Source organism: Tachypleus tridentatus, chromosome 9, assembly GCF_004210375.1.
Source record: "Tachypleus tridentatus isolate NWPU-2018 chromosome 9, ASM421037v1, whole genome shotgun sequence".
Taxonomy (NCBI): domain Eukaryota; kingdom Metazoa; phylum Arthropoda; class Merostomata; order Xiphosura; family Limulidae; genus Tachypleus; species Tachypleus tridentatus.
Window position 1 is genome coordinate 19290209 of NC_134833.1, and position 72089 is coordinate 19362297.

A 72089-nucleotide genomic window follows, 5' to 3' on the forward strand; every position below is an offset into this window, starting at 1 on the left:
AACATAACTACCTAGGACATTTAAATTGGATTTATTTTATAACTTCTTTTTAATTTCTCTAATATCTTATGAAATTATCACTTTTCAAAATTTCTAAGTGAATAGCTCAGCTGCGAAATAGTTTGACAAAAACACTACTATATATCTATATAGGGCTAGCAATAAGTTAACGTTAGAGAAAGTAGAGACCATGGGCATAGCTTGGTAGTTAGCACAAGGAGATGCACATTTATTGGTCAAAAGTTCGAGTCACGATATGCTACTGAACAAGCATTGTAGTTTCAGATGTTAGAGCGTTATAACCGTGACAGTTCTGTCAGTTTGTTGAGAACGGTAGCATAGCATGCTGGTAATGATACTAAGTGGTTGATCTGTGTTAGTTTATTTATATTAGATTAAAGCCACAGTGGGCTATCTGCTGTGCCCAGATTTTAGCGTTGTAAGTTCATGAACTTACTGCTGTCCTTTTGAGGGCTATGCTGTGGTTTGATTTGTTTTGACTTTCGCACAAAGCTACACGAGGGAAGGCAGCTAGTCATCACCACCCACCGCCAACTCTTGGTGGGCTACTCTTTTAACAACGAATAGTGGGACTGACCGTCACATTATAACGCCCCCACGGCTTAAAGATTGAGCATATTTGGTGTGACGGGGATTCGAACCCGCGACCCTCGGATTACGAGTCGAGTGCCTTAACCACCTGGCCATGCCGGGCGACTATGTTGTGATTGAGCCGTTATGGGTTTTTTGACCTGACTCTTTAGCCCAAGGGTTGCATAATATGTTGTTAAGTTCTGGTTTGTGTGTGTTTTCTTATAACAAAGCCACATCGGGCAATCTGCTGAGTCCACCGAGGGGAATCGAAACCCTGATTTTAGCGTTGTAAATCCGTAGACTTACCGCTGTATCAGCGGGAGACGTTCTGGTTTGAAAATACAAAACACCAAAATAAAAATAACAAAACAAAATACGATAATGTTTTGGACACTGAACCTATTCTATTGGTTAAACTATTATGAATTTAGAAGAAGTGAAATAATGAGCAAACATATCATTCTTTTTTTCATTTCAAGAAGAAATATTTAAACAAAACCTTAATTGATTAAAGCGATTACGACAACTTTAGTTCATAGCAAAGGTTTTAAACACAGAACTACCTTATTATTTTGATTAGTTTGTCTAGGTATATTTCAGAAAAAAAAAACCACACTAAGCAAACTTGGAACTATTTGTATGATAGAAAAACTTTGTGTACTCTCGAAAAAATATAAAACTTCCCAGAAATAAGCCTATTGCTCCCTAGTGGCACAGCAGTACGTCTACGAACTGACAATGCTAGAAACCGGGTTTCGATACTCAGGGTGGCCATAGCACATATAGCCCATCGTGTAGGTTTATGATTATTTACAAGCAAATAACAAAAAAAAACTTGTTTATTTTAAAATAAAATCACATTGAGCTACTTTCTGCGTTCGTCGCAGGGAATCGAACTCTCGGGTTTTAGCGTTGCTTTGAAAGTTTGTAGATTTACTGTTGTTCGGTATGTGAGCAGAGATATGGGTTGTAATGAGACATTTAGAAACGAGGACTGGAGTCAGTTAAGACACTTAGATTTGTTTCAAGGTTTTTTTAATATATGTTTCAGCATAGTTAAACATACCTTATAAAGGACTGGAATTTCGTTAGCACATTTCGCGAGGTTCCACTTACAACGTTTGTCTTCCTGAAATGTATTTCTGTATTGCTGAACATTTGTTCTTTGTTTTAAACAAAAATTTCTCTTTCTTAAATATATTTCTATAAATTCTTAATATACTTTTCTCTAATACTGCGTTAATAAGAAACATTAGACTATAGTATAACTGAAGAACGTATCAGTTTCTCTTTGCATTTTTCATGGTGGTTCGAAATTTTCAAAATATCGAAATTAAGTAACTACTTAGTTCCTCAACAGATGACGCTATAACCGAATCTTCAGAAAAAATATTGGAAAATTTCGAGAAAAATATTCTGTTTTAGTGAAAATTAAGAAGAAAATTTTCTTGAGAATGTGCAGATAATTTGTAAAATCATAAACAAACATGTGGTTACGAATCTACTTATTTTTTCTAGTGCATAGTGAGAAAAACTAGCTACGTTATTAGGATTTTCACACAATGACAGGTTGGAACACCTTTCTTCTGAACTGGGGGTGGTTTAGATGGCGTGAAACCTTACAAATTGTTTTGTTTAATTTGTATCTGATTAATTTAACGACCGTAGATGCAATATTTAAGGAAGGTAAAGAATATATCTTCATGCCCTGTCAGTAAATTTCGAATAACATAAATAAGAAGAATTATTGCTTTATGGTTTAGGAAAGCTTGTCCACTGATTTGGAAAGAAATATTCTAGACTGGACGAGAGCGGTAACAATGCCTGGGTACACACTAAATGCTATTTGCTTATTCAAAGGAATCAAAACAGCCAACCTATGTCTTAAGGACGTTACCATTACACCACATTCTTAATTTGTATTATCGAAACAAAGAAAGAAGGATAAAGGGCCTTGTATTCTTTCCTTCATATGTTTAGTTTACTGTTAGAGTCCCACAGTGACACAAGTGTATGTCTGCAAACTTACAACACAAGAAACCGGGTTTCGATATCTGTAGTGGGCAAAGCTTGAATATTTCATTGTGTAGCCTTGTGTTTTCTTTTAGCAAAGCCACATGGGGTTATCTATTGTGTCTACTGAGTGGAATCGAATCCCTGATTTTAGCGTTGTAAATCCGTAAACTTACCGCTGTACCAGAAGGGGACTTTATGCTTTTGCTCTCACCGTTTTATGTTTAGCTTTCAAGTGAGGTATCAATGAATTCATCCACGATTCAGTAGGGAAGATCGAAGCATCACGGTAGTCAGGAGTAGGATGAACAGACAGGAATACTTTGAAAACATCGATAAACACAATATTGTACTGGCTTGCTGTATAATATTTACCAAGGTGGTTCTAAATGGTTCCTGAATACCTCTATATGTCATTTGAAGACTTCTGTGCTTCTTATGTTTGGTCCTTAAAGTCGTGATATAGTGACGGATTTCTATCACTTTAAAACTTTAAATCATTGTTTGCAGCCCAAACGCTGATAGACTGTAGGAGATGTATTATTTTTAGTCAATAATCATGTCCAAAATGTTAGCTCAAAGTAAGAAAAATCGGACTGGCTAGTTTTGTTTTTTTAACAAAAATGTCTCCCACTAGCTAATGAGGGGCTTGTTAAATTTATTTCAGTTCGTATAATTTTAACAAAAAACGTCAGTGAAGAAAGTTCTGGATCTTTTTTTCTCGTTACTTAATGTTCTGAGTCATTCATCTAAGATATCACATCTGTCTTCCTGCAAGAAAGGCTCCTGCAACGTTGTACATACTATGTGAGTAAGCAGACAGTGACTTTTCGTACAGGCAGATCATGTGATATTTCGAGGATGTAAACTCTTTTACGTTTCAACACTTTATGTCTTGTGTTTTTTAAATTTTAAAACTAAGTCGAAATCTGAGTATTCCGAGTTGCTCTGACCGAACCACCTGTTATTCTGTGGAATTTATCTTGTCATTTTTGGAAGATCTGTTTGTTTATTTTGGGCTATTCGTGCTAGCAGTTAGCAGTGTAAGACTAGAGAGAAGGCAGCTAGTCATCACCACCCACCGCCAACTCTTGGGCTACTCTTTTACTAACGAATAGTGGGATTAGTCACACATTATAACTCTTCCACGGATGGAAAGGCTAGCATGTTTGGTGTGACGAGGATCCGAACTCGTGACCCTCAGATTACGGGTCGAGTGCTCTAACCACGTGGCTATGCCTGGCTGTCTTTTTGAGGAAATCAGTGTAGTAGACAGTACCATCATATAAATGTGTTTGTGCCGAATCTTATCGAAATGACCAGTCAATGTGCAAATCACAGTGTATTTAACAATGTGATATGATTAATTTACCAAGTAAACCGTCTTGTTTTCTTGTGAAATCAATCTAATTTAAACATAAATGTGCAGTGACGAAAGTATTTAAGTTGTCTTTCATGTTTACAAAATTATATAAATCACTGTTGAATTTATAACCTATATATACATAGGAAGGTCGAAACGTTGTTCTGTACGTTACTTTAATTAAAGTTTTAATACCCATACCAGCCGTCTTGAGAATACATTTTTACTTCAAGAAAGATTCTCGTCATCATGAATTACTTCATGAGTGTCTTCAACAACAACAACACTTAATTTAAAAAAAAAGGGTTTTTTAAAAGACAGTTAATGAACACATGTCTAGCCAGAACTTGACACTAATGTTAATAAGCAATGTATCATAAACGTCAGTGTTATTTCAAATAAAGAAATCTTGAAAAAGAACCAGAGTGGAAATCATAATCTCCCCCCCCTTAAGAACCAGAGTGGAAATCATAATCTCTCCCCCTCCTTAAGAACCAGAGTGAAAATCATAATCTCCTCCCCCCTCCTTAAGAACCAGAGTGGAGTGAAAATCCACTCTTAAGGAGGGGGGAGGAGACTATGATTTTCACTCCACTCTGGTTCTTAAGGAGGGGGGAGGAGACTATGATTTTCACTCCACTCTGGTTCTTAAGAACCAGAGTGGAAATCATAATCTCTCCCTCCTTTAAATCAAACAATTTTCCGAAAATACTTTCAACGTTAATAACAACATCCAGTGATAAACAACAATAATTTACCAACTATCTCGTGACTCTCTCTATTAGTGAAGCTTCCAGCAGGGTATTTATACACTGAGTTGGTCACGAGAGTACACCTCATGTGATCATAAATTTACATAATCTTCAGCGACATTAATAGTCATCGCGAGAGAAGCTGGTGTCAGTTCCATCATACATACAAATATATTTACTCAAAATACAAAAGATTAGCAAGGAAGTGAGTTAGCGTTTTAATGCAACTAAAAATTCACAGATAAATTAAACGATAGGAGGAAATAATAAATAAATACAACCATGGATATAAATAAATAGAATTTGTTATCTCAGAAGAGGAAGATATCGTCTCGAAAGGCAATATTTAGTACCAATAAAGATGAGGACTTAGACAATAATATGAAGTTGATGAATGTTCGTAAGCTAAAACCTCATAAGTTTCCAGCCACACCCCGAAGTCATCAGGCCGAAAATCTGGAATCATAACAACTCCATTCTGTCAAATACTTTACAATTCCTTCTGCTGCAGCTCCGGTGGACTATTGTACCATTGTTTTTTACTTTAAACGTGTCCTTGGAAATGTTTACAAGATGTTTGGTGTAATATTCACTTCGTGGTCCTTGGGAGAAGTTTGCTGCAACGGAAATTTCGATGGCAACTGGACAGTAGTGAAAGGTAAAGGCCATTAGAGTGGACACTATCGACAGTGGAAAGCACTGGTTCTTAACTAGCTCGCCAACCCATGTATTCAAGTAGTTCAATTGTAATATGATATATGACTAAAAAAGGAAGGACATGAAAGTCACAGAAGACTCTCAGCAACCTATCCAAAATGGCTTGACGATCCAGTTTGTGGTCGCTACCCAAGAGTTAAGAATCATTGGTTAAGGAAGCATGAGACTGGAATATAATAAAGTACAATCAACACTCAGTTTATTTGCTACGAAAAGTAAACGATTATATCTGACGAAGAAGATTAAGCCTAAGTTGGAAAATAATGTTAAATTATCAGAACCTGTGCACTGTGCACGTTTCGGTTGTCAATCTTATCACATTAATCTAAGGCAGATACTATCGTAACTCGATTTCCATATGGTATTAAAAGTATGTATTAATAGAGAATAGGTTTAATCATTTAACATTCACCCTTTGTGATTTTTATTCCAGTTTTTTGCTCTAACAGACGTATACAATCAAACCGTAAAATGCTGATGGACTAGGTACAAATGGTTATAAAACGGTTATAATTTTATAAAGTACGGACTTTAAGATTTTCATTGTAAGATGTTCGGTTTGTTTTGAATTTCACGCAAACCAACACGAGGGCTATCTGCACCAATCGTCATTCGGGCCCGGCATGGTCAAGCGTGTTAAGGCATTCGTCTCGTAATCCGAGGGTCGCGGGTTCGAATTCCGGTCGCACCAAACATGCTCGCCCCTTCAGCCGTGGGGGCGTTATAATGTGACGGTCAATCTCACTATTCGTTGATAAAATATTTCGCGGTGGGTGGTGATGACTAGCTGCCTTCCCTCTAGTCTTATACTGCTAAATTAGGGACGGCTCGCGCAGATAGCCCTCATGTAGCTTTGCGCGAAATTCAAAACAAACAAGCACTAGCCGTCCCTCCTTTAACAGTCTAAAACTAGAGGGAAGGTAGCTCGTCATCACCACGTGCCACCAACTCTATTACTAACAAATAGTGGGATTGAACAACATATTATAACTCCCCCATGGCTGAAAGGGGTAAAGAGGATTCGAACGCGCGATCCTCAGATGACTACACAATTACCTGGCTATTTTGGACTGTAACATATTGCACTAACTAGAATTATTAAAACTTTTAACCTAAATGAAAAATTTATTCTTGGCGACACATTTTTCTTAACTTCAGTTCCAATGCTGGTATGAACGTGAACGTGTTAATTAGCCAGATTAAAAAACGGCTTTACTGTGATTAGGGCTTAAGACGTTAATTATTTTACAATCTGAGTGCAATAACCAACACATTCATTCTCGCAGTTTTCCATCTTCCACACGTGTTTTGTCAGATAAACAGATTTATAACTACATATATAACTTATTCAATTATCGGAAGAAAGCTTGCGTTCATCCAACCAGCATGAGACGAATAGCCTTATCTGGTGACATAAGGTTATCGGCAGTTAACAGTCCTCGTGGTCAGCATTAGACGTAAAGGCGTGAAATTGTTGGTGCTTTGAGGAAAGAGAGAGAGAGAGAGAGGCAAAAAAACCAACAAACTTTCCTTTTCCAAACATTCATTCGATACTTTAGTAAAATGTCAATACATTTCCATGGAATATATGAAGAGGTGGGAGGGGCGGATGACTTTATTCGTTTTCAGATTATGCGCCAAAACCGATCGTTAAGTTTCTAGTGGCATTCAGACATTGTGGCAGACGGTTTCACATCTTTCACCCAACCAGACGAACTTATCTCATTGAAGAACAAGAGTCCTAAGCGACATCTACTGTGTTCTGTAATAATCAACCTGAAGTGATGAGAAAGGTGCGTAGGAACGTATTTATGTAACTTAAAATAAAATATTAATTAAATAATATTTGTAAATATTTAATAGCTAATTTAACCTGAATATTTTGATAGAATATCGGTTGTGTGGAAAAAGAATTGTTTTTTTTCTCTTTTCCACTAAATGTAAAAAGATAAACAATGAAAAACACGTATTTTAAGTTTTCTCAACGAAAAAATATTAACAGACAATCCGAGAGAACTATTTCTTGTATTTCGGGAAAAGCTATACGAGGGCTACCTCGAGTAGCTTTGCGCGAAATTCAAAAACCAACAAACGAGGGAAGACAGCTAGCTATAACCACCCACCGTCAACTCTTGGACTCCTCTTTTATCTGCGAATAGTTGGATTGACCGTCATATTATAACAGTCTCATGGCTGAAGGGAGAGCATGTTTGGGGCGACAGGGATTCGAGCCCGCGACTTTTAGATTACCTGTCGAGCACTTTAACCACCTGGCCATGCTGGGCCTCTTAAATGTAGAATAGAACAAAATGTTCATAATTTTACAAAGCTATTTACAGACAACCGAACGTAATGTCTAACTTATGTACAAGAGAGAAGGAAACGTATTGGCCTTATCCACTCATAATTCTTTATTACTATTAACTAACCGGACAGTGGGATTTGACTCTCGATTTTATAAGGTACTTCGGCTTCAAAGTGCAGAGCGCAATTTTCGGCAACGAGTTGGGAACCGCGAATCGTTAGTCATAATCTAGGTACAAAAACATATGGCTAAACCCAGGAAATGCAGTACTTGAGAAAGGTAATTTGTTTGCAATTAATCACTAAACTGCACAATTGGTTATCTGTGCTCTGCCAACCACTGTTATTTAAACCAGGTTTGTAGCGTTGCAAGTGTGCGAAACGTAGAAAGCCCTTGTGTAGTTTTGTGATTAACTTTAAATAAACACAGAAACCGTATTTAAGTATAGTTTTATTGTGTTTTAATTAGTTACGTTTCATTTGAATCTCTTCTTTTCGTTTCAAAGTCTGGATTAGCCTGATAGTTAGGGGGGCTAAACACACAATATATGGGTCGTAAGCTCGAATCCCGTTATCGAAAATTCTCGCTCTTTCAGCCGAAGGGGCGTTATAATGTTACGGTTATTACCAGCTCTCCAGCAGTGTGGTACGTAGTTCAACGATCTCACTTCAAACTTCACACTTCAGTGCCAACCTAGCTTGAATTTTTAACTACTTTGACGTGTAAAAGTGTTTTACGAAACCGCTGATGAAACGGAGTGTTTTTTAATTAATTAAGTGCCATATTTGTATTCCACGCATAAGTTAAAAACCGAGTAAAATTTAGTTGTTTATGTAGTTACGCCAAATGTCTTATCTTAACTCTAATCAGTGTTTACAAGCAGCTATGACGATTTGTTTGAAACTTAGCCTAAAGCCACACTATGACCTATCTGTGCTCTTCCCGCCACTGATATCGAAACTCGATTTCTAGTGCTGTAAATCCGTAGACATTTTGCTGTGCTACTGTGTGTGGGAGGGTGTTTATGACCGTGATTGTTTACATAACTATTCAACAGTTTTGGAACTTAACACTTGTTGTCTTTCTTTTTACAGTTGAACTTAACACTTGTTGTCTTTCTTTTTACAGTTGAACTTAACACTTGTTGTCTTTCTTTTTACAGTTGAACTTAACACTTGTTTTCTTTCTTTTTACAGTTGAACTTAACACTTGTTGTCTTTCTTTTTACAGTTGAACTTAACACTTGTTGTCTTTCTTTTTACAGTTGAACTTAACACTTGTTGTCTTTCTTTTTACAGTTGAACTTAACACTTGTCTTTCTTTTTACAGTTGAACTTAACACTTGTTTTCTTTCTTTTTACAGTTGAACTTCTTAGGTTCAGTATTTCTTATAATTCAGTTCACTATAACCCACGCCAACGATGCACGTCTCCAAGAAACTTTTGTGGATCGTAAGTTTAAATTATTTTTTCTGTACTTAATCTAAACTATGAAACTTCTTTTACACTGATCCGAAAAACAAACTTGGTTGTTAACACTTTTCAACACGAGTTAACCCAAAACTCGAAACATGTAATAAATAATACATAATATTTAGCATCATGAACTACATTACTAGAGATATCAGACGAAACTGTGGGTAAGTAAACACAGATTTCCTTAAAGTCTTGTGTAGGTAAACAAGAAACCTTCAATCTTCCATAATATGGAAATTTTCGCAATCTGAAAGTTGCGAGTTCGAATCTCCGTCACGCTAAACATGCTTGCCCTTTCAGTCGTGGGGGGCGCTATAAAGTGACGATTAATCGCACTGTTCATTTGTAAGAGAGTAGCCAAAGAGTTGGCGGTGGGTGGTTATGGCCAGTTGCTTTTCTTCTAGTCTTACACTGCTAAATTAGGGACAGCTAACACAGATATCCCTCGAGTAGCTTTGCGCGAAATTCGGAACAAACCAAGCCAAACTCTGCTAAATTAGGAACAGCTAGCGCAGATAGCCTAGCGTAGCTTTACACGAAATTAAAAAAAAATAAAAACATTGGAAGAAGCAGAGGTTGCAGCCATAACCTTTGGAGGTTGTGCAGCAGTTTTTTATTTTCTGAAAAACAAACAAATAATTAATGGTCAGGATTAATTTATCCCTTTTGTAGTAAATAAGATCCAATCAAGATAAATATAATTAAAAATCAACAACGCACCACTAACAAGTAAAATACGATGACGACAAACAAGTACCAACCATGAAAGAATTGTTTGTTTGTTTGTTTTTGAATTTCGCACAAAGCTACTCGAGGGCTATCTGTGCTAGCCGTCCCTAATTTAGCAGTGTGAGACTAGAGGGAAGGCAGCTAGTCATCACCACCCACCGCCAACTCTTGGGCTACTCTTTTACCAACGAATAATGGAATTGACCGTCACATTATAACGTCCCCACGGCTGAAAGGGCGAGCATGTTTGGTGCCACGGGAATGCGAACCCGTGACCCTCAGATTACGAGTCGCACCCATGAAAGAAACTACATGGTTTCAAGATCATTAAAATATAAGTTTTATTTTGAATTAGTTTACATCTACAGACACAACCACAAATAAATATGTTGAAATATGTGAAACGTACATCGGTACAAAAGATGAGGTTTAATGGAATGAAATATATTATTCTTCGAAACTTTTATAAAAGCACGTTTTTCTTAATACCAAGAAAAGATATTTATTAACGTGAGTTAGATTATTACATATTACGTTATTAAACTGGAGAATATCAGAATATGTAAGAATTCGTAAGAAGTAACTCGCCATGTTCTTTAACAGCTGTATTGTAAACTAATTAACTCATCCTGATTAAATGATCGTTTGTTATTAGATACAAAATTAACAATTGGCTATCATTTTGTTGCACAAACAGAGAGTATAGAAACCACTGGGGGGCGCTACTTGAAATGAAAATTATGATGTCAAGTGCTCTCATTAGCATTTTAGATTTATGACCAAACAATTCCGATAATAACTCACTTTCTAACACCTTCACAAGTGTGTTTGTAATACAGACCACACTCGTCATGTTTTATAACATTACTACAAGTGCAGAACATACCATGCTTTCTAACACTTCAACAAGTGTTTGCGATATAGAACATTTTAAACAGTGTGTTTATTGGCTTAAAAAATATCCGGTTTTGTGTTTATTCAGTTACTCCAGCAAAGTATTTATGAAAATGAATTTTAACCCTAGATTTACCGATGAGAGGCCATTATCTGTTGAATTATTTTAACCTTATTAATTCTAAACTACGGAAAGCTAGACAACTTATAATATTGAAATACGTGGTTCGATTTCTGCGATGGACACATCGTAGGTGGCCCATTGTGCATTTAACATAAAATTAGAAATAAAACAACTGGACAACCAAGAACAGTCTGAACTATTTATGTCTATGAAACATCGTTATGTATGAGACTTCTAATAACATATGACGCAGATAAAAGAATACAAACAGATATTTGCAGTGATATCTGCGCTTGGTCGTCCCTAAATCTGAACTGATATATCAAAATGAAGGCAGCTAGTCAACCCGCCGTTAATTCTTGGGCTACACTAATCAATAGTAAGATCTAACTGTTACATTTATAACGCACCCACATCAACAAATTGAAAAGAAAATTTAGAGCAACAGGACACGAGACATGTTCTTTGATTGACAGCTTGGAGAGCTAATCACAGCTTAGCAAACTGATTATTAGACTACTCCCAGTACATTAAAAAAACAAAACAACGAATGAACGTCAATATTAATTATTCTCACGATTTAAATCTGACGACCTGTGTCTTTAGCCCAAAAACAGTGATTTTTCTCTCATTGCCTTCAGCTTCTTTACTTACAACAACGTAAAATCGGTAAATATGATGCAGTAAGCGGACCCTACAAATTTGCTGCAACTCCTCAATCCTGGAGTAAATATCTATCTTCATTTAACCTTATTCACGATCACACTAACATACCTTTTTGTCTTTAACACCGAATCTATTACATTTTATGTATAATTTTAATTTGATTTCTAGTCTCGATTCAGGTTCTCGCATCTCATTAGTCGGGACCGAATGAAGCCTGGCTAGTGCCTGAAGGAGGCACTAGGTCTATAGATCCCAGCTAGGGCACCTTGATCCATCGATCCTTGCCCAACCCTGTCTGGACCCGTCTGTTTTGGTACTTTGCCACGTTTGCTGTCGGATTACTTTTCCTGACAACCGGCTTCTGCTACGTTTGCCCTCGCCTTCGTTTTGCCCACCAGTCTCGTGTTCATCTTCTTCATATAAACATCAGCCCTTTCGGCCCTGAAGAAACGTTAGCCATTAGACGTAAACAAGTAAACATTTTACTTCGTCCGGGTGAAGGAAGAATTTGAAATCTTCGAACACCCTTGGTGATTAATTTTTCTTGGGAAACAATTGATCTCGCACCAAAATAACTACCAGTGGTAGTGTTTAGTAACTGTCCCTATTACCAGTGGTAGTGTATAGTACCTATTACCAGTAATAATGGTACAACAGAATTCAAAATACAGATACATTAATTTGAGGTTTAAAGAATCATGAAATGCTATTTTAGTCGAGATACAAAAGCATATATAATTAAAAATGTGCGACCGCAAAAGACCAGCATAACCAGGCGGTTGAGGCACTCCACTCGTAATCTAAAAATCGCGGTTTCGAATATTCGTCACATCAAACATGCTCGCCCTTTCAGCCGTAGGGGCGTTATAATGTGACGTTCAATCCTACTATTCGTTGGTAAAAGGTAGCCCAAGAGTTGGCGGTGGGTGGTGATCACTAGCTGCTTTCTCTCTAGTCTTACGCTGACAAATTAGGGACGGCTAGCGCGGATGGCCTTCGTGTAGCATTGCGCGAAATTCAAAACAAATCAAAAAGAGGTCGAAAAGTGATTGGGCGTGCAGAGTAAAGGTCTTGTTTGCTTTTGTTTAACTTGGTGGGTGAAACCAAAAACGCGGTCTGACTAACTAATGAATGAATATTGGCTGTGAAATTATTGTCAATGTTATAGGTGTAACCATCAGTTTTACCTCAAATTTTAATTTCATTCCTTTACTCTGCACGCTCAATCTCCCCTTTTGTGAGGGGTCACACCTGTTATCATAGTTAAGGTGTTTTTTTAATAGGTATCATAACTTTTTTCAATACACACCAAACACAACAAATAAGAAAGTGACACTCGATAGTGACTAACATTACCTATACAGAGGCATACAGATTCTTCACAATATATGGTGGGTTTTCCTTCCTTAAACAGTGTTTTATATACAAACGCTTTGGAATTGGCATATAGTCATCACCACCCACCGCCAGGCAGATAGTCATCACCGCCCATCGCCAACTCTGGGGCTACTCTTTTACCAACGAATAGTGAGATTGAACGTCACATTATAACGCACCCACAGTTGAAAGGGCAAGCATATTCGGTGCGACGGGGATTTGATTTGTTTGTTTGTTTTCGAATTTCGCTCAAAGCTACTCGAGGGCTATCTGTGCTAGACGTCCCTAATTTTGTAGTGTAAGACTAGAGGAAAGGCAGCTAGTCATCACCACCCACCGCCAACTCTTGGGCTGCTCTTTTACCAACGAATAGTGTGATTGACCGTCACATTATAACGCTCCACACGGCTGAAAGGGCGAGCATGTTTGGCGCGACGGGGATGCGAACCCGCGACTCTCAGATTACGAGTCGCTCGCCTTAACACGTTTGGTCATGCCGGGCCCGGGGATTTGAACCCGCGGATTACGAGGAGAGTGCCTTAACCACGTGGCCATGCTGGGCCTACTAAATATGGTTTTCTATCATATAAAGTTTCTGAAAGAGTGCCTTAACCACGTGGCCATGCTGGGCCTACTAAATATGGTTTTCTATCATATAAAGTTTCTGAACTTTTAGAGCAAAGAAAAGAAAAAGAACAAAACTCAATCAAAATTGTTATTTCTGAAATATTTCGTAACGGTTTGCAGTGAAAATATGTGTTAACTTCGATTACCACAGTCTGAGTTACAGAACATGAAAAGACGTTGAACCATCACTCGTGTTAATAACACAGTGTGTCCTGCAGGTTGTCTTTATGACACACAGCCATATGTCTTGTTAATATACGTTCCTTAAGTTACATATAATATTCACCATTTTAAATTTAGGTATATGATATTCAATATGTTAAATTCAGACACATGAAATTCATTACTTTAAATTGAGATATATTAAATATTTTAGCTTTAGACATATGATGTTCAATATTTTAAATTCAAACATATGATATTCAATATTTTAGCTTTAGATATATGATATTCAATATGTTAAATTCAGACATATGATATGCAATATTTTAAATTCAGACATATGATATTCAATATTTTAGCTTTAGACATATGATACTCAATGTTTTAAATTCAGACGTATGATATTCAATATTTTAGCTTTAGACAAACGATATTCAATATTTTAATTTCAGACATATGATATTCAATATTTTAAATTCAGACATATGATATTCAATATGTTAAATTCAAACATATGATATTCAATATTTTAAATTCAAACATATGATATTCAATATTTTAAATTCAAACATATGATATTCAATATTTTAAATTCAGACATATGATGTTAAATATTTTAACTTTAGACATACGATGTTATTGTTTGACTTCAAGATGTACTTCTGGTTTCTTTGTTGCTTAAATTTTGCACAAAGGTACCCGAGGTTTATCTGCACCAATCGTCTCTAATTTTGAAGCGATAGACTAGAGAAAAGGTATTCAACAGTAACAACAATTAACAAGTGGGCGAAAAGTGGGATTGATCGTACATTATAACTCCTACAGACCTAAAAAGGCCAGTTTGCACGGTGTTGGGTTCGCATCTACGATCCGTTGATTGCGAGTCAAATGTCCTAAGTACGAGATATTATACTTTTGGTATACAATGTTTTCATTCACGGATTTCATGATACAAGAACTCTAGTTTCTCTCAGTGAACTCGGCATGGCTAGGTGGGTTAAGGGCTCCTGGCATGGCCAGGTGGGTAAGGCACTCACCTCGTAATCTGAGAATCGTACGTTCGAATCCCCGTCACACCAAATATGCTCGCCCTTTCAGCCGTGGGGGCGTTATAGTGTGACAGTCAATCCCATTATTGGTAAAAGAGGATTTTAAGAGTTGGCGGCGGGTGGTGATGACTAGCAGCTGCTTTCTCTCTAGTTTTACACTGCTAAATTAGTGACGGCTACGCAGGTAGCTCTTGGGTATCTTTGCGCGAAACGCAAAAACAAACAAACTCTCTCAATAAACGTTTTTTTTTTCATGTAGCATTTTTCCTGCTGTCATGTGTCTGCTCTTACTCATGATGCATTGTTTTACAATTTTTAAAATCCTGACTTCGTGTTGCTCAACACGTTTCTCATTTTTCGGCTTTGGGAAGAGAAGTGATTGTAGTTGAAAAACAGCAAAAGAAAAAATGTATTTTATAAAAAGCTTTAGTTAAAATATCATCTTTGAAACTGACGCAAAGCATATATTCTTACTATAAATTACTGATATACGGCTGTTATGGGCATTAAAACATTAATTAAAATAAAGTATAGAGCAATGTATAGGTCACCTTCAGGTTAGTAAAGAGAGTTTGGAGTAATACACATTTCAAGCAACCAATTAACAACTCTAACAGAATTCACCACCATCAAAACTAACGCGGCCCGGCATGGCCAGATGGGTTAAGGCGTTCGACTCGTAATCTGAGGATCGCGGATTCGAATCCCAGCGACACCAAGCATGCTCGCCCTTTCAGCCGTGGGGACATTATAATGTGACGGTCAATCCCACTATTCGTTGGTAAAAATAGTAGCCCAAAAGTTGGCGGCAGGTGGTGATGACTAGCTGCCTTCCCCCTGGTCTTACACTGCTAAATTAGGGACGGCTAGCGTAGATAGCCCTTGAGTAACTTTGCGCGACAACAAAGAAAACCAAAATTAACTTTATGTTGAATGACTAAATCACATACAACTAAATGGTTCAAGTATGGGCAACCATTTGTCAACAATTCTAGCCAATATTTTCATGACACAGATTGAATCTAATCTTTTCACGATGATGAGAAACTCCCTTTGTTAACTCGAAGATGACCTAAGAAGGTCAGAACGTTGTTCTGTATTTATTTTAATTAACGTTATAATAACCACACTAGCCGTCTTTAGTATAATTTTTACTTCAAATGGGTTTCTCGTAATCATGATACATATTTTATTAACGACATAAAATGTATTCGTCTTTAAAATAATCACGAAAACGGGCAATTTGTGTCTCAAGAATTGAAGGATAAATGCACGAAAAATTGTACAACTTAGTAGAATTTATTTATTTTTCCGGGGGGGGGGGTTACAGAAACAATAAAACAAATTTGAAATTCTCTCTACAGAAACTCGCCAGAAATTGGAACAGTTTGATGAAGAATACGGTCGCTTGTGGTGGGTACAACAGAGCTTGGACTGGAATTTTACTACAAATATTACCAGACAAAATACTGACGTCAAAGAACAATTCGCAGAAGATTTCGACTCGTGGATGATGAAATGGAAGACATGGGCACGATCCATTGACACGTTCGCTTTGCCCCCGATTATGTCTCGTGCAGTGACACTCATGTTACGAGGAGTCGTATTTCGTGACAAAAGCTTGTCGAGGTAGTTTTTAATCGTTCAATTTCACATTAAAAGACTTAGAACAGCTAATATTTGATACAATAGTGGTAAATTACTATAACTAATATGTTCGTCACGTTAGAAATATGTTCCCTAATACGTTTTTTTTTTGTTTCTTTAAACTGAATTTATAAGTATTTTAGTTTTTTTTCGAGACTAAGGGTCGCTGATTCGAATCCCCGTCGTACCAAACATGCTCGCCCTCTCAACCGTGGGGGCGTTATAATGTTTCGGTCAATCCCACTGTTCGTTGGTAGAAGAGTAACCTAAGAGTTGGCGGTGGGTGGTGATGACTAGCTGCCTCTCCTCTAGTCTTACACTGATAAATTACGGACGGACAGCGCAGGTAGTCCTTATGTAGCTTTGCGCAAAATTAAAAAAACAAACAAACACACTTTTTGGAGACGTTCTCCTTATTGGCAGTTTAAAATATTCTTCTGTTCATGTTTTCGTGTGGACTGTTTTAACAATTTTTATAGACAGATTAAAGTCGACTCGCTGGAGTGAATGTTCAACATGAGTAGGATGAATGTTTCAGATGATTATTGTTTGCGGACTTACAACGCTAGAAACAGGGTTTCGATACCCGTGGTGAGAAGAACACAGATAACCCTTCGTGTAGCTTTGTGCTTAGCTTCAAATAAACAAAACCAGGATTATCAGTTTTAGTTATTTTGTGGGCCCGGTAACAAATCATGGACAATTTGTTTGCCACGACGTTTCTAGAAAGGTTTTCATATAACTGAGTATCTTAGCACGAGACAGAACCCTCAGAGGTTGCTAGAATATTTCCAGGTAGTGAGTGGGCTTGAAACAAGCTGTCTTATTTTTAATATTCAACAAGCTGGTAAACAAACGTACCTTTATTTGTAAGACCCTTGAAGTTTTCCGTAGTTGTCATAGCTACCAGTAGATTATCTAAACAGAGAGACGTTCGAAATGTGAAACCTATGTCACGTAAATCTTTATGATATAACCAATGTTCTCTTCATACGTGTGAATCTAGGGCCAAAAATATCACTGTGACCGAGGGTATCCAACTAATGAAACAGGGCATTGCAATCATTACGAGTAACAATCTAAATACAACATTATGAATTCGCTATAGTTATTACCGGTTTTATGATATTTGTTTTAAATAGGTAGCCTGCACTGATCGTAAGTTAATATTAGCGAGTCATGTTATGGTCGTAAGTTAATATTAGCGAGTCATGTTATGGTCGTAAGTTAATATTAGCGAGTCATGTTATGGTCGTAAGTTAATATTAGCGAGTCATGTTATGGTCGTAAGTTAATATTAGATAGCGATGTAAGTGTTTTATAGCTTTATTATAAGTGACATGTGGAGAGTCAGATTCAGATTTCAGGATTAGATGCCCTCTTATTTAGTTTTAGTCGATTTTGAATTCAGTAAGTTATTTAGCTGCTGAACAGCTATCGAAAAGTGGATTAAATGGTGTTGCGACTTGAAAAGCTATATTTGCGCATACCATTTCACTGGAAGGTTCATTTAATTTGTTTTATTATCGTTGGTGGTAAGAGTCTGCTATTTTATTTTATGCAAAGCCACACAGGGGGATCTGCTATGTCCACTGCAAGGAATGGAACCCCGAATTTTAGCGTTGTAGGTCCATGGAATTATCGTTGTCACACTGGGAGACAGCGTGTGTGTGTTGGGCTATCTGCTGAGTCCACCGAGAAGAATCGAACCCATGATTTTAGCGTTGTAAATCCGTAGACATACCGCTGTGCCAGCTGGGGACTGGGAGACAGTAATAATATTCAAAGCTAACATTGAGGGACAGTAATAATATTCTAAATTATCAATGAGAGACAGTAATAATATTCAAAGTTAACAATAGAGACAGTTCTAAGGTTTAAAGCTAACAATGGAGACAGCAATAAGATTCAAAGTTAACAATAGAGACAGCTCTGAGGTGTAAAGCTAACAATGGAGACAGTAATAAGATTCAAAGTTAACAATAGAGACATTTCTAAGGTGTAAAGCTAACAATGGAGACATTAATAAGGTTCAAAGTTAACAATAGAGACAGTTCTAAGGTTTAAAGCTAACAATGGAGACAGCAATAGGATTCAAAGTTAACAATAGAGACAATTCTAAGGTGTAAAGCTAACAATGGAGATAGTAATAAGATCCAAAGTTAACAATAGAGACAGTTCTAAGGTTTAAAGCTAACAATGGAGACAGCAATAGGATTCAAAGTTAACAATAGAGACAGTTCTAAGGTGTAAAGCTAACAATGGAGACAGTAATAAGATTCAAAGTTAACAATAGAGACAGTTCTAAGGTGTAAAGCTAACAATGGAGACAGCAATAAGATTCAAAGTTAACAATAAAGACAGTTCTAAGGTGTAAAGCTAACAATGGAGACAGTAATAAGATCCAAAGTTAACAATAGAGACAGTTCTAAGGTGTAAAGCTAACAATAGAGACAGCAATAAGATTCAAAGTTAACAATAGAGACAGTTCTAAGGTGTAAAGCTAACAATGGAGACAGCAATAAGATTCAAAGTTAACAATAGAGACAGTTCTAAGGTGTAAAGCTAACAATGGAGACAGTAATAAGATCCAAAGTTAACAATAGAGACAGTTCTAAGGTGTAAAGCTAACAATGGAGACAGCAATAAGATTCAAAGTTAACAATAGAGACAGTTCTAAGGTGTAAAGCTAACAATGGAGACAGTAATAAGATTCAAAGTTAACAATAGAGACAGTTCTAAGATGTAAAGCTAACAATGGAGACAGTAATAAGATTCAAAGTTAACAATAGACACAGTTCTAAGGTTTAAAGCTAACTATGGAGACAGTAATAAGATCCAAATTTTACAATAGCGACAGTTCTAATGTGTAAAGCTAACAATGGAGACAGGAATAAGGTTTAAAGTTAACAATAGAGACAGTTCTAAGGTGTAAAGCTAACAATGGAGACAGTAATAAGATTCAAAGTTAACAATAGAGACAGTTTAAGGTGTAAAGCTAACAATGGAGACAGTAATAAGATTTAAAGTTAACAATAGAGACAGTTCTAAGGTTCAAAGTTAACAATAGACACAGTTCTAACGTTTAAAGCTAACTATGGAGACAGTAATAAGATCCAAATTTAACAATAGCGACAGTTCTAATGTGTAAAGCTAACAATGGAGACAGGAATAAGGTTTAAAATTAACAATAGAGACAGTTCTAAGGTTTAAAGCTAACAATGGAGACAGTAATAAGATCCAAAGTTAACAATAGAGACAGTTCTAAGGTTTAAAGTTAACAATAGAGGCAGTTCTAAGGTGTAAAGCTAACAATGGAGACAGTAATAAGATTCAAAGTTAACAATAGAGACAGTTTAATGTGTAAAGCTAACAATGGAGACAGTAATAAGATTTAAAGTTAACAATAGAGACAGTTCTAAGGTTCAAAGTTAACAATAGAGACAGTTCTAAGGTGTAAAGCTAACAATGGAGACAGTAATAAGATTCAAAGTTAACAATAGAGACAGTTCTAAGGTGTAAAGCTAACAATGGAGACAGCAATAAGATTCAAAGTTAACAATAGAGACAGTTCTAAGGTGTAAAGCTAACAATGGAGACAGTAATAAGATTCAAAGTTAACAATAGAGACAGTTTAAGGTGTAAAGCTAACAATGGAGACAGTAATAAGATTTAAAAGTTAACAATAGAGACAGTTCTAAGGTTCAAAGTTAACAATAGACACAGTTCTAAGGTTTAAAGCTAACTATGGAGACAGTAATAAGATCCAAATTTAACAATAGCGACAGTTCTAATGTGTAAAGCTAACAATGGAGACAGGAATAAGGTTTAAAGTTAACAATAGAGACAGTTCTAAGGTTTAAAGCTAACAATGGAGACAGTAATAAGATCCAAAGTTAACAATAGAGACAGTTCTAAGGTTCAAAGTTAACAATAGAGGCAGTTCTAAGGTGTAAAGCTAACAATGGAGACAGTAATAAGATTCAAAGTTAACAATAGAGACAGTTTAATGTGTAAAGCTAACAATGGAGACAGTAATAAGATTTAAAGTTAACAATAGAGACAGTTCTAAGGTTCAAAGTTAACAATAGAGACAGTTCTAAGGTGTAAAGCTAACAATGGAGACAGTAATAAGATTCAAAGTTAACAATAGAGACAGTTCTAAGGTGTAAAGCTAACAATGGAGACAGCAATAAGATTCAAAGTTAACAATAGAGACAGTTCTAAGGTGTAAAGCTAACAATGGAGACAGTAATAAGATTCAAAGTTAACAATAGAGACAGTTCTAAGGTGTAAAGCTAACAATAGAGACAGTAATAAGATTCAAAGTTAACAATAGAAACAGTTCTAATGTGTAAAGCTAACAATGGAGACAGGAATAAGATTCAAAGTTAACAATAGAGACAGTTCTAAGGTTTAAAGCTAACAATGGAGACAGTAATACGATTTAAAGTTGACAGTGGAGACAGTTTTAAGGTTCAAGGTTAACAATGGGAAACAATAATAACATTAAAAGTTAACAAGAAACGAAGAAAATAAGGTATTTAGAATTAGCTGAAGTGGGTTATATGTGTAGACGTGATTGTTACGAAGTTTCTCCCACACACATAAAAGAAAGATATGGGAATGCCTCACCCTCACCATTTTATAATATATCTTAAATGTAGGAACTGCCCATTTCACATTTGAAATAATCTGTTGAAATCTAGAATGTATTTTGCTAATTGATCGAGGGACAAATAACAAAATTACGAGTATTGTTGTCATCCGGATTTATTTCCTACGGATGTCTTAAGTAGATCGAATCGAGCTGATTGACGAACTTGTTAATTTGTATTCATTCGTCTAGTATTCACGGAACGTAATTTCAATTGAATATTTGGTACCCAGCAATACTGTCTAATAATCTTTGAAACATTAAAAACAGAAATCACTGATGGGTTATCATTTTTGCGACAAAAAACTCGGATGAATTGTGTGTTTCGACTGAATCTCACACACGGTGAAGCAAGTTTTTGTAACACCTTAGTGATTTTCAATTTTGTAATATTTTACTGGACGAACGAAACATTTTGTGTTAAACAAGAATGTGATAACACTATAAACTATTAAGTGTTGTCATTTCCTGCATCAACTCATTCTTTAATATAAGGTGAAGGTGGTTATGAAAATCAGATTGCTGGTGTAGTTTATTAACTAAATTGTATAAATAACAGAATAATATTTCATTTCTATTATCTAGGGATACTAATAATGTTACTTTTCAGTTAGTAAATACCATAGCAACGAAGTTATATGTAAAAGATGAACCAGATTAAAGGGACGTGTTAGTTAAGATTGAATTAATAGTCGAAACTCTTTAATGATCATTTCGAATGATTTAGGCTTAGAATATTTTGAATAGAACAAACTTTCTGGATATTTTCAATAGGTTAAAAAAGGAGAAAATATTTATCTAGTGGCTTATTATTTTTATGATTCAGTTCTGAATTTCAAAATAAATTGTTATTGGTAAGATACACTAAGACCCCTTGCGGAATTTTTAATAAGAAATTGAGGAAATTTAATAAGTTTTGATCAGCAAGTAATAATATTTTGTGGTTTTGCGATAAATGATAATGGTACGAATATGTAACTTACTGGAAAAGACATATGTAAAGCAGTTAACATCTTATTTAACTTTTCCACTTCGATATTAATTACGTAACATATAGTTGAACATTTTACTATATATATCTTCCAGTTTCAAGCCCCTATCCCCGGTGACACAACGGTATTTTTGCAGACACACACCACTAGCAATCAGGCTTTGATACTCGTGGTGGGCAAAGCACGGATAGCCCATTATGTAGCCTTGTACCTAACTCAAGATAATCCAATTTCAATGCTCTACGAAGAAACTCAGTATAGTGTTCTGAATTACAATTTTAATTTTTATTTCTCTTTTTATTTATTCGCCCCTTTAAGGTCTCATTTTATTAATAATTAAAGAAGGGGGTAGTTTTTATTGACGCATTTCTTTTGTGTTTAGTATCTAACAATTACCAGCTATAGAACATCTATATTAACAGTTGACATAATACATATTGATAATATCCACTTCAACTGAAATTTGATCAAGATATGTCAGCCGTTTGAAGACAAAGATTCGCATGATTTATGCTTCTGGAAGAGTAGATTTTCCGGATCTACAAATCTCATTGCGAGGAGAGAACGAAGTACAGCAGTTCATGTCGACTACAAGAAACCCAGAGTTGCTAGCAAACTGCTGGAAAAGATGGACTTCCAGCGTAGGACGAAGAATTCGTGGTCCATTCCTAGCACTAATTGACACACTAAACAAAGCAGCGGTTTCAAATGGTAAGTTTATAGTTTCGTACATGACCCCCTTTCCATGCCAATAGTCCAATGGGCTTATATCGTTAAAAATTGGGTTTAGCTACCCACAAACAAACGAAGGAAAGAAAAACATAGTTTCACACATCGAATGGTCTGGGTATGTGAAAGAGTTACCCTAATAATTCTGCAGTACCAACACATCTCTAACCTTTTTTAAATTTAAATAACATTGGTGCGATAAATGGAGTATTGAGATTGATACACACATGAGAAATGAATTGTTTGTTTCACCAAATCACCAAACTTCAAGAAGTTAGACACTTCACTAAATTATCTTGGTCTCACCTATGATATGAGACTTTCTTAGGCCAATCATCTAAATAGCATTACAAAGAAAATTAGGGGAAAAAATATTAATGTTAGAAGTCTGGCTGACAACAACGGGACCCGGCATGGCCGGGTGGTTAGGGCGCTCGACTTGTAATCTGAGAGTCACGAGGTCAAATTCCGGTCGCACCAAACATGCTCGCCCTTTCAGCAGTGGGGACGTTATAATGTTACGGTCAATTCCACTATTCGTTGGTAAAAGGTGCTCGACAGACTTCTACAATACTCACTAAACTATTAAAAAAAAAAAAAACCCGAACGAAAACGTTATGTTAATTGGTTTTAGATAGCTATACATACATGAGGGAAACCAGGCTTAGCACTAGTTCTCTCTAAAAATTTACCCAAATATCCTTCAAAGACGAGCTAGCGCTATGTAGTAAAAGCTGAAATGTTTATGTGCCTTATGAGCGAAATATTTGGAGTATACATACGGACTTCTTTTTTTTCTGAATTAACAAAAGCAAGAAATATTATAATCATGTATGTTCCAAGTGTAACTGTTCTGGACATGGTCGAAAAGGGCTAAGTGGTTTAAAAACATGGGTACACAATTCAGTGGCTTTCTATTTTGAATCTAACTGTATGATATTAACTATAACCACGAGCCTATACCATGTATAGTGATTACGGTTAATACATGCCACGAGCCTATACCATGTAGAGTGATTACGGTTAATACATGCCACGAGCCTATACCATGTGCAGTGATTACGGTTAATACATGCCACGAGCCTATACCATGTATAGTGATTACGGTTAATATATGCCACGAGCCTATACCATGTAGAGTGATTACGGTTAATACATGCCACGAGCCTATACCATGTAGAGTGATTACGGTTAATATATGCCACGAGCCTATACCATGTAGAGTGATTACGGTTAATACATGCCACGAGCCTATACCATGTAGAGTGATTACGGTTAATATATGCCACGAGCCTATACCATGTAGAGTGATTACGGTTAATACATGCCACGAGCCTATACCATGTAGAGTGATTACGGTTAATACATGCCACGAGCCTATACCATGTAGAGTGATTACGGTTAATATATGCCACGAGCCTATACCATGTGCAGTGATTACGGTTAATACATGCCACGAGCCTATACCATGTATAGTGATTACGGTTAATACATGCCACGAGCCTATACCATGTAGAGTGATTACGGTTAATATATGCCACGAGCCTATACCATGTGCAGTGATTACGGTTAATACATGCCACGAGCCTATACCATGTATAGTGATTACGGTTAATATATGCCACGAGCCTATACCATGTAGAGTGATTACGGTTAATACATGCCACGAGCCTATACCATGTAGAGTGATTACGGTTAATATATGCCACGAGCCTATACCATGTGCAGTGATTACGGTTAATACATGCCACGAGCCTATACCATGTATAGTGATTACGGTTAATATATGCCACGAGCCTATACCATGTACAGTGATTACGGTTAATATATGCCACGAGCCTATACCATGTAGAGTGATTACGGTTAATATATGCCACGAGCCTATACCATGTAGAGTGATTACGGTTAATATATGCCACGAGCCTATACCATGTAGAGTGATTACGGTTAATATATGCCACGAGCCTATACCATGTAGAGTGATTACGGTTAATATATGCATAAGGTTCTCCAGATATAGCGAACAACACTAATATTTCGAACTAAGTACACTTGTGGAATTCCATTTTTCAATCCTACAATAGAGTAGAGATATTCTGATGTTTCTTCTGCTGTGAATGTTTATGAATAAAATATTTTTACACTGTTACAGTGTAAAAGACATAAAGACACGCAAGAAAAATTAGCGTAGCTACTAATATAAACCATGAACACATATTAAAACATTAGTGTATTTAATTATCTATTGTTGACACCAGGTGTATTTTTAGTTTTGTTCCAAATAGGTGGCTGGCTCTCACCAGTTGCCGACTGACATTTAATAACACGAAATAATCCAACGAAGAAATTCGTTGGATATTTCAAAATCAGCAGAATTTTCAAGATGTTATTTGTCTTACTTATACTTTAGACATTTGTTCGTAATTTAATTGGAAAATTGTGTTTCATTTTAGGTAATAATACTCCGTTTGATCTTTTAAAGGATACACAGACGTTGGGGAATCATGGCGAACTCAGATGGAGATAGAGGACGTTACCACAACAGCAGAACGCCTTTGGGAGGAAACAAGCGACCTCTATCGGCAGCTCCACGCGTTTGTAAGGCACCGCCTACTACTCAGATATGGCCCTGGTACTGTTCAAGATGAAGGCTCTATCCCTGTTCACTTGTTTGGTAAGATTAGTGTAATAGTTTTTCTCCTTAAATTACTTTATTTTCTTCTATAACCTACAATTATTTAATCTCATAGGTAAGTCTGAAGGCTTACGACTTTAAAAATCGGTTTCGATACCCGTAGTGAGCAGAATACGGCTAGTTCACTCTGTAACTTTGTGTTTAATAGCAACCAAATCTACCATGCGAGGGCCCGGCATGGCCAGGTGGGTTAAGGCGTTCGACTCGTAATCTGAGGGTCGCGGGTTCGAATCCCGGTCGCACCAAACATGCTAGCCCTTTCAGCCGTGTGGGCGTTATAATGTGACGGTCAATCCCACTATTCGTTGGTAAAAGAGTAGCCCAAGAGTTGGCGGTGGGTGGTGATGACTAGCTGCCTTCCCTCTAGTCTTACACTGCTAAATTAGGGACGGTTAGCACAGATAGCCTTCGAGTGTGTGAAATTCAAAAACTAAAAAAAACAATCAACCATGCAATATTTCTCTAGCTAGTGAAAAAAGGTGAAACAGAATATTAATATTTAGTGGTCTTGTATTGATAGAATGGAATATTAAAGGCAGTACATGTGAAAAACGAAATATAACACACTCCATCTAGTGACGAAACTTTACAGAGGAAATGTAATTATTGTAGAGACAAAGTTTCATGACAGGAGTAATGGCTGGTCGTAAATTAATTTTTTACCAAAAATGTACTATGAAGTAATCATTATGTCCAAATCGGTGTAAAGCTATCATCAGATTATGTTTAGAATATAATATTTATCATTAATGGACCATAAAAGCAATATGCCAAACAATTATTATTTGAAGACTTATAACGCTGAAAACCGGGTTTCGATACACGTGGTGGGCACGGTACAGATAGCCCATTGTGTACTTTTGTTCTTAACGGTGAAAAAAGCAGTATGGACTATGTACTATTATCAGTTGTACACTTGAAGACAATTCTAATATAAAGCACATAAACTTTGCTCTCGAACATTGCTTGTTCTCTCGTGCTACTAAATAACGTTAGGTTTATATCTACGTAATGAGCGTGCGTAGGAAGCTTTTTAGATTTCGTTAAATAATATACGAACGAGTTTAGAAACGCGTACGTAAAGTGATAGATGGATGTGCTACACATTTGAAAGATAAGGATATTTGGGGAATGAATCTGGTATCTCTCACAGCCTCATCTCAGACAGCAGTGTTTATGTGTTAAGTTTTTGTGTGTGAATTTATTCAGTTGTCTATAGTACCTGTACTGTCATTTTGTTGAAGTTCAACATTTAATCCAGATACCCAGGCTTAGAAAGTGTTGCTAGATCTCGTGTCTCTTACTGGATAAATTGACTTGTTTGTCATTTTTACTGAGAACATTCGGCTCAATATATACATATTTATTACTAGCAGCGTTTAGTGGGATTCAACGCGTTGTGGAATAGGTTCAAGCCACTTAGAAACCTACATACGTAACTTCATATGTGAGTAATAGAGGCAGATCATAGGTAAGAGAAGTATTCCGAATTGGTTTTTACATTTTATAAACTCTGTGCATTTAAGAACAAAATACCACCACCACCACCACAACAACAACAACACAAAAACTTAAGCGAAGCACGAATTTTCTCTTTAGTAATTTATTAAGTAGATTAAGCACACAGACAGTAATGTATTAAACAGACCTATGCATAATCACACATGTGTTTTTGTTTTTTTTAAACCAGGGGACCTGTGGGGAGAAACGTGGACGGGTATATTGGATGTCATTCAGCCTTCAGAAGGAACTTCCCCCCAAACAAGCACACCAACAAACTACAGTATTGTTAATGAATATTACAAGACTGCTGAACGTTTCTTCACCTCTATGGGTTTGTTCAACATGACTCCAACTTTCTGGCGAAAGTCCTTGCTGACAGCTCCATCTGACGGGAGATTAGTTGACTGTCACGGATCAGCCTATGATATGGGAAAAGCCGATGACTATAGGAATGTTTTCTTTAGTATATCATAATTACAATAGTTTTTCAAGATATGCTAGAATATTTCTTTTACATCAAAACTATGGGCTAACAGAAGTAAGTGAATTAATCCGAGAGTTTATACATTTATTTACGTAAAAAGGTTTTTAACACATTAGAAGTGTTATAAAAGGCCTATTCTTGCAACGTTATATCACAAAAATACAGGTGACAGACTGAAAGCTGAACGTGTCAAACTATGGTCCACTGAGCTAGTTAGTTACCACTAGAAATCTAATAACGTAGTCTCAGGACATCATACGATACAGAGACGAGGATATTCATATCTAATGCATGATAAGAAAGTTAAATGTTCAACCTAAGAATCGTATATAGATTTGTGCTAATGGGTAATATAACTAGAAAGGGGTGAATCATACAAAAATCTTCTTTTATGAAACAAAATTAAGAGCAGAAACATTGTTTTTCACGTGTTACGGCAATAACATGGACCTGTGTGGAGTTTTATGGAATCATATATTCAGAATAACAATGGTTATACAGACAAAGTGTCCTATAGAACCATGTTGGTGGGTGAATTACATCCTTATTTATCAAAAGTATCACTCACAAACACTCTAGAAGATAACCGACTTTGTTATCTCGTTGTTAAAAATAGTTAATTATATTTAAATCCATTAAAATAATTGAGAAAGACTTCTAACTATTACGCTCTCCGCTAGTACCGCGGTATGTCTGCGGACTTAGAACGCTAAAATAAGGGGGTTCGATTCCCCTCGGTGGGCTCGGCAGATAGCCCAAGGTGGCTTTGCTATAAGAAAACACATTCTAAATATTACTTTGCTTATGTTTCAAATATTTTCAGTATTTCGTCGTGTTCTTCTCTTCATAATAACACTATCGGCGTTTCATTTTATGCTTAAGTACTCGCCCAATGTCGCAAGCTATCTTCGAGCTTACTGTAGACTATTAGGCTTAGTGTAAATGTTAATATACTGTTACCTTTTCGTTGTAAATATAAATATCTAATAAATCAGTTGCAACACCTTGCACAGATTATAGAGCCTCGATTGAATACCCTGAATTTGTTTTACAGGATTAGAATGTGTACCCAACTCAGTAGGGAAGGTCTACATCGTGTTTTTCACGAGATGGGTCACGTGCAGTATTACATGGCTTACCGATTTCAACCTGTCATCTTCCGGTCTGGAGCTACTTCCGCTCTTCATGAAGCACTCGGTGAAGCGATGGCGGAATTAGCCTTATCGCCTGAGTGTATGAGAAGACAAAATATATCCCTAATTCCAGAAACCGTATCAGGTATATTAATTATAAGAAGCAGATTTAAAAAAAGCAAAAACATAAAATAAACAAATGAATCACGTGGTTTGTTTTAACGTTACATAGTGATTGATTTGCTAGTTTATTTATTTAGTGAGTTTCGCGCAAGGTTACACGAGGGCTATCTGTGCTAGCCGTCCTTAATTTAGCAGTGTAAGACTAGATGGAAGGTAGCTAGTCATCACCACCCACCGACAACTCTTGGGCTACTCTTTTTACCAACGAATAGTGTGATTAATTGTAACATTATAACGCCCCAACGACTGAAAGGGCGAGCATGTTTGGTATGACGGAGATTCCAATCCGCGACTCTCACATTACGAGTTGAGTGCCTTAACCACCTGGCCATGCCAGGCCTCACAGTAATTGAAACATGGAAACGCAATAGATGAAGGTAAAAAAGAATAAACAAACTAGAAACCACATATTACCCTGCTTAGAGGAAGGTGTGTGCTGATGCAAAACGCTCGTGCTTCATGACGTCTATATATAACAATAAATTGTTATAGTCAGCTGATCATGACATGGCGGCGAAAATATTCATTCTTTTTCTGAATGGGTTTGGTCAGCATATTTTATATATTATTACTATAATACATAAAGTAATTTTGCACAGTCGGAAAACACGTACAAATTAGTCACCGTGTAAGAGCCAGGATGGAACTAGAACTACGGTCACGTGAGATAAAAACCAGTGATGTTGGGCAAGTTTGTAAAATGTCAATAAAAACGTTAAAGGGTGAGTACGAGGGGTATTTAATTGTTTTTCTGAGGGGTATTTAATTGTTTTTCTAAGGGGCATTTAATTGTTTTTCTAAGGGGTATTTAATTGTTTTTCTGAGGGGCATTATGCTTACACATGTTGGGCTGAAGAGTAAAACATTTCAAAAAACAAAAATCAATGTTCTCCATGGAAGCGACGAAGATCGAATACAGAGATTCCAGGATAATATCACGCTTGGAAAAGGCATCTCCAAGCTAATCAAGAACAACGCCTCCTTAGGCAAAGTTAAGACCATGAGTACGAAAGAGGACCTGTTTGTTCATAAAGCAGTACCTTCTGGTACTATTAACGTTGGCCCGGCATGACCAGTTGTTTAGGGTGCTCGACTAGGTCACGTGTTCGAATCTCCGTCACATCAAATATACTTGTTCTTTCAGCCGTGGGGGCGTTATAATGTAACGGTCAATCACACTATTCGTTGGTAAAATAGTAGCTCGAGAGTTAGCGATGGGTGGGGAGGACTAACTGTTTTCCTTCTAGTCTTGCACTGCTAAATTAGGGACGGTTAGCGCAGATAGCCCTCGTGAAATTCAAAAACAAACAAAGAAACTATTAAGGACACAATAAACGTTGATTTGAAGTGAGCGAAAGCTCACAAGCCAAGAGCTTTCAGTAATTTATCAAACACCTCGAAACCAAGAGTTGTTTCTCTAAGAAAGATGGCCGAAACAACCGAAATCAGAACAATCTTGATGCAGGAGGTTTTGTCCATCCTGAGGACAGTGGGTGTCTTATGGCAAACTACACAACATTAGTGGACAAGCTTGTTATCAAACAAGCACCACTCCATGGGCCAATGTTAAAAATAAAGGAAATATAAACAGGTCGACGTCGGGGACAATATGGCTTCCAACGCTAGTATGTCGACTTTAAGAATTGTTATGTTTTACATGAATAAATTATTCTATACTGTCATGTAACTCATGCTGGTTTCGAGACATCTTTTCAGACTTTGTGCCGAATAATTACTTTCATTTACAATTTTTTATATTCTTCACACCCAACATGTTCGTCCTTTCAGCCATTGGAGCGTTATAAAATGATGGTCAATCCCATTATTTGTTAGTAAAAGAGTAGCTCAAGAGTTAGTGGTGGGTGGTGATGACTAGCTGCTTTTCCTCTAGTCTTACACTGCTAAATTAGGAACAGCTAGCGCAGCCTCGTCGTACCAAACATGCTCGCCCTTTCAGCCATTGGAGCGTTATAATATGATGGTCAATCCCATTATTTGTTAGTAAAAGAGTAGCTCAAGAGTTAGTGGTGGGTGGTGATGACTAGCTGCTTTTCCTCTAGTCTTACACTGCTAAATTAGGAACAGCTAGCGCAGCCTCGTCGTACCAAACATGCTCGCCCTTTCAGCCATTGGAGCGTTATAATATGATGGTCAATCCAATTATTTGTTAGTAAAAGAGTAGCTCAAGAGTTAGTGGTGGGTGGTGATGACTAGCTGCTTTCCCTCTAGTCTTATTCTTCTAAATTAGTGACGGCTAGTGCAGAGAGCCCTCATGGTCGTATGCTGAAGTTATTTGGTGTATTCCTGTGTAAAATTATTGTAAAAACACATGTGATAATTATTTTGACATTACACATGGAAAAGTAATTTCTGCGAAGTACAAAGGCTGTAGTTCTGTTAGTCTGAAAAGTCGAAATAAATCTGTTAGCTTTTATATAGTTAGAAATTATTCGAAACGAAAATAAATATTAAAGTTTAATGAAATTCTGGTTTCCATTGTATAAGGAATATTTATGGGAAACTACGTATTTCAGCTTACTGAATGAAAATATTAACTATAATAAAAGGAAAAAACTGAGTAAGTTTGAATAACAGACAAATTAATAATTAATTAATCTGTTTGTTTTGGAATTTCGCACAAAGCTACTCGAGGGCTATCTGTGCTAGCCGTCCCTAATTTAGCAGTGTAAGACTAGAGGGAAGGCAGCTAGTCATCACCACCCACCGCCAACTCTTGGGCTACTCTTTTACCAACGCATAGTGGGATTGACCGTCACATTATAACGTCCCCACGGCTGAAAAGGCGAGCATGTTTGGCGCGACCGGGATGCGAACCCGCGACCCTCAAATTACGAGTCGCACGCCTTAACACGCTTGGCCATGCCGGGCCGTAATTAATTAATAATAAATAATAAACACGGTTGACGATTTCTGTACATTATTCGCCTCACATAAAAACTGTATAAGTTATTAAAATAATGTGTGGTTTCCTATATACTTGATAACACGCTTGTTTTATGATATTTACTTCGATCCACACACGTTCATTCAATAAAAAACAAAAACACTTTCTGATTAATCTTCCCCTCTCTTTCAGACGATGTCATAAGTTTGTTATTACGTCACGCCTTGAGGAAGATTGCCTTTCTACCTTGGGCTTTGGTTGTGGATAAATGGCGTTATGACGTGTTTAGTGGCGCCATCTCTCCAGGAAAGATGAATAAATGGTGGTGGAAACTTAGGTTGAGTTTTGCATGTTTTGTCTATTACTAATTAATGATGCTAACGAATCATGTTTGTAGTTTAAGTAGATTAGGGGACCTCGGTTTTATTTAGCGACCAAAATATTAAGATTAGAATTTTGAAATTATTCTTTAGGTACCGACAAAAATTTCTTACAGATGGTTTTCAGCAGTTTTCGTTAATAATGTTCAAGATAAGAGAATAGCCCTAAAGGTGTACTGAAATTAGTGGATTAATCCTTTAGAAAATCTAACGCCTATATAATTAAAGGAGTGACGTGTGTTGTGCGCGTGGGAAGTTTTGAAAGTTCATTAATCTATACAAAAGTGGAATTAGGAGTAAGAGTATGTGTTTTCTTATAGCAAAGCCACATCGGGCTATCTGCTGAGCCCCAACGAGGGGAATCGAACACCTAATTTTAGCGTTGTAAATCCGTAGACTTACGGCTGTACTAGCGGGGAGCTTAGGAGTAACAAAGTACAAGGCCCGGCATGGCCAAGCGTGTTAAGGCGTGCGACTCGTAATCTGAGGGTCGCGGGTTCGCATCCCCGTCGCACCAAACATGCTCGCCCTTTCAGCCGTGGGGGCGTTCTAATGTGACGGTCAGTCCCACTATTCGTTGGTAAAAGAGTAGCCAAGAGTTGGCGGTGGGTGGTGATGACTAGCTGCCTTCCCTCTAGTCTTACACTGCTAAATTAGGGACGGCTAGCACAGATAGCCCTCGAGTAGCTTTGTGCGAAATTCAAACACAAACAAACAAACAAACAAGAAAGTACAGGTGATGTTACGACATGTCTAATGGAAGAGAATGTTTGTGTAAAACTGTTATACAAAAACAAAGAAAGAGTATCTGAGAAACGTCACCTCTGAGAGATTCGTCTCAAATGGAAATGTCTATTTGTTAAAGTTTGATGTGTGAATTTCTTTATTAATTTATATACACTACAAGTGGCGGGACCTCCATCACATTGAGAGTTAGTACTTTCTTCTGTGGCCAGGTTTTGACGGCGTTGTTGGATTTGGTGTATGTTTCCAGTGACGTCGACCATTTTGTCGTTTTTGATGAGATCATGACTCAAAGTGTTTTGCGGGTATCACGTATCACGTGGTTTTTTTTTTAATAGGTTTAACCCACTTAGATTTGACCTCACAGTCATTGAAACGCTCTGCACGGCCATGAGATTCGCTCAGAACATCACGTAGGCAATCTCATGCGTGAGTATCCTAGGCAGATCACGTGACTGTTTTACTTCCTTTCAATACACAACATTGCCTTCACATTATACGAAGTTCGTGAGTTCCAATACAAAATACCACAGCTGAAAATGTTTTGTACTCGAGTCAAAGCTTTCCCTCTAGTATTACCCCCAGCGACACAGCAGACTTACAACGATAGAATCCAGGTTTAGATACCCGTGGTGAGCAGAGCAGAGATAGCCTATTATGTAGCTTTGTGCTTAATTACAAACAACAACAACTTCCCCTAGGGCCTGGAAAAGCACCACATTGAAGTTGTTGTTGCACTAATACCTCAGATATTTCAGATTGAGGAAAGATATGGTCATTTTGACTATTTTAGCAAATAACTCATAACTGGCACAATTAAATATTCTATGTTATCTTTGGTGTCATAAAACAATCAATATCAAATCTTAACGTTCTTAAAACGTACATTTTCTCTGTTTAGGGAAAAGTTTCAGGGCATAAAACCACCTGCTCCGGGTACAGAGAAGGATTTTGATCCTGGATCGAAGTACCACATTGCAAACAATATACCATATCTCAGGTGAGCCGGACATAAGTATCATATTGTAGGCAATATACCATAAGTCACGTAAGTAACTTCTAAATATCATATCGAAAACAATACATCACATATCTCAGGAGACCAAACGTTTCATTTATCTTTACAGATAAATACAAAGATTAATCTGTGATCATAGATGAGCTTTGCGTATCAATGTAAAAACTACACTGTTGTTAGGACTACATTTAGGCATCAACAACACAAACGAAGCTTTAAGAAAGTACAAAAATAAACAGTGTTCTTCTGTATTAAGTTGAACACAAGTTAACTTTCAAAGGAGAAAAGTTAAAACCAGTATGTGTTCACAGTACTTGGAGCCAATACGCTACAAAGTGTGTTCACTTGGAGCCAATACGTTACAAAGTGTGTTCACTTGGAGCAAATACGTTACAAAGTTTATCATTTCCATTACTAAAGAACACGAATTTTATTATTAATTTATTTTGAGGCTGTTATAACTATTGTTTTTATACAATTATATTTATATCGTGCTGAAATATTTAATTAATTTCAAGCAGTTATTTTGATTGAGTAAAACTACGAATAAATTACTGATTTTGTGAACTGATGTCCCTAAATCCAGAGAAGCGAGAGTTTTCATTCGGCGAAGCTATACACTTCAATATCTAATGATATTAACTACACAAGCTACACTAATATTCTAATGGTAAGATAACGTTATTGACAGTTTCTAATGGACTTAGGAAGTCAGATTTGTAGTTCGTTTTCTAACTGTTTCTATGTTTTCCACAACTACTGGTTCTTTCTTTACATTATAATATACTACAATGACAACACTGTGTTAAATAAATCAGCGTGTCTTTGCTCTTAGAACCCAATCCAATAGAATGACAACACTGTATTAAATAAATCACCTTGTCTCTGTACTTACATTACAATCCATTAGAACGAAAACATCATGTTAAAGAAATCACCGTGTTTCTGTAAAAACATTAAAATCTTCTACAATGACAACATTATGTTAAAAAACCACCATGTTTCTGTTCTTACAATACATCCAGTAGAATGACAACATTGTGTTAAAGAAATCACCGTGTTTCTGTACTTACATTACAATCCACTACAATAACAACATTATGTTAAAAAACCACCATGTTTCTGTACTTACATTACAATCCAGTAGAATGACAACACTGTGTTAAAGAAATCACCGTGTTTCTGTAAAAACATTACAATCCACTACAATAACAACATTATGTTAAAAAACCACCATGTTTCTGTACTTACATTACAATCCAGTAGAATGACAACACTGTGTTAAAGAAATCACCGTGTTTCTGTAAAAACATTACAATCCACTACAATAACAACATTATGTTAAAAAATCACCTTGTCTCTGTACTTACATTACAATCCATTAGAACTAAAACATCATGTTAAAGAAATCACCGTGTTTCTGTAAAAACATTACAATCCACTACAATAACAACATTATGTTAAAAAACCACCATGTTTCTGTACTTACATTACAATCCAGTAGAATGACAACATTGTGTTAAAGAAATCAACGTGTCTCTGTTCTTACAATACATCCAGTAGAATGACAACACTGTGTTAAAGAAATCAACGTGTCTCTGTTCTTACAATACATCCAGTAGAATGACAACATTGTGTTAAAGAAATCAACGTGTCTCTGTTCTTACAATACATCCAGTAGAATGACAACATTGTGTTAAAGAAATCAACGTGTCTCTGTTCTTACAATACATCCAGTAGAATGACAACATTGTGTTAAAGAAATCAACGTGTCTCTGTTCTTACAATACATCCAGTAGAATGACAACATTGTGTTAAAGAAATCACCGTGTTTCTGTACTTACATTACAATCCAGTAGAATGACAACATTGTGTTAAAGAAATCACCGTGTTTCTGTACTTACATTACAATCCAGTAGAATGACAACATTGTGTTAAAGAAATCACCGTGTTTCTGTACTTACATTACAATCCACTACAATGACAACACTGTGTTATATGTTATATTAAAGAAAAATATATTTTTTCTTCTTACCTATGCTTTTATTATTTCTTTTTGTAGAACACTAAAATAAACACGTCATGATGTCCATCTAATATTTTTATCGGATCATGTTTGCAATTATTGAAATAAGAATTCCAAATACAAAATTTAAATCCTAAATTTCAGTGTATCCAAAGTTCCAGTATTCATAATGTTTCAATGCATACAAAGCTCCAGTATTCATAATGTTTCCATGCATACAAAGCTTCAGTATTCATAATGTTTCAATACATACAAAGCTTCAGTATTCATAATGTTTCAATACATACAAAGCTTCAGTATTCATAATGTTTCAATACATACAAAGCTCCAGTATTCATAATGTTTCCATGCATACAAAGCTCCAGTATTCATAATGTTTCAATACATACAATTTGTAATACTGATAATAATTATTACATCAAACTTTTTAATATTTTTCATGTGGACACTCAACGTTTTTCTTTACGGTTTCTTCAGTAGTGTTCGACCAAAACAGAAACAGTGAAAGCTCTAAGCAAAACGTTGAGTGTTCACTTGAAGAAGAAAAATAAATTTCGGTGTTATAATGTCACTTATTACTGACTTTATTCATAAGTTATTTATGAATAAGTGAATGTATGATGAATGCTATTATTGTTTTAATGATATTATGGTCTTAGATGTAATTGTTATATTGTTTATGAATTCACTACTGTGTTAAGAAAGCCATATTATTGAATTATATGTTCTTACTTTATTGTTTATGGATCAGCTAATGTACGAAGAAGGTCATGCTGGTGATTTAATAAAAAATATTCCTGTGTTGTTTACGAATTAACTAACGTATTAGGAATGCCATACTGTTTCGATTATATTGTTGATTTAGGTATTATTGTTGTATTGTTTAATAATTTTCTATTGTATTAGAAATGACATATTGTTAAGTTTATTCCGGTATTATATATGAATCCACTAATGTATAAGGAATGTCATATCGTTTTGATTATGTCTAGGTATTACTTCAGCACATTTCTCCAATATCAACTGCTCCAGGATCGGTGCTCCGAAGTGCCTTCAGAAGCCGCTAAGCCACTTCATCGATGTTGTTTGTTTGGCTCAACGCAGGCAGGTCACAAACTCAAGTAAGCGTCAGTAACGTGTACAAAGTTGTAATTTTCATGAAAACGCAGGTGGACCGTAAACTCAAGTGTAGTGTCAGTAAGGCATACAAAACTGCAGTAGTTACAAGATTTATTGAATGCAGACATGACATATAATGATAAAATTTGGAGTATGGTCCCTGCAGTTGGTACAGCAAAGATGTCCTATTATTCAGCTTTTCACTTAGCAACGAACATTATTCAAACTGTTGTTATTATGCTACATTGCTCAAACTGTTGTTATTATGCTACATTGCTCAAACTGTTGTTATTATGCTACATTGCTCAAACTGTTGTTATTATGCTACATTACTCAAACTGTTGTTATTATGCTACATTACTCAAACTGTTGTTATTATGCTACATTACTCAAACTATTGTTATTATGCTACATTGCTCCAAACTGTTGTTATTATGCTGCATTACTCAAACTCTTGTTATTATGCTGCATTACTCAAACTCTTGTTATTATGCTACATTACTCAAACTCTTGTTATTATGCTGCATTACTCAAACTCTTGTTATTATGCTACATTACTCAAACTGTTGTGATTATGCTACATTACTCAAACTATTGTTATTATGCTACATTACTCAAACTATTGTTATTATGCTGCATTACTCAAACTATTGTGATTATGCTACATTACTCAAACTGTTGTGATTATGCTACATTACTCAAACTGTTGTTATTATGCTACATTACTCAAACTATTGTTATTATGCTACATTGCTCCAAACTGTTGTTATTATGCTACATTACTCAAACTGTTGTTATTATGCTACATTACTCAAACTGTTGTTATTATGCTACATTACTCAAACTGTTGTTATTATGCTACATTGCTCCAAACTGTTGTTATTATGCTACATTACTCAAACTGTTGTGATTATGCTACATTACTCAAACTGTTGTTATTATGCTGCATTACTCAAACTCTTGTTATTATGCTGCATTACTCAAACTCTTGTTATTATGCTACATTACTCAAACTGTTGTTATTATGCTACATTACTCAAACTGTTGTTATTATGCTACATTACTCAAACTGTTGTTATTATGCTACATTACTCAAACTATTGTTATTATGTTACATTACTCAAACTGTTGTTATTATGCTGCATTACTCAAACTCTTGTTATTATGCTACATTACTCAAACTGTTGTGATTATGCTACATTACTCAAACTATTGTTATTATGCTACATTACTCAAACTATTGTTATTATGCTACATTGCTCCAAACTGTTGTTATTATGCTACATTACTCAAACTGTTGTTATTATGCTACATTACTCAAACTGTTGTTATTATGCTACATTACTCAAACTGTTGTTATTATGCTACATTGCTCCAAACTGTTGTTATTATGCTGCATTACTCAAACTCTTGTTATTATGCTGCATTACTCAAACTCTTGTTATTATGCTACATTACTCAAACTGTTGTTATTATGCTACATTACTCAAACTGTTGTTATTATGCTACATTACTCAAACTGTTGTTATTATGCTACATTACTCAAACTCTTGTTATTATGCTACATTACTCAAACTCTTGTTATTATGCTGCATTACTCAAACTCTTGTTATTATGCTACATTACTCAAACTGTTGTGATTATGCTACATTACTCAAACTATTGTTATTATGCTACATTACTCAAACTATTGTTATTATGCTGCATTACTCAAACTATTGTGATTATGCTACATTACTCAAACTGTTGTGATTATGCTACATTACTCAAACTGTTGTTATTATGCTACATTACTCAAACTATTGTTATTATGCTACATTGCTCAAACTGTTGTTATTATGCTACATTACTCAACCTGTTGTTATTATGCTACATTACTCAAACTGTTGTTATTATGCTACATTACTCAAACTGTTGTTATTATGCTACATTGCTCAAGGCTGTTGTTGTTATGCTACATTACTCAAACTGTTGTGATTATGCTACATTACTCAAACTGTTGTTATTATGCTGCATTACTCAAACTCTTGTTATTATGCTGCATTACTCAAACTCTTGTTATTATGCTACATTACTCAAACTGTTGTTATTATGCTACATTACTCAAACTGTTGTTATTATGCTACATTACTCAAACTGTTGTTATTATGCTACATTACTCAAACTATTGTTATTATGTTACATTACTCAGGCTGTTGTTATTATGCTGCATTACTCAAACTCTTGTTATTATGCTACATTACTCAAACTGTTGTGATTATGCTACATTACTCAAACTATTGTTATTATGCTACATTACTCAAACTATTGTTATTATGCTACATTGCTCCAAACTGTTGTTATTATGCTACATTACTCAAACTGTTGTTATTATGCTACATTACTCAAACTGTTGTTATTATGCTACATTACTCAAACTGTTGTTATTATGCTACATTTCTCAAACTGTTGTTATTATGCTGCATTACTCAAACTCTTGTTATTATGCTGCATTACTCAAACTCTTGTTATTATGCTACATTACTCAAACTGTTGTTATTATGCTACATTACTCAAACTGTTGTTATTATGCTACATTACTCAAACTATTGTTATTATGCTACATTACTCAAACTCTTGTTATTATGCTGCATTACGCAAACTCTTGTTATTATGCTACATTACTCAAACTATTGTTATTATGCTACATTACTCAAACTATTGTTATTATGCTGCATTACTCAAACTATTGTGATTATGCTACATTACTCAAACTGTTGTGATTATGCTACATTACTCAAACTGTTGTTATTATGCTACATTACTCAGTTATTTATATTTACTAACTATAAGGAGTATCTCTGTTTTAAAACATATACTTCTCCGGTTTGACAGCTGAGTGCTACAGCGAAGGGTTCAGTTACCTCTCTTGAACACAATAGATATTCCAAAGTAGCTCTGCTCTAAAACAATAAGCCAACCAAAAGTATACATTATATCATTAAGATGATTTTGTTGAAAATATATTTAATTGTCATTCAGGCACGCGCATCAAAACACACGAACGAAATTCCCTATCACGTGCATTTTATTAAAATATTCTTCTTAATAACCAAGCGACAAAATAATTTATGCAATTTGTCTTAATAATTATGTGATGCGACACACCTTTTAACTCTTATCTGTTTTCTAAATTTTCGTAGCTGCAAAATTCGCTAACGTAAAAACACTACTCTTTTACCAACGAATCGTTAGATTGATCGTAACTTATAACATTCCCACGGGTGAAAGGGCGAGCATGTTTGGCGCGACGGGGATGCGAACCCGCGACCCTCAGAATAGTAGTCGCACGCCTTAACACGCTTGGCCATGCCGAGACCCGAAAAGGTCGTAGCAGAGCGTAATTTTGATCCAAGCACCTCTGGTTTATGGTCCCAGCACGCTCCCACTACGCCACTCTTCTTCGAGGTTCAAAGTGATACGGTATATATTGTTCACGTAAGTAGACTTATTGTTTTATGCTAGTTCTTGCTTTCCTACAGATTTTTCCAAATACAAAATTTAAAACCTAAATTTCAAAGTTTCTTCAAAAATTGGTCCTCTTTGTATTTTTCTATCCTCGTTTTATTGGATAATTTTGTAATTTATATATTATTCACTTTACTAAACGAGTAATAACTACTATTATATTTTCTGGACAATTTATAAAAATTTGTTTCGGGTTTCTCTTTTGCAATGACTCGTAAATATTAATACGAACTGCTATTATCAGTAGAGTGATAACAATCAAGTTGCTATAGATATTTACTTGTCTACGAACCTCTGATATGTTTCACAACAAAGAAATGTTTGTGGTTGGCCTCTTCTTGTTTCCTTCGTTTTACCTTGGGCCCGGCATGGTCAGGCGGTCAAGGCACTCGACTCGCAGCCTGAGGGTCGCGGTTTTAAATCCCTATCACACCAAACATGCTCGCCCTTTCAGCCGTGGAGGCGTTATAAAGTGACATTCAATCCCACTGTTCGTTGGTAAAAGAGTAGCCTTAGAGTTGGCGGTGAGTGGTGATGACTAGCTGCCTTCCCTTTGGCCTTACGCTGCTAAATTAGGGACGGCTAGCTTGATGATAGTCCTCGTGTAGCTTTGCGCGAAATTAAAAAACAAACAAAACAAACAATCATTTTATTTTTTAAGTAGCTGAATTGAAGTGAAGCAAGCACCAGGGGTTAAACTTTCAAACAGTAAAAACAGGGGTAGATTGGATTCTAAAATACTACCGGTAAAGATAGATACATGAATTTCTCATGAATATAACAAAAATACATATTTAAGAAGTATATGTAATTTAATGTTAAAACCCTAGTTATGAGTAGTTCACACGACCAGAAATTTTGAAAACACAGAGAAAGCACTCACAAGATAATACGCATCATCTTCGATAGAAATATTGTCTGGTATATGTTTGTTTGTTTTATATCGCGCAAAGCTACACGAGGGCTATCTGCGCTAGTCGCCCCTAATTTAGCAGTGTAAGACTAGAGAGTAGGCAGTTAGTCATCACCACCCACCGCCAACTCTTGAGCTACTCTTTTACTAACGAATAGTGGAATTGACTGTCATATTATAACGCCCCCAAGCTGAAAGAGCAAGCATGTTTGGTGTGGCAGGTATTCGTACCCGCGACCCTCAGATTACGAGTCGAGCGCCCTGACCACGTGACCATGCCGCGCACATATTGGTTTGTAAATCCTTTTGAATGTACGTCGTCATTAATAGAGCTAAGACGTCTATTTATTCTACAAGTATCGATGGGTATCTTAAAGGGTTTACTTGATAGTATTTCTGTGTTGTTTTGACAGAACATTGATGTCTTTATACGCGCTTTTCTTTGTGTGCCTGTGGGCGAATCCACACCAGACCAGCAACTCTTGTGAACTTATGTATGTCAGTTCTATCATCTTTTACCATAGAAGAGGTTGTTTGTATATAATTGTTCCCAGTCTCTAATTAATACATTAACGAGAGGGCAGCTGGTAAATACCACCTATCGCCACTTAATGGTTATTTTTGTTTATTCGAATATTGGGATTTGATCCCAAATTACTGATCTTTTTTTTTTTTTTTTAAACAGATTACAATCCCTGGATTATAATCCGGGCGCACCCACCATTATAATACATACGCCTGAACTGAAAGCCACACATTTTGGTTGAATAAATCTAAAGACAAATAAACTTATGTATCTACTTTGTTTGTAAACAGATTACAATCCCTGGATTATAATCCGGGCGCACTCACCATTATAATACATACGCCTGAACTGAAAGCCACACATTTTGGTTGAATAAATCTAAAGACAAATAAACTTATGTATCTACTTTGTTTGTAAACATATTACAATCCCTGGATTATAATCCGGGCGCACTCACCATTATAATACATACGCCTGAACTGAAAGCCACACATTTTGGTTGAATAAATCTAAAGACAAATAAACTTATGTATCTACTTTGTTTGTAAACAGATTACAATCCCTGGATTATAATCCGGGCGCACTCACCATTATAATACATACGCCTGAACTGAAAGCCACACATTTTGGTTGAATAAATCTAAAGACAAATAAACTTATGTATCTACTTTGTTTGATATTACAAACATTAACCACATTTCATCATTATCCACACACAATATTGTTATACTGTTAACCATTTAAGATCCTTACAACTTGCCCTCTCCTCACCTCGGTTACTTAGCCATGAGTTTGAGGGCTGATAATGATAAAACTCAATTTCGTTTCCTGCGGTAGGCAGAGCAAAAATAGCCCATCGTGTTGCCTTACGTTTAAAAACAAATATTAATTGTTGGTTGGTCTATTTTAGAACAAAGGCACATTTGGATATCTATTGTGTCCATCACGCTAAATCGAAAACCCTAATTTTAGAGTTGTAAGCCCGTTAACTTAGCGCCATACCACCACTGGGGGACAACAGATTAACTTTCAGCAACCAATTTTAAAACACTTATTACACTTGTATTACTTGATACGATAATTTTATGATACTTTTTGTACTTGTATTACCTTATACGATAGTTTTATGACACTTATTTTACCTGTATTACTTTGTAATATAGTTTTATGACACTTATTTTACTTGTATTACCTTAAATATTAGTTTTATGACACTTAATGATTTACAAAAGTGTGCGTGTGTGTTTCTATTATAGCAAAGCCACGCCTGGCTATCTGCGTAGTCTACCGAGGCTACAAAAGGTTTCACTTATTTAAAAGAAAAAATCGTAACAACAGTATTACTTGGTGCAACTACATTCTGTAATAAATGATGTAATATTTATTAATACATAAAATATTACTGTAATTTGTGTTGAGCCAAAATCTGTCATATAAATAATTTATCTACCTTTAACATTAAATAAAATCTTTTATCATAAGCATATTTTAGGAGAGACATTCTATAATTGTTTTTAACAATAGAAAATGTAGAAATTATTACTGTACACCCAAACAGCACAAGGGAATGTCCACGGGCTTAAACGCGAGAACCCGGATTGTGATATTCGTATTGAACAGTGTTCAGATAACATGGCGTAACTTTATGTTTATTGAAAACATTACCTATTGTTTTATCAGTAACGCCAAAATATTTATAAGTTAATTTTTAAATATTGTTTTCATTCAGTTGATTTGATTTATATTTATTTGGAACTGGAAATATTCAAGGACACTGATGTCTTTGGGGTCATCTCTACCTTGGCCTCGTGTTGCATCTCAGTTCTTCAAACATGGGAAACTGACAGCAGCGCCACTGTTGGCTTATTTCAGACCTTTAAAGGAATGGCTAATACAAGAAAACAGAAAATCAGGAGCTGCGGTTGGCTGGTTTCTTCAATTAGATTAGCACGTGCTTCTACGTATGCTTCGAGGAGAAGTATATTATATAAACAAGCAAAGGTTAAATCTACTTTGAGACAAAGTCGTAACTTGTTTGGAAAAATTAGGCTTAATATATAAATTCAGCTTTTAAAGTGTATGTCATTTTAGTTTTGGACACTATTATTTTTAAAGATTATTAGATTAACATTTATTTAGCTAATTCTATAAGCATTGATGGTTAAAATGTACTTTTGTTTAATTCAGAAAGGTTATGAATTTTAACTGTCTGTGTGATAGAAAAATGTAAAACGAAAACATTTCAAATTTTATGATGACTGCATTGGTTTTTTTTTGTTTCGTAAGTTATTTGATTTTGTATTAACATTGTGAAAATAAATAAGTTGCGTTAGAGAGTGAATAAAAATATCTCAGCATGAAAAAGTTGTAACAATTTGTTATGTGTGAAAACAAAAATACAAACAGAGTGTATTTAGTAAATACTTTGAATATATTATTATTATACCAGTTTTGTTTTACCCAAAATCATGCCTCACGTTGCACAAACAAATCCCCCCAAAAAAACAGCGCCTTAGCTAACTAAAGAATGAATATGCGTTATAAAATTATTATTAATGTTATAGGTGCAGCTGTCAATTTGGCCACCAATTTTGATTTCATACCTTTAACTTGCACGTGGCCCGACATGGCCAGGTGGTTAAGGCCCTCGACTCGTAATCTGAAGGTCACGAGTTCGAATCCTTATCACACCAAACGTGCTCGCCCTTATAGTGAATAGTGAAAGTCGATAGTGAAGAAGACGACCGAAAGTCATGTTGGATGATTGCTAATAGTCGTTGTTAAGTGACCATCGTAGGTAAGAACCTCTCGAAGAAAAACGAACAAGCTGTACAGCATTGAAAGTTTGTTTGTTTGTTTCGAAATTTCGCGCAAAGCTACACGAAAGCTATCTGCGCTAGCCGTCCCTAATTTAGCAGTGTAAGACTAAAGAGAAGGCAGCTAGTCACCATCCCACCCACCGCTAACTCTTGGGCTACTCTTTCACCAACGAATAGTGGGATTGACCGACACATTATAACGCCCCCACGGCTGAAAGGACGAGCATGTTTGGTGTGATTGGGATGTTGAAAGTAACAAATTATGTATTCAAAGAAAGGTTATGATCAAAACTCCAACCATTTCTCTTCCTTTAACGTTAGTTTTCTTAGTTTTAGTTCTAAAGTCACATAAAGGGCACTTTGAGAAAAGAGAATGAATTGAACTATTGTTAAAAGTTCTCATCGTGAATCGGAGCTAGTTTTATGTACGGAATGAGACTTGAGAAGTTACAGTTTTATTTAATATTCAACGAAGAAAACACAAATGTGGTAGTATTAATATGTACATGTTTTTCTCTATTGTTTATTTATTACATTGTCGTTGAAACTTTCTAAAATGAAGAGGAACCGCCTGTTGTGGAGATGAAAATGTGGAGGACAACGTTTCGTCTTGAAAGGTTGCTCATGAATACTCTGCCTAAACAATGTATCAAATAATACGATCAGGTTATTTTTAACAGGAGAAAACGTGACAGAAGTAATATATATAGGTGCATATTATATGCTTAAAAATCTACGGGCAAGCACAACATTTTTATTAACAGCAGTTTAAAAGTAAAAATTGTTTCTCGTCTTCAGTATTTGTAAATTAGTATTATTTCTACTAGGGTGAGCTCGAGCATCGTGTAACAAACGTTTTTTTTTTTTTAAATTGTACTATTTTGTACTTGAGTGCATAAACTTTATAAAATGCGTATCTGAAGTAGTGAAAACAGTTAAGTGACCTGTCTAAACGACTCATGAGGTTAGGTGCAAAGTGTTCTGAATAAATCTAATGGCCGTGTGGGGCGTCGCAATAACTGTGAGGTTAGATCTATATTGGTTAAATCTATCTTACAACTAGTGATACCCACTAAACACCGCTGGTACAAACGACTTTTTGAGTCGAAAGGTCGTATCAAAAATGACAAATTGATCGTCTTACGCAGTGAGAGACACGAGATCTAGAAACTCTTTCAAAGCCTGGTTGTCTGGGGTAAGTGCTAAAATTCAACAGGATGATGTCATCAGTACTATAAACAAATGAATAAATTCCCACTAAACACCTTAATACATAAACACTGCTCTTTGAAATGAGGCTCTGAAGGATCGCTGACCTATTCCCCAAACATATTTAACCTTTCGCAATGTGTGGTGCAATTCACCTCTTAACCTTGGCCTGCTATGGTCAAGCGCGTTAAGGCGTGCGACTCGTGATCTGAGGGTCGCGGGTTCGCATCCCCGTCGCGCCAAACATGCTCGCCCTTTCAGCCGTGGGGGCAATATAATGTGACGGTCAGTCCAACTATTCTTTGGTAAAAGAGTAGCCCAAGAGTTGGCGGTGGGTGGTGATGACTAGCTGCCTTCCCTCTAGTCTTACACTGCTAAATTAGGGACGGCTAGCACTGATAGTCCTCGAGTAGTTTTGTGCAAAATTCAAAAACAAATAAACAAAGCTTTGACCGAAATTCCAATAACAAACAAACACATTTAAAATACAGCGTGCCTATGACTGAACTATAGAGATTTAAGCGTCCCATGTGATTGGAAATGAGTTATAGAGAGTATTTGTATTATATTTACTAAATACCGCGCTATTCATTTTCAAACTAAACACAGAAATTTAATAAAAGACTCACCTCTTTCATAAAACTAATAGATACTTGAAAGGGCAAATGACAAAATTAATAATGATTTAGAAGCTATTTCCTACAATTATTCATCTTAAGATACACAGAGTGAGTTAATATATAGTTCATTCTTTAAAAGCATAATTCTATTTTACAAAAAGAGGTCTCATTACATTAATTAAACTTAATTACTCAAGGGAAAAGAATCTAGATAATTTAAAGTGAATCTTTAAACTAACGGATAAATAAAAGCTTATGTTTGTGTTGAAAATTTTGTTTGTCTGTTTGTTTTTGAACTTCGCGCAAAACTACACGAGGACTATCTGCTCTACCCATCCCTAACTTAGTAGTGTAAGACTAGAGAGAAGGCAGCTTGTCATCATCACCCATCGCCAACTCTTGGGCTACTATTTTACTAGCGAATAGTGCGATTGATCGTCGCGTGATAATGCTCCCAAAGCTAAAAGAGCTAGCATGTTTAGAGAAACGGGGACTCGAACCTGTGATTCTCAAACTGCGAATCAAGTGCTCCTTAATTATAACCACCTGACCATGCCAGGCGTTAGAGAAAGCAGTTCAACCATATAAAATTCACTACCCTCCCAGTGACACAGTGGTATGTCTACAGACTCACATCGCTAGAAATCGGGTTTCAATACCTGTGATGGACAAAGCAGAGATAGTCAGTGATGTCGAGAAAACCCACTTGTAGAGAAATATATATGCAAAAACGGCTCGTTTGGGTTGAGAAAATATTTTACACAGAAGACCGAACAACGTTTCGACCTTCTTCGGTCATCGTCAGGTTCACAAAGAAGAGGTAACTGATCAGAAGCTTACCACATGTTTGAAAGGGGTTGTGTAACTGAGTGTTGGAATGTAGAGGGCGGTGTTAGATGTTTGAATATATAATTTTATTTATTTTATTATATTAATATAGGTATAAAGGCGTTCCCTTATATTGGTTTATTTTGGGTTTAAGCTGTTGTATAAGTAAGGCTTCTTTAATTTTGCGTTTGTTTATGTTTGTTTCTTTATTTAGTATTTGAGTGTTTTCTATGGTTATGTTGTGTTTATTTGACTTGCAGTGTTCGAAAACGTGTGAAGGTGACTTTTTATGTTCTTTGAATCTGGTTTCCATTTTTCTACTTGTTTCTCCAATATAGAAGTCGTGGCAGTTATCACATTGTATTTTATAAATAATGTTGGTGTGGTGTTTGTCAGTGTCGTTTTTACATAATAAAGACCTCAGTTTTGTGTCTGGTTTTTGAATAAATTTGGTATTAACTGGAATGTCATATTTTGTTACTAGTTTTTGCCAAATGTTGGTTATTTGTCTGCTGATGTCAGGAATATATGGTATACAGCAGTATATGGTTTCGTGATTTTTGATTCGTGAGATATATTTACTTTAGTTGGTTGATTTTGCTTTCTGTCTAGGTGTGTGCGTATAATGTTTTCTACGGTTTGTGGAGGAAACTTATTGATGTTGATGAAGTATTGTTTTATTTTGTCTAATTCATCGTTAATTTTATCTGGTGAGCATAGTTTTATGGCTGTGTTTATTTGGTTTCTTAGTATGTTGAGTTTTTGTTTTGTTTCATGTGCTGAGTTCCAAGGAATGGGTCATACTGGACCCATACAGTCCAGTATGGGTGATTTTTCGGTGGATTTCTGTTTTGAATTGTGTGTCGGTTCTTGTAATTTTGAGGTTAAGAAATGATATTTGATTGCTTTCTTCCTGTTCACATGTGAAGTTAATGTTGGGATGTATAGAGTTAATGTGATTGAAAAAATTAAATATGTGTTCTGTAGATATGAATCCCGCAACCGTGTCATCTACATATCTGTACCAGTATAGTGGTGGATTTAATGCTGTGTTAATTTCTTGTGTTTCAACTTGTGTCATAAAAATATTGGCTAGAACTGGTGATACTGGGTTGCCCATGCTTAGGCCATTTGTTTGTATATAGTTTTGGTTGTTGAACATGAAGTTTGTCTTTATCGTGGTGAATTCTATGAGGGTTGCTAATTGGTTACTGGGAATGTGTGTAGTTGGATTAGGGTCTCGGATATAGAGTTCTAAGGCTATCTTGCAGGCTTCAGTGGTTGGAACTTCTGTAAAGAGGGATATAACATCGAAACTGGCTATTAAGGCTTTATGATTAAGTTGATTTAGATTAGGCTTGAAATTAAAAGAGTCTTTGATGAATGAGCTGGTTGATGTTACATATTTGGAGAATGCCCATTCTATGTATTTTCCAAGATTGTAATTAAACCATTCATATGTGGACATTATTGGTCGTAATGGACAATCTGGTTTATGAGGTTTGGGGACGGCGTATATTTGTGGTGTGCGAGAGTCGGTTTTACGTAGGTAGGAATAAAGTGTTTGTGAAATTGTGTTGGCTTTTTTCATGTGTTGTAGTAATTTGTTCAGTTGTGTCTCGTGTGTCTTTGTTGGATTTGTGTGTATTGGTTTAAATTTGTTCGTGTCTGATAGGATGTTCTTCATTTTAAAAAAAAATCGTTTAAGATGTTGTTTTTAGGTGTTTCTGGAAAATATTAATTTTTAATTTTACCTGGGAAGTTTGGCTGTTGGACGACAATAAAATTATCTAAGTTGTCTTCTTTCTGTTGGTTGTTTTTGGTTGTTTCCTTGTTGTTGTTCTCTGTAGAAAGTATCACAAGTCTCCTGGCTAGGTCTTCTAAACATGTTTTGATTTCTATGGTTGGAATGTACCTAGGTGCTATTGCGAAGTTGAGTCCTTTGTTAAGTAGATGTATCTCGTCTGTGTTTAATTGTCGGTCGGATTTGTTAATTATGATGATATCTTCCAGAAACACCTAAAGACATCTTAAACGATTTTTTTCAAAAAATTTTCTCACAAAACCATCAAGATAATTTCACAAAACAGAAAGATAAAAAACAACCTTACAAAAAGAGACATTAATTCCATTAAAAACCTAAAACAAGACAAAAACATAAAAATTCTAAAAGCAGATAAAGGTAACGCTATAGTCATAATGAACACGAATGAATACATCCAAAAAATGAATAACATCCTATCAGACACGAACAAATTTAAACCAATACACACAAATCCAACAAAAACACACGAGACATGCATATAAAGCAGAGATAGCTTTTGTTTAAGTTTGTGCTTGATTCTAAACGAACCAAATTTTTTTCCATTTTTCAGGAAAACTCGGAAATTAACTGTCGAAGTAAAACATTTAACTTTTATGATATCTTATAAGTCTATTCATCTGCTTAATATTTGTTATTAACTATTAAAGAGAATACAACGTGGTATTCAACTGCTGATTTCATTATTAACATCTTTATGGAATCAGAATGTTGAGCGACTGTGCCAAAAAGTAAAACGCTGTTGTGACGCATCACCAGGTAAATCTTTAATACTATGAGATTTCGTTATCGTCGTGAAATGTTTAACAGGTATTGTCCTGATTGGGCTGATGAGAGCTTTAGTGGTCAAGTCTGAAGTGTTGAACAAGTGTTGTACTAAATGGACTGTTGAGAGCTTTAGTGGTCAAGTCTGAAGTGTTGAACAAGTGTTGTACTAAATGGACTGTTGAGAGCTTTATTGGTCGAGTCTGAAGTGTTGAACAAGTGTTGTACTAAATGGACTGTTGAGAGCTTTAGTGGTCGAGTCTGAAGTGTTGAACAAGTGTTGTGTTAAATGGACTGTTGAGAGCTTTAGTGGTCAAGTCTGAAGTGTTGAACAAGTGTTGTACTAAATGGACTGTTGAGAGCTTTAGTGGTCAAGTCTGAAGTGTTGAACAAGTATTGTTCTAAATGGACTGTTGAGAGCTTTAGTGGTTAAGTCTGAAGTGTTGAACAAGTGTTGTACTAAATGGACTGTTGAGACCTTTATTGGTCGAGTCTGAAGAGTTGAACAAGTGTTGTACTGAATGGACTGTTGAGAGCTTTAGTGGTCGAGTCTGAAGTGTTGAACAAGTATTGTTCTAAATGGACTGTTGAGAGCTTTAGTGGTCAAGTCTGAAGTGTTGAACAAGTATTGTTCTAAATGGACTGACGAGAGCTTTATTTCTCGAGATTGAAGTGTTCAACAAGTATCATCCTATGTAGACTGATAAAAAACAGATATAGTAGGAAATTTTAACTGTTTTACATATACTACATGCTGATGTTATTTCAATATTTGGAGTCTACCGTTATGTGCCTCTCTTTACAATATTTTGCATATATTAGCATGTTATCTATCTTCACATGTTATAAGAACTTGGTTTGGTTTATTTGTTTGAGTTAAACCCTGCACGACAGGCTATCAGCACTCTATGCACAACAGGAAATTGAACCCTGGATTTTGGTATTGCAAACCTGTAAATTCACTGCTGATTCAGGGAGACAACTAAAAATTGTAAAAGTTATTTGTTCGTTTTTCACCCGTAAACAATTTGGGTTGTTTCAATAAAACAAAACACAAACGTTTCAGGTTCAAACAGGAATGACGTGTCTTACAGTTATTTCAATAGCTCCTCGTTACATCGATGTTAGTATAACAAAGTATTGATCATATATTTTATCTACGTTATTCATAGGAAAGTTGTCAATTTCAACTGAGGGTCGCCACAGACTTACCTGTTCAGTTCAAACACTTGAACAAACAAGTTTTAAAAGTAGCCTGGAACATGCCAACGAAACAAATCACGAAATAAAATAACGAAGTTTCTTACTTGATATGTCGGATTATTTACATCTGGATTCTCGTTTACGTTACCAATGAGATTTAGAATAATAGTATATATATATATATGAACGTTTCTTGGGTGATGTTCTGGTCTCATAAAAATAGTGTTGGTGTTTTATCGGTACAAAGTTCGTAAAATTTAACAACAGATTGGTGTGGTGCTGAAACGTTCCACCTCGGTCATAACAATATGTATTTCTCACCGATAGATGGCGCAGCCTCTCTTTATAATCATTTCAATTCCGCCTCTGAATGGTTAAGAACATATGAATTATACTTCTATAAGCGATAATTATTGACACATAAATCTGTTTATCCGGCAAAAAGCAAATAAACAAAACAAAAATCTTAATGTACCAGATAATGAGAGAGTAGAACAATCATTATCAAATATATTTTTTTTATGATCAGTTATACACTCGACGGAGAAATGCAAATGTTGGTTGAATCGCGTTTTCTGCTTACTTAGATTTTCAGGTAAGTTCCATCCCTAGTTTTAGAGAATCGTTCAATATTTCAGTTTATGAACTATCAATATTCTTGATATTTAGTTTAATATTGTAGCAGAAAACGACTAGTAAATTAATACAGAAAGATAACAACAACAACATGATATATCGCGTATACGAAACCTCATCGAAAAATACTTTGCAATATATAGAATCTTTAGATGAGAGACATCGTCACAATATCTCACTAAAATGTTCATCCAAATATTACTTTTAACGAAGCGTCGTATTTTAATTTCTTGATTCATTCACACGTATGTACATCTAAACGTTTTGTTTTGATGAACTGAGTTGTTTCATGTCTTAAAAAAAGGTTTAGGCAAAGAAAAGTGTGTTGTTCGTGGATTCCGTCTGTCTGGGAAGCTTATGAACGACATTTTGAGATTCTTCAATGACCGATGCATTCAACTAACAACGCCTGCCAAATAAATCGCTAAATGTTAACAAACAAGGAAAAGAAACAGACTAGAGTTATCTACAGGGCATTTAAGTAACTAATATCACATTAGACTTGAGAATACATGACATTAGGGAAAAATATAATGGTTAAAAACAACAAGAAAAAGTTTAACACAAAAATACAAAACCCTATAACCCGAGCGTGCTCCCAGTTTGCACCTCATGAAGAAAGGTTCACCTTCTGTAATCGTCCGGATTACAGGTTTTTGCATTTTTATGCATTTAAGTACACGTGTAGTTAATAATGTACTCATATGATTGTGATATCAGCATCTATATAAGCTGCACGTGATACAATCAGTGGATTTCGTGGTCAAATATTGTGTGCATTTTATAACTTTAAGTCAATTTATGTATAGTTTACTACGATTCTCATATCAGTCTTGAATCAGAACTTAAGGCATTTTTGTCTTTTCTTGTAAAGGAACTCACTAGTGTTTCTGTATATATAATTTTAATTAAAAACAAAGAGGTTGTGGTATATTTTAAGAATGCAGAACATACTGTCTAGTAGTAGTTTTAAAACTGGTTAATAGAGAATGCATTGTATGACAAGAATGTGAACATTGGAATAAATCAGAAGTACATATATTTTATAAATATAAATCAGAAGTACATATATTTTATAAATATAAATCAGAAGTATATATATTTTATAAATATAAATCAGAAGTATATATATTTTATAAATATAAATCAGAAGTACATATATTTTATAAATATAAATCAGAAGTATATACATTTTATAAATATAAATAAGAAGTATATACATTTTATAAATATAAATCAGAAGTATATATATTTTATAAATATAAATCAGAAGTACATATATTTTATAAATATAAATCAGAAGTATATATATTTTATAAATATAAATCAGAAGTACATATATTTTATAAATATAAATCAGAAGTATATTCATTTTATAAATATAAATCAGAAGTATATACATTTTATAAATATAAATCAGAAGTATATATATTTTATAAATATAAATCAGAAGTACATATATTTTATAAATATAAATCAGAAGTATATACATTTTATAAATATAAATCAGAAGTATATATATTTTATAAATATAAATCAGAAGTACATTTGTTTTATAAATATAAATCAGAAGTACATATATTTTATAAATATAAATGAGAAGTATATACATTTTATAAATATAAATCAGAAGTATATACATTTTATAAATATAAATCAGAAGTATATATATTTTATAAATATAAATCAGAAGTACATATATTTTATAAATATAAATTAGAAGTATATACATTTTATAAATATAAATCAGAAGTACATATATTTTATAAATATAAATTAGAAGTATATACATTTTATAAATATAAATCAGAAGTATATACATTTTATAAATATAAATTAGAAGTATATATATTTTATAAATATAAATCAGAAGTACATATATTTTATAAATATAAATCAGAAGTATATATATTTTATAAATATAAATCAGAAGTACATATATTTTATAAATATAAATCAGAAGTATATACATTTTATAAATATAAATCAGAAGTATATACATTTTATAAATATAAATCAGAAGTACATATATTTTATAAATATAAATCAGAAGTATATACATTTTATAAATATAAATCAGAAGTATATATATTTTATAAATATAAATCAGAAGTACATATGTTTTATAAATATAAATCAGAAGTACATTTGTTTTATAAATATAAATCAGAAGTACATATATTTTATAAATATAAATCAGAAGTATATACATTTTATAAATATAAATCAGAAGTATATATATTTTATAAATATAAATAAGAAGTACATATATTTTGTAAATATAAATCAGAAGTATATACATTTTATAAATATAAATCAGAAGTACATATGTTTTATAAATATAAATCAGAAGTACATTTGTTTTATAAATATAAATCAGAAGTACATTTGTTTTATAAATATAAATCAGAAGTACATATATTTTATAAATATAAATCAGAAGTATATACATTTTATAAATATAAATCAGAAGTATATATATTTTATAAATATAAATCAGAAGTATATATATTTTATAAATATAAATCAGAAGTATATACATTTTATAAATATAAATCAGAAGTATATATGTTTTATAAATATAAATAAGAAGTATATATGTTTTATAAATATAAATCAGAAGTACATATATTTTATAAATATAAATCAGAAGTATATATATTTTATAAATATAAATCAGAAGTATATATATTTTATAAATATAAATCAGAAGTATATATATATATATTTTGGTGAATGATTCTTTACAATCTTTATGATTTACTAATTTTTTCTCTTGTTGTATTATTTTTAAGCAGTTATATTAATTTTGATAATATTGTATTTTGTTTAGAATGTTAAGTATCTAATCTAACCTCTGCTTTTATTTTAATATCTATTTTGTACATTTTTAACAGTGTACGTTTTTTTTTGTTTTTCTCTACAAAAAGTGTTTGTTTAAATAAAATTAATTATTTGTCACTGAGATGGATCGTTTTCACTAGTAACCTGGCCAAAGGAAACTTTGGTTTGTTTTTTTGAATTTCGCGCAAAGCTACAAGAAGTCTGTCTAGGCTAGCCGTCCCTAATTTATCAGTGTAAGACTAGAGGCAGCAGTCATCACCACTCACCGCCAACTCTTGGGCTACTCTTTTACCAAAGAATAGTGGGATTGACCGTCACGTTATCATGCCCCCTCTTCTGAAAGGGCGAGCATGTTTGGTGTGATGGGGATTAGATCTCGCAACTCTCCGATTACGAGTCGAGTTTCCTGACTACCTGTTCATGCTGGGGACTCTTGAAACAAGAGACTAACCTTTTTGTTGTGGTGATTTATAAGATCTGATTGGTGTTTAACTTGTTTGGTTAAACCTATAAATATAGGTTTATTATTTAAACAGAGTACGTGCATGGAGTAAAAGCTTCAGAAAAATAGTTTAACGAACTATTTCCTATAGATATAAATCATTTGCGTAAAGTTTTTTTGTTTTTTTTTCGATTCGAAATAGGCCTGGTATGGCCAAGCGCGTAAGGCGTGCGACTCGTAATCCGAGGGTCGCGGGTTCGCGCCCGCGTCGCGCTAAACATGCTCGCCCTCCCAGCCGTGGGGGTGTATAATGTGACGGTCAATCCCACTATTCGTTGGTAAAAGAGTAGCCCAAGAGTTGGCGGTGGGTGATGATGACTAGCTGCCTTCCCTCTAGTCTTACACTGCTAAATTAGGGACGGCTAGCACAGATAGCTCTCGAGTAGCTTTGTGCAAAATTCCAAAACAAACAAACGATTCGAAATGCAAGAGAACGTTATTTTACATTCACTGTTTCTGCAGGCTAAAGGCTCACCCAACTCATCTAATCAAAGTTACATGAATGTGATAAGATGTATTGATTCTTTTACACATGGGACATTTACTCTTTAGTACTCCCCCAGTGAGACAGAGGGCAGTATTTGGATTTAAAATTCCAAAAACAGGGGGATGCGGTTTCCCTCGGTGAACGTAGCAGATAACCCAAAGTGGATTTGCTATGACACAAAGCACATACGTATTTCTTATTAGTAGATGGCCCAGCGATGTTCAGATGAAAGTGTATTTAAATATTATGAATTGATTTGATTAAATCAACCATGTTAATCGTGATTTCTTTTGCAAAAAACAAAATATTTCTTTACCTAACTAAATATTTTAATTAAAATCAATAAAGAAAACAAGGTGCAAAAAAAAAAAGAATAAAACTTGTTAAAGTTTTTAATCGGAGCAAAACCAGGTTTATCGATTCAGTTTCTTGCATGTGCTTTCAACGACACATCAGTTTTCCAAAGCAATGTATTTTGATGTCCTGATTTCTGTTTTGTGGTCAAGTGTTGTTAGCACAGCATTTAATGAAGAACTGATTTATTCTATTCTCGTCTGAACACAACGTAAATAAAACATTCAGCGATATCAAAAGTTTTTGTAAAGTCATCGCATAGCTGATTCTTGTGAGTACACGCAAACAAAGCAAAATATATGGGCGAAGCAAAATTACTTGGTTGAGGAACTGTGCGCTATGTTCGAGAGAAATCACTAGTCTTTTGTAGTTAAGGAAGTTAGAAAGTAGGCATGTATGTGTAGAATAAAGAGAAATGGAGGGAAATGGTACAAATGAAGGCTTCGTGAATTGATTTAAATCCTCTAACACATAACTAATCATGGATAGAATGACTAGAGGAAGTCCTTACACAGAGCAAGAGAAAGAAAGAAATTAGTAGCTCTCTTGAGTATCTGAGGGTTAGGGGTTTGAATTCCCGTCCCACCAAGTATCCTTGCCCTTTCAGCCGTGGGGGCTTTGTAATGCAATGATCAATCCCACTATTCGTTGTTAAAAGAGTAGCAGAAGAGTCAGCAGTGGATGGTGATGACTAGCTGCCTTCCCTCTAGTCTTACACTGCTAAATTATGGAATGGCTAGCGCAGATAGCTCTCGTGTAGCTTTGCGCGAAATTAGAAACAAACAAACAAACAATTATATCTTTAAAGATATGGCTGTGCATAAGAAACCGATCGGCAGAAAGAGAGAAACCTGACTTCGCTAGGGTTAGTAGGTTGGTAATGTTTGTATTTTATCATAAATGTAAAGCCTACATACTTTTGTTGCTAAGCAACATAGCATGAAAGGTATTGTTTGAATGCATTGTCATCAAAACGTATCGGCTTTGCTGTATGTTAGAAGTTGTTAAGTAAGGAACCACTTCTTTTCCACGTGGTTCTCGCGCACCCACATGGATAAATAATAACACCAAATTGTACACACACCCTCAGGGTCCACTAAGTATGGCTTATGTGTTTAGGTTCTTTCGGAGCTATGGTGTTTACACATATACAGACATGCATGCGCGCACGAACAAACGTGCGTGTCTGTCTATGATTTCTCTTTGTAAGATAAGAAATAACTTCGTTTCTATGTGGTTTTTGCTAGCTTGCCTCATATACATTGCGCACACATATGGGCACAAGCTCGTGAATAGGATAAATAATAACACACAGGTGCACACCCTCAGGGTCCGATTAGTATGGGTGCAAAATTTGTTTCTAGTCTAGGTTCTTTCATATTGGAACTATGGCGGTCACATTTTTTTCTGTGTTTTTTTTTTTGCATAAAAAGATGCGCACATGCATGAACGCGGATAAGCAATAATACCCAGGTTCAAGCTCTCAGGGTCCACTTAGTAAGTGTGCAGAATTTCAAGTTTCTAGTTTCTTTCCTTTTGGAGGTATGGCGGCCATACACACACACGTAGACGCGTCCTTTTATTATTATATATATTTCACTCTTTGAAATATGCGTCGGATTTACGATTCAAAGGTGTTAGAAATGGCTTGATGTTAAAAAAAAAACTGATAAGAAGACGCATTGTGAAATTCACATGATAATTGGAAGGTTAACACCCAAGAGTGTTAAAGTATGTATCAATAAATAAGAAATATATATAATAAAACAAAACAAATTTAAGCAAACAGATGTTCGTGTTTTCGCTTAAATAGCAGTTCAAAAATATTTAACAAACTGCATCAAAATGCTAAATGATAAACAGAGCAAGAAAAGTATTCTGAATATGTTTGTGACTGGGGATAAGAGAGTTTGACGGGTTTAATTAAAAATACATATGTGTAAAGAACTATTTGAAACGAGTTCTTTTTTGGGCCTCATGCAACATATTGCGTTTCAACTATTACATGTCACAGATGTCAAACCCAGGATTAACTTATAACTCCTAGCACTGCAGATGCTAAATTGAGACTTATATAACAATGACAAAAGTTGTAGATGTTTATTTCAAGCTTAAATTATAACTGCTAATGCCAATCGATTCTCTTAATAGGGTCACATAATTATTTTGCCAAGAAAGGCTTACAGTCTATGAGTGTATCCGTAAATGACATTACTTTTAAACATTGTCATGTGTATAAAGATATAATTCTCATTTCTCTCCATAGATGGCTGTACGATAGAGCAGTTCAGCTGGCTTTTTTTCTTTTATTAGCAAAGCCATATTGGACCATCTGGTGTGTTCGACTCTGGGAATCGAACCCCGGATTACAGTATTATAAGTCCGCAGACTTATCATAGGGAACAATTCATCAGTTATAAATATTTTTATAATATAGTTAATTTGAAGATCATGGGACATTCTTCTTTGTATTACCCCCCAAGTGGTAAGTCTGTGGACTCATACCCCTAGGAACCGGGTTTCGATACCCCTAGGAAGCAGAGCACAAATAGCCTTTGTGTAGCTTTGTACTTAATTCCAAACAATCTAGTTATTATTATTATCAGCCAATAATATTGTTAGCTTATACACATTCAAACGTGTGAACAACCTCATTCTAACAGATACATTTGGAGCGAAGTGAAATGAATAAAATATTGATGTTTGAAAAAAAACAACTATTAACGATCGAAAACCAAGTGATTTGGTGTGATAAGTTAAACTTTATTCACACTTGAAAATTTTCTTGCTAATAACAGCTCATTAAATTATCACACAAAGTTCAGTGGACTTCTGTTATCATAAGATAAAATTAACAAAATTAAACCCTCAAAATTGTGCTCGGTATAGCCATGTGGCTACGGCGCTCGACTCGTACTATGAGGATCGAAGGTTCGAATCTCTATCTCACTATTCGTTGGTAAAATATTAGCACAAGAGTTGGCGGCGGGTGGTGATGACTAGCTACCTTTCCTCTAGTCTTACACTACTAAATTAGGGATGGTTAGTGCAGATAGCCTTCGTGTAGCTTTGTGCGAACATTTAAAAAAAACGAAAACAAAGAAACAACCATCAAAACTCTCCTTGTCTGGACAAAAATTATAAGTAAACACTGATTGGTAAAGGTAATTCAACGCCATATTTAACTGTATATCAGTAAAGAATGGCTAATTACAGTTGTTAGCATAAGCCCTAGTGGCGAAATGAAAATTATTTAATAAACCATCAGCATTGAAGAAATACACATGCTCTGTCACAAGTGAAAATCTTTATCCAGTTTTTGTAAATAGTTATCTTGACAAATCCAAATCACTAACACCTGATACATGCGTTACAGCACTAACACTTGATACATGCGTTACAGATAGTGTTAGTTTGATGTACATAATTCATTTGTATTTCGTGACGCTAACGGAATTACTTCTAATCCTGTGAAACTATTTATAAACAGCAACAAAAATAGCAAGTGAGTGAGGAACATCACAGGACATTCTAGTGATATGTGCAACGATGCGATAAATTAATTCTAACTATAACTTCCCTTAGTGGCACAGTGGTATGTCCGCGGATCCACAACTATAGAAGCCTAGTTATACGTGGCTGCAGAGCTCAGGCAACCCTTGCATAGCTTTGTGCTGGACTACAAACAACAACCAATGTAAATAGAAAAAAAATATATATTGAGGAAACTAAACTTTGTTAAGGCCACTATTAGTTTTCACACTTCAAGCTTCTGGTTTTCAGTCGATTGGTGACATTAGGTGCATACTAGAAGGGGTCTTGTTGCGTTCTTGCAGCTTTAGAAGGAGATAGGATTGATAATTTCTGGTTGCCAATCGAGAACTTAAGCTGTTTTTTGGGTTATCTGATATGCCAAGTTAATGTTTCATACAATTTTAGTGTTATATTTATGAACTTAAAGTTCTTACGTTTTCTGTTTATGAAAGGTTAATACTTTAGAAGAACATTTTAGGTGGAATTATTGAGTACTATGACATTGTAATCAGAGACCAAACCCTCTGTGAGCTTCCAACCATTCATTCTCTGTATTACACCTTCACGGATGAACATATGGCTGAAGAACATGAAACACTTTATGTGAAAGAATGCATGTGAAGATAGGTTGTTAAAGTTTATTTAGGCGAAGAATGTTTGTAAATAAAGGTTATTAAGGTTTACTGAGGCCAAAGAGTGTTTAAGACTGAAAAAATGCCCCCGATAAAACTCCAATGAGGGTAAATATTACGAAAAAGAAATATTCAGCCAAAAGGGTCATTGCTGAGGCGTATCTCGTTTGACAAGATAACAAACAAATATTCGATACTTACGGAGGTTTATGAGTAGGTATGCGAACCTTCTGGTCCATGAAGCAATATATTATGGTACTGTTAGCAACGCAATAAACGTTGATTTGAAGTTGACGAAATTTCACAAGCCAAAAGTTCGCAATCGTCTATCTATGCCGTCAAATGAACACCCGCTGTTACGACAAGGACGGGCACAGCATGGCCAGGTGGTTAACGCACTCGACTCGTAATCCGAGGATAGCGGGTTCGAATCTCCGTCACACCAAACATGCTCGTACTTTCAGCCGTGGGAGCGTTATAATGTGACGGTCAGTACCTCTATTCGTTGGTAAAAGAATAGACCAAAAGTTGGCGGTGGGTAGTGATGACTAGCTGCCTTCTTTTTTAGCTTTACACTGCTAAATTGGCGCAGATAGCCCTTAAGTAGCTTTGGGCGAAATTCAAAACAAAAGACAAGGATGCCCTAAGTAACTGAATTCATCCAATTCGGCCACATACATTGTAATTCCCCTGATTCAAACAAACCCTAGTGGACCTTGGTGCACTTGGTTAGCTAAGCAACAGTTAGAAAATTGACGTTCATGAAAATTGGAGAGTTTCTGGAGAACTTGTTAAAAAGTGGGTCTGATATTTACTCCAACATTCTTCGCAGAAGCTAGTTAGAATAAAAACCGAAACGCGTAATCGTTGAACATGAGGTGGAACTGGGTAGCTGGATTATTTTGCTTTTATAGCGTAATTAATCTTTAGTATGTTTTGATAACGTAACCAATGAGTAACCACACAAATGTCTGTAAAAGCTTTTAGAATCAGAAGCCATTTCAAAACCTTTTCACTTATTTCTGGATGAAAATGACATGAAGTAGTGGAAACGTCACCGTGTGGGTTTGTATGGCTTCACTAAAGACAAATTTGTCTCCTTTCACTCAAATCCAATCAGTCTCTGCAAACTCCATTCAACTAATTCGATTGAAAAAGATTCTTATACCAACCTCATAATTTTCAGCATCCTCATTTTATGTCTCAAGGTGGCTCAGTTGAAAGACTGAGGACTTGCAACTCCAACAACCGAGGTTCTATACCCGCCGTGTGCTTTATGTTTGAGAACAATAACAACATCATTGTTTCATTTGTTTGTAACTATAGTAGTTTTAGATCACGTGCTATCAAGGTTCTAAGATGTGTAAGTTAATGTGGCGTGATTAACCTACAAAGAGAGTCAGTGTATAATAACAAAGGAATATTTAATATTTCTTGAAGGTCATACATTGAAATCTACAACAATGAAAATAACAAGATTATTGGTTGTTTAAGTTCTCACTTTGAAATCTATAACAATGAAAATAACAAGATAATTGGTTGTTTAAGAACTTACTTTGAAATCTACAACAATGAAAATAAAAAGATCATTGGTTGTTTAAGATGTTACTTTGAAATCTACAACAATGAAAATAACAAGATCATTGGTTGTTTAAGATGTTACTTTGAAATGTACAACAATGAAAATAACAAGATCATTGGTTGTTTAAGATTTGTTTGAAATATACAACGATGAAAATAACAAGATCATTGGCTGTTTAAGATCTTGCTTTGAAATCTACAACAATGAAAATAACAAGATCATTGGTTGTTTAAGATGTTACTTTGAAATCTACAACAACGAAAACAACAAGATCATTGGTTGTTTAAGATCTCACTTTGAAATCTACAACAATGAAAATAACAAGATCATTGATTGTTTAAGATCTCACTTTGAAATCTACAACAATGAAAATAACAAGATCATTGGTTGTTTAAGATGTTACTTTGAAATCTACAACAATGAAAATAACAAGATCATTGGTTGTTTAAGATCTCACTTTGAAATCTACAACAACGAAAATAACAAGATCATTGATTGTTTAAGATCTTACTTTGAAATCTACAACAATGAAAATAACAAGATCATTGATTGTTTAAGATCTCACTTTGAAATCTACAACAACAGTCGAGTAATTGAATATATAACTTAAGTGAACGAACATGCGGAAGGAATAAATGTTACAATAAAAGTTCGAATAGCAGTTTATTGAAAGTTGGTGTTTTGTTTTTAAAAACTGATTTTTAAAGGCTATTGACGGAAAAGGACGTTGAACATAATTTGAAAACTTTGACATACAAAGCTGATAAATTATATTGAAATAAATAAATATATTATTTGTTTTTCTAATTTCGCGTAAAGCCACACGAGGGCTATCTGCACTAGCCATTCCTAATCTAGCAGTGTGAGACCAGAGGGAAGGCAGCTAGTCAACACCACCGCCGCCAACTCATGGGCTACTCTTTTACAAACGAATAGTGGGATTGACCATTACATTATAACGCCCCCACGTCTGAAAGGGCGAGTATGTTTGGTGTGACGGGAATTCGAACCCGCGATCCTCAGATTACGAGTCGCGTGTCTTAACCACCTGGCCATGCCCGGGCCTGATAAATAAATAAACTAAAAGTCGTTTCCAAATATTTCAGTCATTATGGCGGTTTTTGTTCTGTGGGTGACTCAAAGGCGCGTCTCTAGTGCACACAGAACATTCATATAAACTAAATCAGATTTCAATGGCTAATGTTTGGAATGAACCGTTAGAATAACGTGATACTTCTGTTAAGTGTGTAAGGTATCAAGAAAAAACATAAAAAATAACGAAGAATGAATATTTTCATTGTAGAGAATAACACTATGTAACACAGATTTTGTTCCTGGTTAGTATGTGTTATTTCTTAACTACTAATGTTTTAAAAGTACAGAAAATGGCCATTATTCCCTTCAAACTTTGCTTTTATGACCTGGATAATGAAATTTAGAAATTAACCTATTTTCTTTGTAAAAACGGACAAATTTGCACATTTTCGTTTACATAAGGTCTAAATAAAACAACATATGTATTAAGAGTTACATATATATGTAAAAACACTCAATTACACAACCCCCTTCAAACGTGGTCAGCTATCGGTCAGTTACCTCTTTCTTTCATTATGAACCTGATGATGACCAAAGAAGGTCAAAACGTTCGCTCCTCTACGTAAAATATTTTCTCAACACAAACGAGCCGTTTTTACATATATATTTTTCTCTACAAGTGGGTTTTCTCGTCATCACTGAAGATTTACATGTATTTATACTAAAGTTATACAAAAATGTTTACAAGTGAGTATTTTTTCGAGATTTGCGACTGTAATTTAAATCACTTTCACGTATCAGCCCCCAAATATAGTCTTCCATCATGTTTTCATTATATGCTCCCAGGTCACAAAAACAAATTTTGAAGATTAAAATAGGTCTTTTCCATTTACTTTAGGCATAAGCAATTGGGAAATAACACTTTCTGCCCAGAAACAAGAAATAGTAAAAACTTTATTACATGGTGTAATAAGTAAGAATATAAGGACAAACATTATTAACTAATGAGACTGCCTGAGAAAGAATCCATGTAATGCTTATTTGATGTTTCTTGCTATAAGATAACAACATGAATTTTTATTAATGTGAACGTGAGGCTAGAAATAACAACGTTTTGCAGGATTTAACCTCAAGTGAACTCTGAAACAGGACTAAACATAAGTCCTTATCTTTAGTTGGTATCGTTAATGGATTTAGCCACGAGCAACTGACGTTTAAAGTTAAACTGTGTAAGCGAAGCTGTTAATGGAAGGAAATCCTATTAACAGTTTCGTGTGATACCATATAAAGATGTCTGTAGTGATAAGCTAATGGAACTCTTAAAGCAAGTTTTGGAAGTCGCTTCACTTAGGTTGAAAAAAAAATCGACAGTACAGCAAATATTCGTTTATTTTCCACTTTCTAACATTTTCTGGTGAGGGCGCTCCTCTTGCAACTTGTGGATCACGGGTTTGAATCCCTGCCACACCGAACATGCTCGTCATTTCAGCCGTACGGCCGTTATATAGTGATGGCCAGTCTCATTATTCGCTGGTAAAAGAGTGGCCCAAGAGTTGGCTTTGGGCTGTATTGACTGGCTGCTTTTCCTGTAATCTATTACTGCTAAATTAAGGAAGGCTAACGCAGTTAACCCTCGCGTAGCCTTGCGCGACATAGAAAAACAGATCAAATACAATATTTTCTGTTGAGCACACTTGAAATACAAACTCTAAACACTTACTATCAATACTGTGTAATGTGTTTCCAATAACCACCAAAACTTTCGTTTCCCCAGTGGCACAGCAGCGTGTCTGCGAACTTACATCACTAGAAACTGGGGTTCAATACCCGTGGTGGGCAGGTTACAGATATCCCATTTTGTTGCTTTGTGTTTAATTTCAAACAAATAAACCCAGAGTTCAAAGACTTCTGTTTTTTTTTTTTCTACTCCCAATTAGCAGCTCCGTAATGGTGCAGCAGTACGCCTGCGGACTCACACCTTTGAAAACCGGGTTTCGATACTCGTGGTGGGCAGAGCACAGGTAACTCGTTTTCTAGCTTTGTGCTTAATTCCAAACAAACCAAACCAAAACCCAATTAGTTAATTTCCCAAATTAAATACTGGGCAATTCATTATAATTGTTACCTATTCAAACATATTTTGTTATATGGTTTGTTTTGTTGTTGCTCGAGGGCTATCTGTGCTCTGCCCACCACGGGTATAGAAACTCGGTTTTCAGCGTTGCAAATCAGCAGATGTACCGCTTTGCTAATAGTGGGCTAGACTACAAGGAAGGAAGCTGTGCTTTTTTTATGTGTGTATTTTTCTTATAGAAACACCACATTGGGCTATCTGCTGAGCTCACCGAGGGGACTCGAACCCCAGATTTTAGCGTTGTAAATTCGTAGACTTACCGCTGTACCGCCAAGAGAGTCGTGAAGAAGTGGTGTGTTTCTTATGGCAAAGCCACATCGAGCTATCTGCTGAGCCCACCGAGGGGAATCGAACCCTAGATTTTAGCGTTGTTAGCCCGTAGACTTACAGCTGTACTGACGTGGGGCGAAGGAAGCTGTTGAAATTATCTAACTCTACCTCTTGGACTACTATTTTATTAAAACGCCCTCCAGGAGGAAGCCTGAGGGCTTATTACACTGAAAAAACAGGTTTTTGGTACCCGTTGTAGGCAGAACAAAGACAGCCCAATGTGTAAATTTGTGCTTAATAACAAAATAAACTTTTAACAACGAATTATGAAATTGACAATGACCTTGTAACGCCTCCACAAGTGAAAAGGCGAGCATTTTTATTGACGATTTATTTTAAAATATACGTTTAGCTTTTCTCTAGCAGTCTCAAACGACCCCTCAAATAGGAGATAATTATTAATCTCCGACCGTATTACTTTATACACCCAACTATTCAGCTTGTATTTCATAAAACTACATATAGATGTCTCTTTCGTCTTCCTTATATGTACATTATATAATGTGCAATCTCAAATCCTTTATAAATGTTTATCATAGCTATTTTCTTCTATTTTCATTAATCGTCAGCAAAACGTTTACTACGAGATTTTGTTCTTGGACAAAAGAGGAAAAAATCTTCACAACAACACTATACTTATTTATAGCTTTTTAAAATTTAAACCTCTTAGGTATATTAAACATAAAACTATTAGGTATATTAAACATAAAACTATTAGGTATATTAAACATAAAACTATTAGGTATATTAAACATAAAACTATTAGGTATATTAAACATAAAACTATTAGGTATATTAAACATAATACTATTAGTTATATTAAACATAAAACTATTAGGTATATTAAACATAAAACTATTAGGTATATTAAACATAAAACTATTAGGTATATTAAACATAAAACTATTAGTTATATTAAACATAAAACTATTAGGTATATTAAACATAAAACTATTAGTTATATCAAACATAAAACTATTAGGTATATTAAACATAAAACTATTAGGTATATTAAACATAAAACTATTAGTTATATCAAACATAAAACTATTAGGTATATTAAACATAAAATTATTAGTTATATTAAACATAAACCTCTTAGGTATATTAAACATAAAACTATTAGTTATATTAAACATAAAACTATTAGGTATATTAAACATAAAACTATTAGTTATATTAAACATAAAACTATTAGGTATATTAAACATAAAACTATTAGGTATATTAAACATAAAACTATTAGGTACGTTAAACATAAATCTATTAGGTATGTTAAACATAAAACTATTAGGTATGTTAAACATAAAACGACGTTTAAGTTAACTTAAACATTTCTTTGCAATTTTTTTAAATTGACATTTTAAATTAATTTATTTTCAAAGAGGAATAAAACAACGTTCATGTGGTACAAACGCAGACATATTCTTGATTAATTTCGTTTTATGTAAATTTGTTTTATATTATTTTTCTAATACTGCTACAAGAAACCAGGTTTGTCAGTTTAGTATATCACGAGCTGATTAGATGTATTTTATTCAGTTCAGTATTTTTGGAGGTAGTGTAAGGATAGCATGATTTAAGCACGTGTATATCAATTTACGGAGACTTTATTGGCTCACTTGAACAAACTTCACGTGCATGATATACCGATGGAATCATAGAGATGTATGATAGAGTATCGTAACTGCCATGCGTAGTTAATTAAAAGTTCATTTCTTTTCTTTGTGGTCTGACCCAAAGCTTAATCAAAAACTGGCATGGAGTTCTGTTAAACTCTGATGTGTCTTTTAATTTCAGAAATTGAAACTAGGGTTTGAGAACGAAGCGCCGGTAAGAATTACAAAATAATGTTTGGGATTAATTTATCTTATTTTTGTGGTTAGTTCGTTTTATTTACACTATGCGTCAGTGCTTGTTAGGATGGTGTGTGACTTCTCGATGTATCAGAGATACAGGCCTACTGCAATCATTGAATGTCTTATTTTGTAGAGACTATACGGTGTAGCATAGCAAATCAGTCAGTTTATTCTAACAAAGCCGTAGTTAGAAGATACCCAAAGCAAAATACTTGAAACTTTGCTATGTAAATAAACAACACAGAATACAAAAATAGGCTAAACATAAGACACTTAAAACTGTTTATTTTTCTGTCATCAACTGATTTTACTTTTCTATTTATATCTTCTTCATTTGTTGTGTGATAGATCAGAGGAAGCTACCTACTGAGGGCAAAACTGTAAATAGGCCTATTAATAATTACAGCTAATCGATTTCTATTGTTTTTGCATATAAATATTAGAATACATTATTTCATTCGTTGAATACCCTTGTTATCAACGGTAACATTGGCCGTAATCCTTATAATACCTTATGAGATTCGGCCAGTTTAAGAGATTTAAATTATTCTTAAATTTCTATCTTAAGCTAACAACGTAAAACAGTCCATATAATGAGAGTCTAATACAAAATAAATACAATTAGGAAGTAACAAAATTACGTCTATTAAACATTCCTACCAATATTTTTAATGAAAATAACATATATTAAAATATACCGTACGGAATACACGTTAACTGTTACCTTCAAGTACTGTCGTAGATCTAACGAACAATGTAACGTCAGTATAATCTTGTATGTCTAAGTAAGGTATGACGCAGTAGCAGTTCAGCTCACAGTGGCACACTACAAATAAATTCGTTAATACTATCTCACATAACGTTTGTTTTTAGGAAAGACACATTACATATTTGAGAACACATAAGTGTCTCTCGCTTGTGCACTCAAGTAAAAAACAAGTTTAACCAAAACTTAAACTTGCAAAATATAAAAACTCGGAGTACGATACAAGATACGAAACAAAAACAAGAGAAAAGTATTTGTTTGTTTGTTTTTAAATTTCGCACAAAGCTACTCGAGGGCTATCTGTGCTAGCCGTCCCTAATTTAGCAGTGTAAAACCAGAGGGAAGGCAGCTAGTCATCACCACCCACCGCCAACTCTTGGGCTACTCTTTTACCAACAAATAGTGGGATTGACCGTCACATTATAACGCTCCCACGGTTGAAAGGGCGAGCATGTTTGGCGCGACAGGGATGCGAACCCGCGACCCTCAGATTACGAGTCGCACGCCTTAACGCGTTTGGCCATGAGAAAAGTAAAACAAAACAAAAACTAATCAAACAGTCATAACAGCAATCAATATAGAGCATCATAAGATATAAACATTTGTAATCAAACAGTCATAACAACAATCAATGTAGAACCTCATAAGATATAAACATTTGTAATCAAACAGTCATAACAACAATCAATATAGAACATCATAAGATATAAACATTTGTAACATGTGATTATTGATGATTACAATGTGATAACATGTTAACAAATTAACATTTAGTTACCATATGATCATAAGCATATATAAAAACACAGATTTTTCAAGTCATAAAAGTTAGTTATACAAGTCGAAATAAAACAGTGTTTAGTGTATGATTTCTTAAATGTTAAATATCTGGAAATTTAATATTTCTTCTCTAGATTTTTGCTATAGTTTAATCAAGACAAACAAGAAACAAATTAACCTTATAAAGTTTGCGTAATTCTGCGAGAATATGTTTCTATTGCTATTTGATCGTTAAAATGTTCGTTTTCTTAAACTGAGTTTTCTCAACGTAAATGTTGTTTTTTTGTAATTTCGCGCAAAGCTACTCGAGGGCTATCTGCACTAGCCATTCCTAATTTAGCGCGCGTGTTTATTATTATATAGCAAAGCCCACAGAAGGGAATCGAACCCCTGATTTCAGCGACGTAAAGCCGTAGACTTACCGCTGTACTAGATGGGGGCCCCTAATTTAGCAGTGTAAGACTAGAGGGGAGGCAGCTAGTCATCATTTGGGCTACTCTTTTACCAATGAATAGTTGGATTGATGTATACATTATAATGCCCTCCAAAGTGTAAAGGACGAATATGTTGGGTGCGACGGGGATTCGAACATGTGGCCGTCAGATCACTGTCGAACGCCTTAACCCACCTGTGAATGCCGGGCGCCAACGTAAATGAATAAGTTATGTATGTGTATATCTTCCTACGTAAGTGTCATGTGTCAAATTTAATCCATTTATTAAAAACATATGCCTCTCGGTGCTCAGAGATAGACTTTAAGTCTTATAGTTAAAAGTTGGGGTTTGATACTTGAGTCCCATTTTATATTTTTGCGTGAAAACAAAGAGGAAAGCACCGATATTGTTTGTTCCGTTTTCACGTTTTGTTTTATTCGATTACCTCCAGTTCAACGGAAACTAGAGAGCGGCCCGTAAGTCCCTACCCATCCATATATCTTATATATCCAGTGTATCTGTATGGTGTCCCTCATTCTTGCTGCATAATATTATGCGATGCCATGTTTTGTGAGACATTTTCCTCAGCATTGTAGGGGTTATTGTTCCAAATGCCACGGTAACAGCTGCCTTCAACTCATCATTAGTGTTATTGAATATAACATAATAACATATGGATGGGTAGGGACTTACGGGCCACCCTGTACAGTAATAATAATATTAAAAGGTTTAAGTTCTCCAATTATGTAAACTTGCAAATTAATCTATATGTGAAAATAAATAAAATATAATTTAATATATATATATATTTATTGTATTCACCCTTAATTGAATTTTGATAAAAATGTAAACACGTGTTGCATTAGTCGTTTTTATCTCGTTGTCTAAAATATACGTTTTATCTCTTAAGCCTTTTCTGTTATGTGAGTAGACGTTTTAAACCCTAAGAGATAATATTTTTTCCAAGTAGTACGTTTGCAACAGGCACGAGTTTCATCGGAAAATCTGTAGCCAGTGAAGACTAATGGTATATTAAACTTCCAAAACTACACTTTACCAATCTTTATTGCTCAGCAGTTTGTGATTAAAACCCATCTAGATAGAGAAGTTATAGGAAGTTATCTTTGATTCTTCCAGTGCATGTAAACGTCAATAACTTCTCACGAACTAGGGATACACAGAGAGAGAGAAACACGAATAACACAAAAGTAGTAACAGGATTTGGAGAAGATGATGACGTTACCTATGAGGGGTTAACCGCGAGCGCGAGAAACACTACATACGACGTAGTAGCGAAGCATTTGGTCGTTTCAAACTACCGGTGTTGAAAGTGTCGTCGAAGTTCTTAGTAAATCAAAGTGACATGATTTTTGTTCACGAGTTGGTTCACAGGGGGCGTATAACAATATGATAAAAATCGTTTCGTGCAATAACGGGAAGCTTTTCGAAACTGGCTCAGAACTGTGAAAGAAAATTATTGTTTATTTATTGTTAAGCACAAAATTCCACAATAGGTCATCTATGCTGTGCCCACTACAGGCATCCATATCCAATTTTGAATGCTACAAGCCCTTGATACAATCACAAATAGATTGTTTTTTGTGCAAAACTGCACAGTAGACTACCTGTTCACTGCGTTCGCTATTGAGTTTCAACCCGATCCCCACCGTTAGAAACAATCAAGCTTGTTATTGAACCACCAAAGAACAAGTAGATAGAAATAAATATATACCTACAGCGATGGATAACAAGACAGATAGGTAAACAACAGACAGATAGGTGTATAGTAGCAAGATAGATGGATAGGTATATAGACAGAAAAAGTCATGTCACATTAAGTTCAAAATTAACTTGTACCCTTGAGTAACAATTACTTTAATGAGGTCCGTCAATGTCCTTCGGCTTAGTAACATAAAAAAAAATTCGATTTATTTGTAACAATCGTCTTTTTAAAAGCAAAGGCCAATGAATCGACTACATCAATAACGCTTGCAATGATTCTACCGATACAAAAGCCACAGACATAGAACTCAAGGAATAAAATGTTTCTAACCCTATCTTCTTCAGTGTAAACTAAACGGCAGGGCTTACTGAGTTTTGGTTCTTCAACAATATTTAAAGTTTGGACTAAAATATATAAATACACACACACACACACACACACATATATATATATATAACATGCTTGCAAATACTAGTGTGTAGCAATGGCTATTTGTTCACCAGAACCCCACCTTATTCACATAAAGAACTGAATAGTCAGGTCAGAGATCTTTATGTTCCATGCATAGATGTTGCTAGTTTTAGAAGTAATAGCTAAAAGCACGAAACGTACTGGGTAGTACCACGTCTCGAACCTTAGACCCTCGAATTTCGAGTCTCAAGTTTACTGACCACTAGAGTATACTCTGGTTGTGCGCGAGCGATATCAAACACTAACTCAATACTAAGTAAGGCAAGACGATATAACTAGTTCCGTTGTTATCTTAACAAGTTTGCCAAAAATAATTGTATCGACCAATGCATCCGCAATCCCACAACGACTGTAATTCAAATATCAGCCATCTGTAAAGTTCAGAGGAGAGAGAACGCGCGATATTTAACTTTTTTTTTTATTTACATAAGATTGCATAGTTGGGTGTTGTTACTGTGGAAAAAATGAGAAACGGATTGGCAAGGATCTTGGACGCTACAATGGATGCATTCCGTTATAAATAAGTAACACGTAAGAGCATATGACCACTTCACGACTTTGACCAAGAAACACGTCACAAGCCGTACATTATGATCTTTTGTTCTCCAGATCAACGTCACAAGCCGTACATTATGATCTTTCGTTCTCCAGATCAACGTCACAAGCCCTACATTATGATCTTCTGTTCTCCAGATCAACGTCACAAGCCCTA

The 72089-nt window shown here is 35.1% G+C and overlaps 3 protein-coding genes across 3 annotated transcripts; all 3 read left to right on the forward strand.

The window, feature by feature from the left end:
- The first annotated feature begins 7084 nt into the window (after window positions 1-7084).
- On the forward strand, window positions 7085-16480 carry LOC143227295 (uncharacterized). The gene is made up of 3 exons (XM_076458752.1): window positions 7085-7232; window positions 9108-9195; window positions 16212-16480. The coding sequence occupies exons 1-3, from the start codon at window positions 7224-7226 to the stop codon at window positions 16478-16480; spliced, it is 366 nt and encodes a 121-aa protein (XP_076314867.1). The 5' UTR covers window positions 7085-7223.
- A 6153-nt stretch (window positions 16481-22633) lies between these two features.
- On the forward strand, window positions 22634-27864 carry LOC143227032 (angiotensin-converting enzyme-like protein Ace3). The gene is made up of 3 exons (XM_076458580.1): window positions 22634-22854; window positions 25355-25546; window positions 27258-27864. Exons 1-3 carry the CDS (start codon window positions 22647-22649, stop codon window positions 27542-27544), a joined length of 687 nt encoding a protein of 228 aa, XP_076314695.1. The 5' UTR covers window positions 22634-22646; the 3' UTR covers window positions 27545-27864.
- A 134-nt stretch (window positions 27865-27998) lies between these two features.
- LOC143227296 (angiotensin-converting enzyme-like) lies at window positions 27999-44349 on the forward strand. The gene is made up of 6 exons (XM_076458753.1): window positions 27999-28081; window positions 28609-28832; window positions 31968-32112; window positions 33801-33899; window positions 36936-37064; window positions 43779-44349. The coding sequence occupies exons 1-6, from the start codon at window positions 27999-28001 to the stop codon at window positions 43954-43956; spliced, it is 858 nt and encodes a 285-aa protein (XP_076314868.1). The 3' UTR covers window positions 43957-44349.
- The last annotated feature ends 27740 nt before the right edge of the window (window positions 44350-72089 follow it).

Coding starts and splice junctions, on each gene's coding strand:
- LOC143227296 (XM_076458753.1), top strand. CDS start 27,999: ATGGACCTGTGTGGAGTTTTATGGAATCATATATTCAGAATAACAATG. Junction 28,082..28,608: donor TGTCCTATAGAACCATGTTG/GTGGGTGAATTA, acceptor TTTGTTTTACAG/GATTAGAATGTGTACCCAAC. Junction 33,900..36,935: donor AACAATATACCATATCTCAG/GTGAGCCGGACA, acceptor GATTATGTCTAG/GTATTACTTCAGCACATTTC.
- LOC143227295 (XM_076458752.1), top strand. Junction 9,196..16,211: donor CCAAGAAACTTTTGTGGATC/GTAAGTTTAAAT, acceptor TTCTCTCTACAG/AAACTCGCCAGAAATTGGAA.
- LOC143227032 (XM_076458580.1), top strand. CDS start 22,647: ATGATTTATGCTTCTGGAAGAGTAGATTTTCCGGATCTACAAATCTCA. Junction 22,855..25,354: donor CAAAGCAGCGGTTTCAAATG/GTAAGTTTATAG, acceptor GATCTTTTAAAG/GATACACAGACGTTGGGGAA. Junction 25,547..27,257: donor TATCCCTGTTCACTTGTTTG/GTAAGATTAGTG, acceptor TTTTTAAACCAG/GGGACCTGTGGGGAGAAACG.